The 67,172-nt window shown below is 43.1% G+C and overlaps 3 protein-coding genes across 8 annotated transcripts; 1 reads left to right on the top strand and 2 right to left on the bottom strand.

Moving 5' to 3' along the window:
* Positions 1-22,499: 22,499 nt before the first annotated feature.
* Positions 22,500-29,151, bottom strand: LOC120064467 (formimidoyltransferase-cyclodeaminase-like). 4 transcript variants are annotated; one of them, XM_039015061.1, is made up of 6 exons: positions 29,072-29,151; positions 27,765-27,883; positions 27,524-27,619; positions 27,067-27,222; positions 24,552-24,740; positions 23,826-24,265 (listed from the first exon to the last, which is right to left on the bottom strand). In XM_039015061.1, the coding sequence occupies exons 2-6, from the start codon at positions 27,877-27,879 to the stop codon at positions 23,826-23,828; spliced, it is 996 nt and encodes a 331-aa protein (XP_038870989.1). In that variant the 5' UTR covers positions 27,880-27,883; positions 29,072-29,151. The 4 variants fall into 4 exon arrangements, with proteins under 4 accessions (XP_038870986.1, XP_038870989.1, XP_038870990.1 ...); XM_039015062.1 differs by lacking the exon at positions 29,072-29,151 and adding an exon at positions 28,719-29,036; XM_039015060.1 differs by lacking the exon at positions 29,072-29,151 and adding an exon at positions 28,447-28,672.
* A 233-nt stretch (positions 29,152-29,384) lies between these two features.
* Positions 29,385-34,815, top strand: c19h2orf69 (chromosome 19 C2orf69 homolog). Its single transcript, XM_039015063.1, has 5 exons — positions 29,385-29,795; positions 29,914-30,206; positions 31,110-31,339; positions 32,983-33,461; positions 34,124-34,815. The coding sequence occupies exons 2-4, from the start codon at positions 29,919-29,921 to the stop codon at positions 33,458-33,460; spliced, it is 996 nt and encodes a 331-aa protein (XP_038870991.1). The 5' UTR covers positions 29,385-29,795; positions 29,914-29,918; the 3' UTR covers position 33,461; positions 34,124-34,815.
* Positions 34,816-36,509: 1,694 nt separating this feature from the next.
* On the bottom strand, positions 36,510-58,792 carry LOC120064469 (serine/threonine-protein kinase 17B-like). 3 transcript variants are annotated; one of them, XM_039015066.1, is made up of 8 exons: positions 58,528-58,792; positions 58,132-58,239; positions 43,422-43,634; positions 42,335-42,473; positions 40,115-40,241; positions 39,939-39,987; positions 39,576-39,755; positions 36,510-39,423 (listed from the first exon to the last, which is right to left on the bottom strand). In XM_039015066.1, exons 2-8 carry the CDS (start codon positions 58,167-58,169, stop codon positions 39,174-39,176), a joined length of 996 nt encoding a protein of 331 aa, XP_038870994.1. In that variant the 5' UTR covers positions 58,170-58,239; positions 58,528-58,792; the 3' UTR covers positions 36,510-39,173. The 3 variants fall into 3 exon arrangements, with proteins under 3 accessions (XP_038870994.1, XP_038870993.1, XP_038870992.1); XM_039015065.1 differs by having other exon boundaries at positions 58,132-58,272; XM_039015064.1 differs by having other exon boundaries at positions 58,132-58,792.
* Positions 58,793-67,172: the final 8,380 nt, after the last annotated feature.

Here is a 67,172-nt window from a genome sequence, read left to right on the forward strand (position 1 = left end):
GGAAAGTCTATGGTTGCCTGAATTGGGTCTCAATTAGAGACAGCTGGTTATTGTTGTCTCTGATTGGGAGCCATATTTAAGGCAGCCATAGGCTTTAGCTGTTTGTGGGTCATTGTATATGTCTAGTCTATGTCGAACGTAAGTAGTTTGTGTGTGCACTTGCGTTTGTAGTTTTGTTAGTTTGAATAAGTGTTTCGTGTTCCGTCTTCGTATAAATAAAAAGAAGATGTATTCATATCATGCTGCGCCTTGGTCCAATCGCTCATATCAAGACGATCGTGACACATAACAATGACTCCAAATTAAATCATTTAAAAAGGAGCATAAAAAATCTCTCTCACACACATCATATGATGTTCATGTTCAGAGGAGCAAGTGCCATGAAGATAGTGAACGTGAATGTAAAATAGTGAATGTGTTGGTTGGATGTGCTTTTTAAAATATGAAATTTTCCATGCTTTGAAATCACCAACATTGCACAAACCGACAAGCTCTACTGTGGAGTATCATACACCATCTGAGAAATGTTATGCAATTTGGGAAGAATTACTCAATAAACACTATTGTGTGAAGAAATACAATTTACAATATAATTATGTTACCCCCTTATGTTGAAGTTGTCCATTCAAAGCCATTTAAAATCATGTGTCACTTAGCCCTATAGGCTAAATGGGTATTATACGCTCTACCTAAATTACTAAGGCTACTATTTAATTCTCCACATCCACCTGATGATATGCTTGTCACTGATAGGTCAGTTTACATTGTAGGCCCACTTTCCTCTACTACTTACAATGACAGAATAATATGTGATGATACTAATATTTTTTCCAATTAGCTTGGTTTTACTCAGTGGCAAGCTTCTGAGTGATGTGTGTAATATCTTGAGCTCAACAGGAGTGAGTTAACTTACAGACATAAATCATTTGAGCCTAATCTCACACCTCACACGTGTAGATGGGATCGGACCCTTGGAGCATGCATGCTTGTCACTGGTCTAATAGTGGGTAGGACAGAATGCAGCAACAGCAGACTTTTTTTCCTTTCTAACGCGCTGCGAAGTCGAACGATATAAAATAAATGCAGTGCCGGCTTTTTGCAGATGGTTAACACTTCATATTACGTTTTGGAGAAAAGTGTTCACACCTGGCTTTGTTGTTCATTGAAAAATGTCTAGTCCACGTTGATTCAACATAATTTCATTGAAATGACTTGGAAACAACGTTGATTCAACCAGTGTGTGCCCAGCGGGTGGCTTCATATAACATAGATTTATTGTGGTGATAGACAGTTTGATATTGAGGTGGAATATCAGCATGATGGGGTGGCAGGTTGCCTAGTGGTTAGAGCGTTGGACTTGTGTAACGGATGTGAAATGGCTAGCTAGTTAGCGGGTACACGCTACTAGCGTTTCAATCAGTTACGTCACTTGCTCTGAAACCTAGAAGTAGTGTTGCCCCTTGCTCTGCAAGGGCCGCGGCCTTTGTGGAGCGATGGGTAACGATGCTTCGTGGGCGACCGTTGTTGATGTGTGCAGAAGGTCCCTGGTTCGCGCCCGTGTCGGGGCGAGGGGATGGTTTAAAGTTATACTGTTACACTTGTACCCGAAAGGTTGCAAGATCAAATCCCCAAGCTGACAAGGTAAAAATCTGTTGTTCTGCACCTGAACGAGGCAGTTAACCCACTGTTCCTAGGCTGTCATTGCAAATAAGAATTTGTTCTTAACTGACTTGTCTAGTTAAATAAAGGTTTTTAAAAAATGATATGTTGGTCATGGTTGAATAGGTTATGACAGTGTTTGGGTTGGGTTACCTTGTCTGAAGTCTGTATAGGTTGCCATGGGATTGTTCCATTTGATTTCAATAAGTTATTGACCGCACCCCTTTTTAATTTGAATTAAACTACGTATTTGCTCAGTGGTCATAAAGTTACCTTTTGGACCTGAATGTCAAAACATTTATAAGATAGAGGTGTTCAAAGTTGATCCATTCTACATACCACACCCTGCTGTGAGACATCCATGTCTTCGTCACTGGAAAATATAAACGGTTGAGTTTGATATAATTTATAAACTTACAAACAGGGTTGTCAAACTACTGAACTATTTCTTGAGTATTAGTATTAGGATGGCAAGTAGCCTAGAGGTTTAAGAGCTGTAACGCTCCTCCTCTTCGTCTGATGATGAGGAATAGGAATCATCGGACCAACACGCAGCGTGCTAAGTGTTCATTGTAAATTTAATTAAATAAACGGAACACTGAATGACAAAAAACAACAAAGAGAGTGAACGACACGAAACAGTCCTGTAAGGTGAAAAAACACAAAACAGGAAACAACTACCCACAAACACAGGTGGGAACAGGCTACCTAAGTATGGTTCTCAATCAGAGACAACGATTGACAGCTGCCTCTGATTGGGAACCATACCAGGCCAAACACATAGAAAAGGACAACATAGAACAAAACATAGAATGCCCACCCCAACTCACGCCCTGACCAAACCAAAATAGAGACATAAAAAGGATCTCTAAGGTCAGGGCGTGACAAGAGCATTGCGCCGGTAACCAATATGTTGCTGGTTAGATTCCCTGAGCTAACTAGTTAACAATCTGCCAATATGCCATTGAGCAAGATACTTAACCCTAATTGCGCCTCTGGATAAGATCGTCTGCTAAAATGTAAATGTGAAGAAAAAAAAAAATCATACATTTGGTTATTTTTTACCTTTATTATCAAAAAACTTGCAAACTCTGATTTTTTTCTTCTCATTTTCGCATATGTTGTAGCTTAGGAACTGTACGTTATTTATAATGACTGATACCAGGAGAAAATCGGACCTCTGAAATCAAAATGGATGGCCCTCTCTTCAATAAAATATCATTTTACCCGACCCTCCCTGAAGCCTTGAAAAAAAACAAGCGACTGTTCTCTAGACCCAAAATAATAATTACAACATAAAGTCGATAGCAGAGAACATGCCTACCATTTACCCTCACTCCTAGGACAGACCAGAGCCTTAGATAGGCCTATGCAGTTTTAGAAACTGTTCATTGTTTTGTAAGCATTACATGGCAAAGTAGTCAGAAGTTTGTGGATTCGCAGACCACCCCGGACAAGAGTAGACGTGAAAAGATCTCCATTATAATAATAGCACTTCATGAATCTATCATCTTATTTGCGGTCTGAGAAACTACATTTTTTTATAAACGCATTTTATGCATTTTACATGACTGGAGACAAGCAGAATATATATCTTTTCATACCACAACAGAGCATGACAACGAATGGGTGCATGCTGCAGCACCGTATATATATATACACTGCTCAAAAAAATAAAGGGAACACTTAAACAACACAATGTAACTCCAAGTCAATCACACTTCTGTGAAATCAAACTGGCCACTTAGGAAGCAACACTGATTGACAATAAATTTCACATGCTGTTGTGCAAATGGAATAGACAAAAGGTGGAAATTATAGGCAATTAGCAAGACACCCCCCAATAAAGGAGTGGTTCTGCAGGTGGTGACCACAGACCACTTCTCAGTTCCTATGCTTCCTGGCTGATGTTTTGGTCACTTTTGAATGCTGGCGGTGCTTTCACTCTAGTGGTAGCATGAGACGGAGTCTACAACCCACACAAGTGGCTCAGGTAGTGCAGCTCATCCTGGATGGCACATCAATGCGAGCTGTGGCAAGAAGGTTTGCTGTGACTGTCAGCGTAGTGTCCAGAGCATGGAGGCGCTACCAGGAGACAGGCCAGTACATCAGGAGACGTGGAGGAGGCCGTAGGAGGGCAACAACCCAGCAGCAGGACCGCTACCTCCGCCTTTGTGCAAGGAGGGGCACTGCCAGAGCCCTGCAAAATGACCTCCAGCAGGCCACAAATGTGCATGTGTCAGCATATGGTCTCACAAGGGGTCTGAGGATCTCATCTCGGTACCTAATGGCAGTCAGGCTACCTCTGGCAAGCACATGGAGGGCTGTGCGGCCCCACAAAGAAATGCCACCCCACACCATGACTGACCCACCGCCAAACCGGTCATGCTGGAGGATGTTGCAGGCAGCAGAACGTTCTCCACGGCGTCTCCAGACTCTGTCACGTCTGTCACGTGCTCATGTGCTCAGTGTGAACCTGCTTTCATCTGTGAAGAGCACAGGGCGCCAGTGGCGAATTTGCCAATCTTGGTGTTCTCTGGCAAATGCCAAACGTCCTGCACGGTGTTGGGCTGTAAGCACAACCCCCACCTGTGGACGTCGGGCCCTCATACCACCCTCATGGAGTCTGTTTCTGACCATTTGAGCAGACACATGCACATTTGTGGCCTGCTGGAGGTCATTTTGCAGGGCTCTGGCAGTGCCCCTCCTTGCACAAAGGCGGAGGTAGCGGTCCTGCTGCTGGGTTGTTGCCCTCCTACGGCCTCCTCCACGTCTCCTGATGTACTGGCCTGTCTCCTGGTAGCGCCTCCATGCTCTGGACACTACGCTGACAGTCACAGCAAACCTTCTTGCCACAGCTCGCATTGATGTGCCATCCAGGATGAGCTGCACTACCTGAGCCACTTGTGTGGGTTGTAGACTCCGTCTCATGCTACCACTAGAGTGAAAGCACCGCCAGCATTCAAAAGTGACCAAAACATCAGCCAGGAAGCATAGGAACTGAGAAGTGGTCTGTGGTCACCACCTGCAGAACCACTCCTTTATTGGGGGGTGTCTTGCTAATTGCCTATAATTTCCACCTTTTGTCTATTCCATTTGCACAACAGCATGTGAAATTTATTGTCAATCAGTGTTGCTTCCTAAGTGGACAGTTTGATTTCACAGAAGTGTGATTGACTTGGAGTTACATTGTGTTGTTTAAGTGTTCCCTTTATTTTTTTGAGCAGTGTATATAAGTTTGAAACAGTGCTAAAGAGTGCTAAAGTGATTCAATATTAGTCCTGTATTGACACTTTGCCTGTTTGATGGTTAGTCTGAGGGAAAAGTGGGATTTCTTATAAGTGTCCGGATTAGTGTCCAGACGCTTATAAGAAAGCAGCAGCTCTACCCTTTAGCTCGGTGCGGATGTTGCCTGTAATCCATGGCTTCTGGTTGTACGTATGGCCACTGTAGGGAAGACGTCATCGATGCACTTATTGATGAAGCTGGTGACTGAGGTGGTATACTCCTCAATGCCATTGGATGAATCCCGGAACATATTCCAGTCTGTGCTAGCAAAACAGTCCTGTAGCATAGCATCCACGTCATCTGACCCCTTTCATATTGAGCGAGTCACTGGTACTTCCTGCTTTAGTTTTTGCTTGTAAGCAGGAATCAGGGGGATAGCATTATGGTCAGATTTGCCAAATGGAGGGCGAGGGAGAGTTTTGTACATGTCTCTGTATGTGGAGTAAAGATGTTCTAGAGTTTTTTTTACCTCTGGTTGCACATGTGACATGCAGGTAGAAATGAGATAAAACAGACTTAAATTTGTCTGAATTAAAGTCCCCGGCCACTAGTATATAGGTCCAGTTTATTCTCCAGTGAATGCATGTTGGCCAATAGAACAGATGGTAGAGGCGGGTTACCCACTTGCCGACAAATTCTCACAAGGCACCCTGATCTGCGTCCTTCTTTTCTTCATGCGAATTACGGGGATTTGAGCCTTGTCTGGGAGCAACATTATATCCTTTGCGTCAGACTCATTAAAGAAAACAATTTGGCCAGTTAGGTGAGTAATCGCTGTTCTGATATCCAGAAGCTCTTTACATTCATAAGAGACAGTAGCATCAACATTATGTTCAAAATAAGTTACAAACAATGCGAAAAAAACACACAAAATAACACAGTTGGTTAGGAGCCCGTAAAATGGCAGCCATCCCCTCCGGTACCATTCTTCCAATCTTTTCCACCTGAAATTCCTCAAGCATACCAGTAAATGTCATGGATGTAAGCTTGTTGTGGGTTGTTATGGTGTTTTGGGGGTTGGTGAGGTGTGGTTTGAGTTGCCATATTGCCATCTATAGGCGTAATTCCCTCACACATAAGGGAAGGGAAATCATTTAACTGCTATGTATAGGGGAGACATTTCCCCCCTAGCGTTGGTTTACATATATGCTGCATGGCTCCCTAAGGTGGAGTGGGTGGATATGAAGTTGCGTTACAGTACCTGACGAAGTGTTGTTGCAGTGACACCATCTGCTAATATCCTTGCTGAGCCTCGTCCCTCTCCTCTCCCCACGCCCAGATGTTGTTTGTTCTCCGGCTAGACTTTCGGATCGCTCAGGCTGTAAGAGGAATGAAGAGCATAATAATTTAATACAATTAAAAAATACAGTAGGCTACATATGTTCACATATTTCACCAACATAAGAAAAAAACGACTGTTGATACTGTAGATGAACTCCACAAATATGTGTAAAAGCCCCATAGTTTACAGGTTGAAGGTATGACAAGTAAAACTAAATGCATGCTCTTCAACCGATCGCTGCTCACTGGTCACCCCCAAAGCCAATTCCTCCTTTGGTCGTCTTTCCTTTCAGTTCTCTGCTGCCAATGACTGGAACGAACTGCGAAAATCTCTGAAGCTGGAGACTCATATCTCCCTCACTAGCTTTAAGCACCAGCTGTCAGAGCAGCTCACAGATCACTGCACCTGTACATAGCCCATCTGTAAACAGCCCATCTATCTACCTACCTCCTCCCCATACTGTATTTATTTATTTATCTTGCTCCTTTGCACCCCAGTATCTCTACTTGCACATTCATCTTCTGCACATCTACCATTCCAGTGTTTTAATTGCTATATTGTAATTACTTCGCCACCATGGCCTATTTATTGCCTTAACTCCCTTATCTTACCTCATTTGCAGTCACTGTATATAGACTTTTTGTTTTCTTTTATTCTACTGTATTATTGACTGTATGTTTTGTTTATTCCATGTGTAACTCTGTGTTGTTGTTTGTGTCACACTGCTTTGCTTTATCTTGGCCAGGTCGCAGTTGCAAATGAGAACTTGTTCTCAACTAGCCTACCGGGTTAAATAAAGGTGAAATAAATAAAAAATAAATACTAGTGCTGGCTGCCTGGCCAAACTGATCAAGTCGTGGAGAAGGGCTTTGGTCAGGGCGGTGACCAAGAAGCGGAAGGTCACTCTGACAGAGCTCTGGAGTTACTCTGTGGAGATGGTTGTCCTTCTGGAAGGTTTTCCCATCTCTGCAGCACTCCACCAATCAGGCCTTTATGGTAGAGTGGCCAGACGGAAGCCACTCCTCAGCCCGCTAGGAGTTTGCCAAAAGGCACCTAAAAACTCTCAGACCATGAGAAACAAGATTCTCTGGTCTAATGAAACCAAGATGGAACTCTTTGGTCTGAATGCCAAGCGTCACGTCTGGAGGAAACCTGGCACCATCCCTATGGTGAAGCATGGTGGTGGCATCATCATGCTGTGGGGATGTTTTTCAGCTGCAGGGACTTGGAGACTATTCAGGATCGAGGGAAAGATGAACGGAGCAAAGTACAGAGAGATCCTTGATGAAAGCCTGCTTCAGAGCGCTCAGAACCTCAGACTGGGGTGAAGATTCACTTGGCTCTGGTGAGGTATGACAGTTGAACTAAGCTCATGGAGGCATTTCTAAAAGTTATATTCTTCAAGAATAAATGGCTATATATCATTAACTGAAAAGTCCAAAAATGAATGTAACAATCACAGAATTGTAATTGTAAAGATCCAAAACCAATGTGCCTCCAAAACCAATGAGTCACGTGTAACACAACCTTTAGTGTGTTCCAGACTATGTCAGCTCTGTGATAGTATGTATGAGCTAACTGCAGTAAAATGTTGGTTCATTGACTCACTCAACAATCTTTCCCAAAGTCAAAGATATTTTCCTTATACCTGTATGCAACTTAAAATTATGCAATGATTTAATTTTGTTTGATAGGAACCAAATGAATCTCTGGAGGTATCTACCAAAACATTTACAGTCTAACTACAAATGTGCGAGACATACATTTTTCTGTCAATTTTGTATAATTTTTCTGTCTGTGTTGCCAAGATCAGGTGCCTGGCAATATTGACTATAACCTGGGTCACCACTCCCATCTAGTGGTGAACACCATCCGTTACTAGACCATCAGGGCTCCATGTCATGTGACACGTTTGATTTTATCCCAGCATGTTTCTTCTTGTATTAGAATTATGTCTGTGTGTTGGTCACTGTTATGGATATTCTGTGTATTGGCAATATACATAAAAAAGGAGAGGACAAATATTTGTCTATTCTTAAAAATGCGCTGTGAAAACGCACCATACTACTGGTTATTAAACGCTGTCTTATGTAGGGGCATTATATAACAGGTTGCCTCGTATAGCATTATCAATTATCTTTTTGCTCTATTGTCCCCTGCAGAGGGAGCGCTCAGTCCACGAGCATGAACCTTTGACATGCAATTATGAATGACCTGGAATTTACCTTTTTATGTCCCATGTCCACAACAAATTCAAGGAAACGTACAGTATTATACTGAGCCATGAGTGCATTGAACTAACTCCGTTCCATCTTATATAGCGCAAGTGAATATCAAAACTGGTTTCAAAAAACAAATAAAGCAACACCTCACAGTACAAAGCCTCTCCCCTTGTGACCTACTTGTTGTGTGTATGTACTGACATGTACGAGTAACTAATAGATGCACACACACTAGATGTTAATGTTTTTAAATGCATGTAAATTGTAAAGTCTTTTGTCTGTAATGTCTTTTTCGTTATCTGTCGGATCCGAGTAAGATTAGCTGTCGCCATTGACGTCGACTAATGGGGATCCATTTTTTTTTTTAATGCCTTAGTTGATAACTGCCATGTGTATCTGCACACGGTTACAATGCCATCATTTTAAAGCTTGTGGATTATGGATCCATGGAGATGGTTCATAATCATAACACCAAGACCTATCTTTTTTTTTAAATGCACGGACTCTGCATTTAAAATACAATACGCGATATCGATCAAAGAGATTGTGAAAGCTCAGAGGCTACAATAAGATACTAATCTTATTTCACAAAATATAGGAAGATCCTTGATTTGCGAGAGTTTACTGAATTAGTAGGATCTGCTGGAATTCAGGACAAGTGACCTAGATCAGGAGTGTCACGCTAGGATGTTAAAGGGCTGTACGAGTGCTGCTGTACTGTGGTTTGTTTGTTGCTTAATTACATTACCAAGTCAAATGATTCACCCACTGTTGGGATTTACTGTGAGGACAACCATGATAGGCCCTCATATGCTCAGATAAATAAAACATCGACTGTATGGTGACCAGGGTTGAACATAACATTGTAGGCAATGGTCATAGTGGATTAATACACACCAAATGATCCAATATAAATAATAAGAATGAACACTGCGTGTTAAATCAACACTGAACGTGTGGAGTCTGTGGACCCATATACACACCGGAACAGTGTTAAATTAACACACTGCTTAGTGTAAAGCCTTATTCAAATATTTCCCAGAGTGCCTCTCGAGTAAATTGTAGAGTTTACCACCCATGACTGTATTTGTTAGTAACAGAGACATCATTGTTGTATTCATCCATTTTTGGGTCCTATGGACTTCACCAAGTGAGATGCTAACTGAATATGTAATCATTAAAAAAAACAGTTTTAACAAAGTACTGCAATGTTGAGACAGGCAGCCCAAATCTGATCTTTTTTTCAGTAATTGCTATTTTGACCAATCACATCAGATCTTTTCAAATCAGATCTTTTTCAGCGCTGATCAGATTGGTCAAAAGACAAATTAGTGAAAAAATATCAGAATTTGGCTGCCTGTGTAAACACAGCCTATCATACGTAATTCATAATTTGAGGGCCTAGTTTTACCCTAATAAAGGGGCCTGAATCTCATACACATCACTTTGAACCAAAACCACACCCATTATTATCATATTTCCCTGCATGCTCTATTGCAGGTTGATTTTTTAATTATTTGTTTCAATATCTATGTTTGTGCATGTACATTGATTGATTTATTGAGTAATTCATTATTCTTATACTACTCAAATATAAATTACAAAAAAATTCTAAACTAATCCAATATGTTACTTGGACTTATTGCACCCATTACTGAAATACTTGTTCCAGTTTAGATGGTTTAGATAGTCTCATGGCATAGTCTTCCTAACCCTGGCAGTCATTCTAAATAAAGGTTGTGGGTGAAATGTATTTTGGAAATACCCACACTGGCTGGATTCCAATAGGAATTACACATCACCTTTCAAACCTGCATAAAGTGACTTGCAGGCCTGATGTGGTCTGTAAACCATGAGTTTCAGTCCATTGTATTACACTCAGAATAAAAGGTTTAGATAAAAGGGGTACAAACACATTTCACTTTAGTGGTGCCCTGTAACTTCTTAAAGAATTGTTGGTTAAGGGCTTGTAAAGTAAGCATTTCACTGTAAGGTCTACACCTGTTGTATTTGGCGCATGTGACAAATAAAAGTTGGTTTGATTTCCCAAAATTCCCAGGTTTTCCACAAATCCTGCTTGGAATTTTCCTGGAAACTGAAGCAGGAAATCTGAAATCCTTCAACTAGCATTTTTTGAAAATCTGGGCATTTTGCTATTTGCTACCTTTAGCTATTAGTGCATAATTGTACCCCAGTTCATATCTCAACCACATCAGGCCTGCAAGTAGGGTTGCAAAATCCAGTGACTTTCCCAAAATGCCCAGATTTTCAAAAAATGCTGGTTGAAGGATTTCAGATTTCCTGGGAAATGCTTACTTTACAAGCCCTTAACCAACAATGCTTTAAGAAGTTAAGAAAAAAAAGTGTTAAGTTCAAAATTGAAAATAAAAGTAACAAATAATTAAACAGCAACAGTAAAATAACAATAGTGAGGCTATATACAGGGGCTACCGGTACAGAGTCAATGTGCGGGGGCACCGGTTAGTCGAGGTTATTGAGGTAATATGTACATGTAGGTAGAGTTAAAGTGACTATGCATAGATAATAAACACAGCTTAGCAGCAGCGTAAAAGAGGGGTCTGGGTAGCCCTTTGATTAACTGTTCCGGAGTCTTATGGCTTGGGGGTAGAAGCTGTTATTAAGAAGCCTTTTGGACCTAGACTTGGCGCTCCAGTACCGCTTGCCGTGCGGTAGCAGATAAAACAGTCCATGACTAGTGTGGCCTCTAATGTACCCTGCACACACAACCCATGTAGAATTCCGGGTCCCTGGCAGCAGTTGGAACCGTCAATCTGCGATCAAGAACACAAAGTTCATCTCAGCCTATGCTGCCCTTCAGTCCCTATACCTGTTGTCCCTGATGGAGACATGGATCACCCCAGAGAACCCTGCTACTCCAGCTGCTCTGTCTTCATCTGACTATGTTTTCTCTCATAGTCCGAAAGCATCTGGTTGTCGTGCTGGTGGCATGGGTCTACTCATTTGTCATTAGTGGAGATTTTCTCTATCTCTCACCTGTCCATCTCCTCATTTGAATTCCATGCTGTCACTGTCACTTGTCCACTCAAGCTTAACATTATTGTCATCTATCATCCACCAGGTGCCGTTGGAGAGTTCGTCAATGAGCTTGACACCTTGATAAGCGCATTTCCTGACGATGGCTCACCGCTCTTCATACTTGACGACTTCAAGGTCCCGACGTCTGCTTTCGATTAATTTTTTTCCAACTCTCTCTTCCCCTCCTTGCCTCTTTTGACCTTACCCTTTCCCAATCCCCTCCAACTCACAAAGCAGGCCATATGCTTGACCTAAACTCACTGTAACCCCCCTCTAGGTCTCTGATCACTACTTTGTTTCCTTTTCGGTCTCCCTTTCCTCCAACCCTAACCACTCAGCCCCTACCCAGATGGTCATGCACTGTCACAATCTTCGCTCTCTCTCTCCCACTACTCTCTCCTCTTCTATCCTATCATCTCTCCCTTCTGTTAAATCCTTCTCCCTCCGGTCTCCTGATTCTGCCTCTTCGACCCTACACTCCTCCCTTTCCACATCCTATGACTCGCACTGTCCCCTTTCCTGCCGGCCGGCTCGGCCCTCCCCTCCTGCTCCGTGGCTAGTTGACTCATTGCGAGCATACAGAACAGGACTGCGGGCAGCTGAGCGAAACCAAACTTCCGGAAGACCTATCAACCTTTCACTCCCTCCTCTCTATTTTCTCTTCCTCTGTATCTGATGGTAAAGCCACTTTCTACCTCTCTATATTTCAAGCTTCTACCGCTAACCCTAGGAAACTCTGTGCCACTTAAAACTTCTTAGGGATAGCCCCCTTTTTTTAAATTTTCACCTAAATGACATACCCAAATCTAACTGCCTGTAGCTCAGACCCTGAAGCAAGGATATGCATATTCTTGGTACCATTTGAAAGGAAACACTTTGAAGTTTGTGGAAATGTGAAGTGAATGTAGGAGAATATAACACAATAGATCTGATAGCATAAAATACAAAGAAAAAAACAACCAGTGTTTTTTTACTACCATCTTGAAATGGAAGAGAAAGGTCTCTGTTATTGCCATCACTCCGTTTGTAATGCCGATAGTGTCCACAAGATAGAAGCAGTGTATGTAAAAAGTTTCAGATGGATTACTTGGAGTATGACAGACATTTAGTGTGAAGTCCCCATGTACATTTGGGCAAATTGTGAAGGAGACATTTGCATTCATATTCCATTTTTCTGCAAGAATATCATCAAATCTGTATACTTGGACATTGATGTAGCTTTCCAAGTATTAGTAGCCATATCATAAGTTCAACATTTGCAAAACAACCAGTTTTCATAACTTCATAAGTCTGAATATCCTTATAATTTTTGTCCAAAATGAAAATGCATGCTGTCGTTCAAGGTTAGAAGCTACATTTTACAACATATACATGGTTTCCGGGTACTCCCGTAAAGCCCGGCTCATTGGCTATCTAGCTAGCTTTGTTTGACCCCGATTGGTGCTTATTTGACAAAGATACAGTTGTTCAAGAGATGGTCACCCGCGTCATCGGCGTGCCATGAAGGTGTCGCTCTCTGACCAAATATGGTGCACTATAGGATATACTACACCCCTAATGAAATAGTGAAGTCTTGTTACCTTCTAGGATCTCTGAGGAATAGATATGAACGTGATTTTACTTGTTGAAACAACATTTAGGGTGAGATTTCTTTCTTTGAAAATTGAACAAGTGGAAATACAAAATCAATCGTGCATGCTATATGGACCTTTCAGAATATGAAAAATGATTTTATCTAACAAAATGAGACTTCATGTTATCTCTGGGACCCTTTGGATGATAAATCAGAGCAAGATTTCAGAATGTAAGGACACATTTCACTTTCGGAGGTGAATTTATCAAACCTATAGCATTGAAAAAAGTGTTTTGTTGTTAGAAGCTCTCCTCAAACAATAGCATGGCATTTTTTCGAAGTAATAGCTACCGTAAATTGGACAGTGTAGTTATATTAACAAGAATTTAAGCTTTCAGCCGATATAAGACACTTCTATGTACCGACATTTGTTGTTACTCTAAAATCTGCGATCTTGATTTAACGCGCTGCATGACTTACAACTGTCCCGTTGACGGAACACCGATCCTTAAGATGTTTTTTTAATCCTTCTCCCTCTCACGGACGACTTTGTCAACCACTTTGAAAAAAAAGGTTGGCTACATCCTCTACTCATTAACTCAGCCTATTGAGTCCACTGGTCTCACTCACAAAGAACTACCCTATGCCTTGACCTCTTTCTCTCCTCTTTCTCTAGATGACATCCTGCGACTAGTGAGGTCTGGCCGCCCGACAACCTGCCAGCTCAACTTTATCCCCTCCTCCCTTCTCCAGATCATCTCTGGAGACCTTCTCTCTTTCCTCACTTCACTCAACAACTCATCCCTGACCACTGGTTGCATCCCCTCTGACTTCAAAATGCCCCGAGTTGCTCCCCACCTCAAGAAATAAACACTCGACTCATGTGACATCAAAAAATATAGACCTATATCCCTTCTTTCCAAAACACTTGAGCGTGCTGTCTCTGATCAACTTTCTCGTCATCTCTCTCAGAACGATCTTCTTGACCCTAACCACTCAGGCTTCAAGACAGTTCACTCAACCGAGACTGCTCTTCTGTGTCACGGAGGCTTTCTGCACTGCCAAAGCTCTCTCCTCTGTTCTCATCCTCCTAGATCAATCTGCTGCCTTTGACACCGTGAACCATCAGATCATCCTTGCCACCCTCTCAGGGCTGGGCGTCTCAGGCTATGCACACTCTTGGATTGCATCCTAACTGGCAGGACGATCCTACCAGGTGTCGTGGAGAGGATCTGTGTCAGCACCACGTACTTTCACTACTGGTGTCCCCCCGTGCTCAGTTCTAGGCCCTCTCCTCTTCTCTCTATACACCAAGTCACTCAGCCCCGTCATATCCTCACATGGTCTCTCCTATCATTGCTATACGGATGACACTCAACTACTTTTCTCCTTCCCCCCTTCTGACACCCAGGTGGCAACACGCATCTCTGCATGCCTGGTAGATATCTCAACTTGGATATCGGCCCACCACCTCACGCTCGACAAAACTGAACAGCTTTCTCCCGGGGAAGGTCTGCCCGCTTAAAGACTTCTCCATCATGGTTGACAACTCCACAGTGTCACCTTCCCAAAGTACAAAGAACCTTGGCGTGACCCTGGAAAACACCCTGTTGTTCTCTGCAAACATCAAAGCTGTGACTCACTCCTGCAGGTTCATGCTCTTCAGGCAGTTGTCCTCTCCCGTCTGGACTACCGCAACTCGCTGTTGGCTGGGCTCCTCGCTTTGCCATCAAACCCCTGCAACTTATCCAGAACGCTGCAGGCTGCCTGGTTTTCAACCTTCCAAAGTTCTCCTGTCACCCAGCTCCTCCACACACTCCACTGGCTACAAGACCATGGTGCTTACCTACGGAACAGAAAGCGGAACTGCCCCTACCTACCTTCAGGCTATGCTAGAAAACCTACACCCCAACCCGAGCACTCCGTTCTGAATGAATCTGTTATACAATGCGTTTCTTTGGGAAAATAAAACGATGGCCAAATTCAATGTTTCATCAAATTATATATATATTTTTATAAATATATGATATAAAATTGATACCTAAAGAGGTCCTACATTTCAGAAATCAAGTGGCCCTGAGGTTTTAAATTAAGCAATGTACATGCACAAACATAGATATTGAAATACATATGGTATTGTGTTAACATTTTTACTTATGTCAATAAGGTATCTTTTTTTTTTTTTAAATATAAATTTGCTACAATTTCTAAAAACCTGTTTTCGCTTTGTCATTGTGGTGTATTGTGTGTAGATTGCCGAGGAAATTGTTTTATTTAATACATTTTACAATTGGCTGTAATGTAACAAAATGTGGAAAAAGTCAAGGGGTCTGAATACTTTCCGAAGGCACTGTATTTATTATAACATATTCCCATAGGATCTCAATCGGTGAAGTCCATAGGGCTGAAAATGGATGAATGCAACAACCATGTCTGTCAATAAAAAATACAGTCATGGGTGGTAACTCTGGGCAAGGCAAGACACTGGGAAATATTTGAATAAGGCTTTAGCAGCATGCTAATTTAACACTGTTGCCATTTGTACAGTCGTGGCCATGCTGTCAATTAACTTCTGGGCCACATCCTGACTGATGGCAGCCCATTCTTGCATAATCAATGCTTGGAGTTTGTCAGAATTTGTGGGTTTTTGTTTGTCCACCCGCCTCTTGAGGAATGACTACAAGTTCTCAATGGGATTAAGGTCTGGAGAGTTTCCTGGCCATGGACCCAAAATATTGATGTTTTGTTCCCCGAGCCACTTAGTTATCACTTTTGCCTTATGGCAAGGTGTCCATCATGCTGGAAAAGGCATTGTTCATCACCAAACTGTTCCTGGATGGTTGGGAGAAGTTGCTCTCGGAGGATGTGTTGGTACCATTCTTTATTCATGGCTGTGTTCTTAGGCAAAATTGTGAGTGAGCTCACTCCCTTGGCTGAGAAGAAACCCGACACATGAATGGTCTCAGGATGCTTTACTGTTGGCATGACACAGGACTGATGATAGCGCTCACCTTGTCTTCTCCGGACAAGCTTTTTTCCGGATGCCCCAAACAATCGGAAAGGGGGTTCATCAGAGAAAATTACTTTACCCCAGTCCTCAGCAGTTCAATCCCTGTACCTTTTGCAGAATATCAGTCTGTCCCTGATGTTTTTCCTGGAGAGAAGTGGCTTCTTTGCTGCCCTTGACACCAGGCCATCCTCAAAGTCTTCGCCTCACTGTGCGTGCAGATGAACTCACACCTGCCTGCTGCCATTCCTGAGCAAGTTCTGTTCTGATGGTTCCCCGATCTCACAGCTGAATCAACTTTAGGAGACGGTCCTGGCGCTTGCTGGACTTTCTTGGGCGCCCTGAAGCCTTCTTCACAACAATTGAACCGCTCTCCTTGAAGTTCTTGATGATCCGATAAATGGTTGATTTAGGTGCAATCTTACTGGCAGCAATATCCTTGCCTGTGAAGCCCTTTTTGTGCAAAGCAATGATGACGGCACGTGTTTCCTTGCAGGTAACCATAGTTGACAGAGGAAGAACAATGATTCCAAGCACCACCCTCCTTTTGAAGCTTCCAGTCTGTTTTTCGAACTCAATCAGCATGACAGAGTGATCTCCAGCCTTGTCCTCGTCAACACTCACATCTGTGTTAACAAGAGAATCACTGACAGCTTGTCCTTTTGTGGCAGGGCTGAAATGCAGTGGAAATGTTTTGGGGGGATTCAGTTAATTTGCATAGCAAAGAGGGACTTTGCAATTAATTGCAATTCATCTGATCACTCTTCATAACATTCTGGAGTATATGCAAATTGTCATCATACAAACTGAGGCAGCAGACTTTGTGAAAATTAATATTTGTGTCATTCTCAAAACTTTTGGCCACGACTGTATATAGGTCCACAGACTTTCAGTGTTGATTTACCAGTGTTCTTTTTTCATAGATTTTTTACTAGATAATTTGCTGTGTAGTTCCACATTATCCTCACAAATTGTTCCCATGACAAGTGAAAATATAAGAGTAAGATTATGTTGAACCTTTTGTGTGCAATACTTAAATGTGTGCAAACATGTAAGCCACGGTCCTAAATTGAGCCCATGGTGTGGGAACAACTGAGGATGGGCCTACAGTCATTCCATTACTGGCTTGTCAGCAGCAGCAGTTTTCTGTATGTGTGCTTATATGGAAAGACTTGGGCCAGAAAAGTGTCATTAAATGTCTTCCTCTGGGTAGGGGGTAAATTGGTATAATTGAGGAAGCTTTCCTCTTCCTCTCACATTGGCCGTGGGACCTTCCCCCTGAGCATTTAAATACATACATCTTCAGTAAGTCACATCCTGCTGCAACCCAGACATCTTAATCATTTGACTTAATTTGTCTTATTGCAGTGTACTGTGTTGTTTTATTCCAGAACCCAGAACCAACTATGTCTCCCCCACTTCTCAGATTCAGCAGTAGTGCTAACAGACATTACATTTATGTTAACAGTCTCTCACAAGAGACTACGTGCTGTTTGACCCAAAAAAAGGGATTATTTAGTAGAAACAATTCCCTACTCAAAGGGGTGAAGCAAGGACGTGCAGTCTGGGCCTGCAGTGTCCTCTGCTGGACCAACTGTTCTGAAAACAACTCCAGTAATGTTCTAAAATAAAATAAAGTATAAAAAAAACTGTTGTTTAAACCTCTGAAGTCAGCTGAAAATGAATGTGGGTGTGTAGACAGCATTACATTTATCTTGGTTACAACACCGCTACGACTGTACAAGCGGGCCTAGCCATCATAGTTCCCAAGCGATTGCTTGCTGCAGCACGCACATATGTCTTGATTACGTAAACAACACCTTGATTACATAAACTATTTGATTTAATTAAATAAAAATGTATGCACACTACCATATGCATACATATCTATGTTTCACTGTCTATCATCTTCTTGTTGTACTGTATGCTTATCCAAAACATGTAGACTAATTACCTCTTCCTAAATGCATGTCTCAGTCTCCCTTGCCCACACAGTCGATTGCGTGCCTTGACGGGCCAAGCATGAAAATCTAGCTGTGGACATTGACCATCCCCTTGCCCTGAGCCACATCACATCCACTGTTGAGTAAGTGCTCTGTCCTATTCAGGGCTGCTGCGGTGTTGTTGTCATAGTCTTCCATTTCATTTTGTATGAGACTGCCTATTCATCAGGAAGCAATATATCACATATCGGCTGCTACGCACTTTCAACACGACTACGTGCTTCTCAAAATTCTGTAATCTTGTTTAGATAGGTGCTACCAGAGCAATATTATGTATGTACACAAATCTGCTCCACCCAAAGTGCACAGCTGGCGCAGAAGCACATTTAATTCCACATTGGAGTTCCACACTCAATTTTCAAGCATAATTCAGAATTACCTGGCACATTGAAATGTGTATATACTCCTTGGTATGAATATATCCCTTGGGGAGGGGGATAAAGAACGGATAAAGTGTGAGACTATAGTGGGGGAGTAGATCTGAGGGGAGAAGGGCCATAGGTATGAGGGGGCATGGAGAGGAGTGCAGTGTATGAGGGTCTTAGGCACGAGAGTAATAGAGAAATACCATACCATACCATCCAGTTTATACTCCTTTTTATATGAAGTCCTTTAACACGCCATGAACCTTGCCACTGCTACACAAACCATACTTTTCAAATCCCATCTGTCTGTCTCCATGCCAATTCTCAGGCCATGTATAACACACCTACGATGTGGTAATTCAGTGCCACACTGAACAGTCTTACATTTCTACATGACAGTCATTCATTCAAAGCAGCCATCATGGCAGCATCTTACCCTGTCCGTGGCTATCCACGATTAGGGACGTCAGTATAGATAGCACATGGAGGAATCTTCACTGCAGAGCATGCACTGAGTGGTGGTGCTGAGTGGAGGTGCAACATAGCGCCATCCTTCTTCGCCAGGTCTCCCTTGAAAAATAGGTATTTTGATCTCATTGGGACTAAGATAGAGTTAAATAAAAACCGTGAAGGGTATCCGTGGTAGTAAGAATCCAGCCAGGGAACCCAGTCAAGGGCCCATGTTGAAGCTACAATGAAGAGAAGGCATGGTTTGGTCTTCAAGTCTTCAACAGCTGTTTAGATCCAGGGAGGAATTGCAGGGAAATCCACAGGGAGTCTGAGAAAACAAAATCCACGTGAGGTTCATGTCCACAGAAAATGACAGAAAAGGCTCTTGCAACAATACCATAAACCCATGTGCGCCACCATTGCTCTCTCTCTCTGAGCCTCCCTCTGCAATTCATTCCTTTATCGCTCTATTTCTGTCCTTCTCTCTGATGCTCACTCATACTTCCACTTCAGTGCCCCCTCTCTTTCTCTCCCTATTCTCAGCTGTGTCTCAGCGTTATGCTCTGCCTGTGCCCAGCGGATGTATAACATGTGTTCAGGGTGGGGGTTGGGGACTGCTGACTTCATAGGTGGCACATTCTGCTTCTGCAAGGCGGGTGAGGATAGCCGTTGCATTTTGGACTATTTTAATGAGAGTGACCATGATAGACTTAAGTTTCCTCCAAAGCTACTTCAAAATCATAATACTTTACATGAGAAGGGCAATTATTCTAACACTGCGTCAAAAGGTAGTTCCAAGATATTTGACCAACGGTATACATTACTTTCTTTGAATTGACAGAATCAACTAAGTTTAAAAGGTATGTGTTTGACTTTTGGGTACTGCCGAGGAAGATAATGTTATGCTGTCACGACTGACTTGACCTCAGGTCTCAAATTATCCGAAATAAAATGATAAAATCACAGCGAAAACACATTACTGAAGAAACAAATGTTATGTTCCACATATCGGCTTAATAACTTGCTTATGAATGGTTGCCCATTTGCGCACATCAGATCCTTTATGTCTGTATCATGTCACATGACCCTCAGTTGATACACTGCCAGGCTTTCAACTCATGTCGAAAGAATCCTATGTCGCATCTATCGAAGAACTAAAAAGGCACACAACTCTAAAAACATTGGATTATTACAATGAAATGTTTACAGTGAACATTTGATTAGAGATGAATATTTATAGTGAAAATTAGGGCTGTAACATTAACCCCTGATTTGATATAACATCTACAGTATATTATTGCTATGAAATATACAGTAACAGACAACCAATGCCACTCTATCATAATGTCTGTTTGCCTAGTGACTACCTAATCCACACTTTCTAGTGAGTATCTAAAAGGGCCCTCCTTGAAAGTAAGTGTCAACCTACAATCTAGCATGGTTGCATTTACAGTCGTTAGGGCTATCAGAAGTGACTCACTAAGGACTAATGAGGTTAATAGGGAGGGAGGGAGGGGTGTAGATTGATAGAGAGGGAGGAAAAGAGAGTGAGGAAAAAAGCAAAAAAAAAGACAGTGAGAGAGGGAAAGCAGAGAGAGCCCGAGTGAGCTCGAGACCGAGAGAAACTTAAATTACATTTCCCTGGAAATAAATAAAGTACCTATCTATCTAATGCTCAATCAGTTGTTTTTTCTTTACATGAGGGAAATACATGAGACTTCAGACTTGTGGCAGACAAACATGTTCTAAGCCACCAGATGCCACGCATTACCTGGACCATTGTCATCCCATAAAAGTAAGCTAATGCATGGTGACATGAGTGACAGCTGCTTAGATTAAATTAGGTAGCTTTTCAAAACAAAGTGCAGAGTGAGTGCTAATATATGAGTTTGAGGTAGATACTGTTTGGAAGTTAAATGAGCAAAAATGTGAATAGGGTTCCATGTACATGTCCATACGTGTGTGTGAGAGTGTTGGGAGGACCAGGACACCCCTGGGCTTATGCTGTGACCTACATTGGGGCCTGATGCTCCCAAGGCCGGCAGGGAGTGTGTGTTTGTGTGTGTTGTGCAGTATGTACTGTACTGATGAGATGAAGCTGCATGGCTGCATTAACTGTATGACTAAGAGCCTCAGCTGGACAAGATACAAAGAGATTAATGTGCACACATTAAGAGGGAACGTACAAATGCATATAAACGCCTAATGCAAACAAATATAGCCTACTGTAGGAAAATTCATACCTAAAGTACACAAACCATACAAGTACATACATTCATAACGATGGTACATGCATACATTAAGGGTGCAACACCAAATTCTATTTCTGGAATGCCTTGATAGCTCGCACCATCAGATCGCTTGTGGGCTTTTAAATGTATGTGAAACACAGACCTGGGTCAAAATAATATTATGTTTCCTTTCGATTATTTAGGTGCACTTGATTTAGCTGTGCAGGGTTTTCAGGGGGTGTGTGGGGGGGTTTGATGGCAGGTAGCCCTATGTGGGGCTGCTGGCTTCACATCATCTAGCTTTGAGGATCTTCCCTCAGAGACGTAGCCAATCCAGAAACGATTTAATAAAATTCCACCTTTGTTGTTCATTCAGTTAAGCCTGTACTCGGTTGAACTGCCCTCATGTAACCAATGAGTGAAATCATCTCGTCCCAGCACTATCTGCTTGTCATCTAGCCAAATTCCCCTGCATGTCATCAAATGGTTAATACTGTGAGTCAGAATGGAGGCAAATAGCCTCGCAATACACACTACAGTACTCTCTAATGTAACACTCAAATTTCACAGTGCACAGATACACAAAGACAATTAAAAACATGAATATGTGAAGATGAAATTATAAATGAGTAATATCGTGAATTAAATTAGTAGAATTATCACAATGCATAGTGGACATGCATACAGTACATATCCCTCTTGTAGCCAAGCTATACTGAACAAAAATATAAACAAAACATGCAACAATTTCATAGATTTTAAATACATTTATTAGGCCCTAATCTATGGATTTTACATGACTGGGAATACAGATATGCATCTGTTGGTCACAGATTCCTTTAAAGATTGGTCCTCACAATGGACCTCAGGATCTCACAGTATTTTTGTGCATTTAAATTGCTATTGATAAAATGCAACTGTGTTCGTTGTCCGTAGCTTTATGCCTGCCCATACCATAACCCCACCACCACCATGGGGCACTCTGTTCACAACATTGACATCTGCAAACCACTTGCCCACACTCTCTCTAAAACAACGTATGAGGCGGCTTATGGTAGAGAAATGAACTGGCAACAGCTCGTGTGGACATTCCTGCAGTCAGGATGCCAATTGCATGCTCCCTCAAAACTTGAGACATCTGTGTTCATTGTGTTGTGTGACAAAACTGCACATTTTTAATGGCCTTTTATTGACCCCCAGCACAAGGTGCAACTGTGTAATTATCATGCTGTTTAATCAGCTTCTTTATATGCCACACTTGTCAGGTGGATGGATTATTTTGGCAAAGGAGAAATGCTCACTAACAGAGATTAAAAACAAATTTGTGCCCAAAATTTGAGAGAAATAAGCTTTGTGCGTATGGAACATTTCTGGGATATTTTATTTCAGCTCATGAAACATGGGACCAACACTTTACATGTTGTGTTTATATTTGTGTTCAGTATAGATTCATTTAATTGGCATACATATTGCAATTAGTTGAACGTATAGTGAAAGCGCATGCAAAAACTATTCCCTATATGAATACATAACATCAATTCTCTAGGATATTATGCATCTGTATCTTGGATGGCAAAAATTGCCTTCAGCAGACTGACTGACTAAAAGCGATGTATGCTAAATTACAGGAAATTACCAAGGACCCATCTGTAAACACAGTTCCATATTTATACCAAACAGGAAGTGACCTGACCATCGCCCAAATTCCAAAGTGGTGGACATGAGAAAATATTATCTTGAATAGCTTAAGTACCAGCCCTAAACTTAACCCTGTCCTTGACCACTTTTGGAGTGAGCCATTTCTATCAACATGGTAATTTTAAATCCAATCACAAAAGGCAATAAAAACGTAAATAGACAGAGCAAACAAATGTCTATGCGTTTTGACACGTCTCGGCGAAGACCTCTACCATGCCAAACAGTGTGCACATTTGTTTGTCTGAAGGTGGCCAGAACTTTCCTGGCTTACGCTAGACCACGTCTTACAACACAAGGTGTGTACACACTTTGGTCTGGATACACAGTTGCTTTTTTTACTCTCATTGAGTCCAATATTAATGGTAGTTTTAGATTTTTGAACATGAGAATGTTACAGAACGCACCTTCAATAGATTTCATGATTATATATATTTTTTGGTAGAATTATAAACAATAATATGAAAATAGTAAAGTTATAGTAAAGTCATGTTTATTCTTTATAGATTAGTAGAAGTCAAATAAAGAAGGATTAACCTGTTAAATAGAACAATAAATTGCAACATTTTGCAGCACTTTCAGTGTTATTCTGACTTGAGATATGCACGCTTAACAAAATAAATTGTGTAAGTATCCCACTGACATCGTTAAATGATTTACAAAAAAGTATTACCTCAACTCTAAATTGGTAATTTGTCCCTTTGTGTCTTGATGAGTACTTATATTAAGATGATCACAGTTAAGGACTATGGCATGGATGTTTTCAACCATGATCACCACACTAAATAAGATTCTCTGTACAATATCCTTGTTCAGATGTGCTACATCAAATCCAGAGCCCACAGATTCAAAACTGTTGTGTAATAGTTGTGCATTTGTGCAATTCATATGCTTTAAACCTTGCCGATAACAGCTTGCATGTCCTTTTACATTCTTCGTTCAATCAACCTGAATAATACAAAACGTTGAGGTTTTGTAGTAAAGTTTGGAAGGTTACATGTGTAACCTGCGCAGTTCTTTCCAGAACTCAGCGATGCCCAGTGACAAAGCTCTCTCTGCCAGGCCTCTGCACTCATGGGGCGTGAACCCCACCAGCGCCGTGCCCTTAGTGGCCACCCCCTGCCGTCCTGCCAGCTCTGCCACCCTGGCTGTGATAAGAGATGCTGGGGCGTGGCAGTATAGCTGCCCACCAATACTGAAGGTGGGCCACGGCTCGCCCCTCTCCCCAACCTGGCTAGGAGGGTTCCCCTTCATGCTCTCCACATTGCAGGCTATCTCCACGGCACCCTCGTGTGGCAGGGCCAGCACTTGCACCCCCGGTATCCCCCCAGGAGTAGACTCCCTAATCGACATGGCGATGCTGCGCCCCAGAGCCAGGTCCTGGGTGTCGATGGTGACGTTGCAGTTCATGACGTAGGGACTAGCTCCGATGCCTGCATGGCAAAGGTGGGGTCAAAGGTCAGAAGATCAAACAAAAAGTCACAAGATAGTGCGAACAAAGAGGTACAGAGATGCGGTTATTTTCAAATGTGCCCAATTAGTGGTTACTGGGTTCACTCTCTCTGTGCTATACTTCATGAGTGTAATGTGGGGGCACTGAGGGCCTGTCCTCAGAATGAAACATGCAAATCTAGCCTAACCCTATGTTTTAAAAATCACCTCTCAGTATTTGCGTGCACAGGACATCCACCAACCGCCAAGCCCTAAGCGAGTGCTAACCTGTGAGGCCATATCGTTTCTGTGGCAGGGGCCCCACGTCTGGTCGGATGGCTCCTGTGTCTGGATTCTTCCTGAACCAGCCCATCTCCTTGCGTCTCTGCGCCAGGCCTCGGTGCTGGGGTGAGTCTGCCCAACCAAAGAAGAAAGCACTGGTGCCACTGACCCGTTCAGTCAGCCCAGCAGCCACCGCTGGACAGGGTGAGAGGATGGGTTAACACATACAGTTGAAGTAGGAAGGTTACATACACTTAGGTTGGAGTCATTACAACTCGTTTTTCAACCACTCTACAAATTCGTGTTAACAAACTATAGTTTTGGCAAGTCGGCTAGGACATCTACTTTGTGCATGACACAAGTCATTTTTCCAAAAATTGTTTACAAACAGATTATTTCACTTATAATTCACTATATCACAATTTCAGTGGGTCAGAAGTTTACATACACTAAGTTGACTGTGCCTTTACACAACTTGGGAAATTCCAGAAAATGGTGTCATGGCTTTAGAAGCTTCTGATAGGCTAATTGACATAATTTGACTCAAATGTGAGGTGTACCTGTGGATGTATTTCAAGGCCTACCTACAAACTCAGAGCCTCTTTGCTTGACATCATGGCAAAATCAAAAGAAATCAGCCAAAACCTCAGAAAAAAAAATTGTAGACCTCCACAAGTCTGGTTCATCCTTGGGAGCAATTTCCAAACGCCTAAAGGTACCACGTTCATCTGTACAAACAAGAGTACACAAGTATAAACACCACGGGACCACGTAGCCGTAATACCGCTCAGGAAGGAGTCACATTCAGTCTCCTAGAGATGAATGTACTTTGGTGCGAAAAGTGCAAATCAATCCCACAACAACAGCAAAGGACCTTGTGAAGATTCTGGAGGAAACGGGTACAAAAGTATCTATATTCACAGTGAAACGAGTACTATATCGGTTTGCAACTGCACATGGGGACAAATATCGTACTTTTTGGAGAAATGTCCTCTGGTCTGATGAAACAAAAATAGTTTGGCCATAATGACCATCGTTATGTTTGGAGGAAAAATGGGGACGCTTAAGCTGAAGAACACCATCTCAACCTTGAAGCACGGGGGTGGCGGCATCATGTTGTGGGGGTGCTTTGCTGCAGGAGGGACTGGTGCATTTCACAAAATAGATGGCATCATGAGGAGGTAAAATGATGTGGTTACATTGAAGCAACATCTCAAGACATCAGTCAGGAAGTTAAAGCTTGGTCGCAAATGGGTCTTCCAAATGGACAATGACCCCAAGCATATTTCCAAAGTTGTGGCAAAATGGCTTAAGGACAACAAAGTCAAGGTATTGGAGTGGCCATCACAAAGCCCTGACCTCAATCCCATAGAAAATTTGTGGGCAGAACTGAAAAAGCGTGTGCGAGCAAGGAGGCCTACAAACCTGACTCAGTTACCCCAGCTCTGTGACGAGGAATGGAACAAAATTCACCCAACTTATTGTGGGAAGCTTGTGGAAGGCTAGCCGAAACGTTTGACCCAAGTTAAAGAATTGAAAGGCAATGCTACCAAATACTAATTGAGTTTACGTAAACTTCTGACCCACTGAGAATGTGATGAAAGAAATAAAAGCTGAAATAAATAATTCTCTCTAATATTATTCTGACATTTCACATTCTTAAAATAAAGTGGTGATCCTAACTTAACTAAGACAGGGAATGTTTACTAGGATTAAATGTCAGGAATTGTGAAAAACTGAGTTTAAATGTAGTTGGCTAAGGTATGTGTAAACTTCTGACTTACACTGTACCAATTGGATACCACGAAAATGGGAGAAAAAAAGGGTTAAAAAACAAACAATAAAAAACTTATTTCACTTAAATCTATGGCAAGACCTAAAAATGGTAGCAAGAATTTTGAAAAGAATAATGGGCAAATATTGCACAATCCAGATGTGGAAAACTCATAAGCCTTGTTCACATTGGCAGTTTGAAGTGACTCAACTCCAAAATGCGTGCATATCCGATTCGAATCGGTTCCATTTCCTGCAAGCTGAACAGCCAAAAATGCACATGAATCAGATATTTCGAGCCACATTTCAAACCACTGTCGCAAGTGGTTTGACGTCAGATACAAATCTGATTCCTGGCAATGCGATTTGTGTTTGAATGGTCAAATCTGAGTTATTTGGCATATCTTGTTGCTTGCTAGCTACTCTGTTGAAAGTTTGACAAGAACATGTGGTAGCCAATTAGATTGTTAACTGTTTACAAACAAATTAGTGAATCGGGTATTGTGTGTAAATGGGTGGGGGGGAAAAGTAATCAATTTTTAATTCAGGCTGTAACAACAAAATGTGGAATAAGTCAAGGGGTATGAATACTTTCTGAAGACACTGTACATACACCACTGCATGAGGCGCCGCACAATTCACACGTATACAGCATACAACATGATGTACTGAGAAGAGAGAAAGAGGGGGCCAAAGCTTTAAAGTGTAGACACATAAATGCAGGCACACGCACACCACACACACACACCTCTAGCTTCTTTGGCACAGTCCCCCAGTCCCACCTCCTCTCCCAGAGGGTAGAGGGGCACCAGGTCCACAGCGCCCATCGTTGGGTGGCCGCCTGCATAGGCACTCATGTCAATCAGTCGACAGGCCTGCTCACACGCAGACAGCACTGCCTCCTCTGCAACAGAAACACATTGACAACGCCTTCTATTATTGGAATGACAAGTGAAATCAGGGTTCAGTTATTGGTTAAATTAGGATGCTTAATTCCTGGTCTGCTTGAAAAATGTTTAGGCAGCCATGTTCAGGGGTTACTATACCACTGCCCCTCATAAGACTAAAAGATTGTCGGAGGATAATGAAGACCTTTGCAAAGTACTTGTCATATTTATTGTAACATTGTGATCCCGAACAAAGCCTGTAGGAAATGTCCCTTAGTGTAGTTGTTGTTTTTCCCCAATAAAAGGACAGAGACTCACTGATGCAGTCAATACTGGCCACGATGGTGATGACAGACCGGTTGTAGTCTTGGTCATTAAAGATGTTGAGCACTGTTGTCCCTTCTCGCCGTCCGCCTGACAAGATGCATACAATCGGAAAGATGCATAAATCCATGAAGAAACCATCATATTTTGTTAAATCATAACTATTTTTCACTCCTATCACTGTTACTACTGTATATGCAGTGAACAATGAAACATTTTTACAGGGGTAACTCACCATTACTGTCAAATACAGCTGCCCTGGCCACTGTTTCCACCAATTCCTTCCTGCGGGCTTCTGAGACATTGAGGAGGCAGGCGACCAGACGCTGGCTTATGGCACTATGAGCCATCCCCCTGAAGGAACCCATGTCACTGAACTTTAGGTAGGCTGATTTTGCAGTGGTCTATTTCACCAGATACAAATTGTAGCTAAACACCAGTTATTTGACAACTGTACTGTATTTCCTTGGGTCTCTCTATCATATTCTGATGGTTGAAAAGTTCTAAATTTTGGGATTATCTGTTTTACTCCATTTAGATACAACTTCATGGAGAAATGTAACATTTTCATCACAAAAATGTCAATATGTCTATAACATTATGTGGCAAACTGCAGCTTGGTTGATCGAAAAGTATGTGATATCTCGCCATCATAACATAAACAATATATCAAACATAAACATGGAGTACATTTTTTTATAGAAACATTACAAACGCATCTGTGTCAAATGAATATCCCACTTGTAACTTTGAATGTTGTCATCAACCAAAATGATACAAATCCAAAACATGGCCAATACAGTTGTTACACAAGAGTAAGCAAGCGCAGTTCATAAATGCATTCATTAACATATAAAACATGACATGCTAAACATCTCTCGTGCTGGCCTGATATGTAGCCATAATGTAATACTTGCGTTCTAATAACCACGAAAAACGCCAACACACAGTCAATCAAGTGTCTACTGTAAAGCGAAAAACGTATACAGGTTGCAAAATCTGTGATTCAGAAGCTGCCTCTCCAATAGAAATCGGTCGTCACTAGTTACCACAGCCACAAAGTTATAAACCCCGCCCATTTCTACAATTTTCTGGTTAAAATCTGATTTTAAACCTAATCCTAACCACACTGCTAACCTTATGACTAACCTTCAATTAATACCAAAAAGCAAATTTTTGTTTACATTACTTTTTACGATAGCCAAATTTGACATGGTGACTGTGGTAACTAGTGGAAACCAGAGAAATCCCCGATCACACTTGTAAACCATGTAATGGCGACGTCGGCTAAACTAAACTCATGCGCAGAAGCACACCATCTGGGCTAACTGTCGTTTCGCGCCAAATTGCGTTGGTGCAGGCTGTCAAATCAAAGGCACATCTTCGATACAAAAGTTATTTTTTATGTAAATGAAAACGTGGCAGTTTGTCACTTTCACGAGGTTAGCGTAATAAGATGTTCAAGTACTTAAAACATTGGCTCGAATCTAGGTTGTGCCTTTAGATTTTGTGAAAATTAACAACTAAGGAATAATTAGTCACTTCTCTAATTGACTTCTCAAACCCCGGCCTGGTCTGCTTCGTAAGCGTTCCCGTAAGTCTCTCACGATACTGCACCTCTGGGTTTAGTAACTCAGTGGTAAATTCAAACTTCAACCATTGAGTTTATAAACCGAGAGGCAACATCGCGAGACTTCCGGGAAGGCATGCAAAGCAGACCAGGCCAGGGATTGGGGTTTCAGAAGTCATTTAGAGAGGTGACAAATTCTTTCTTAGTTGTCAATTTTCTCAAATCTAAAAGCACAACCTAGAGCCGGGCCGCCAACCTCATGAAAGTGACAAACTGACACGTTTTCATCCAAAACAATTTATTGAAGGTCTGCCTTTGATTTCACGGTCTGCACATGCGCAGTTTGGCGCGAGACGACCGTTAGAACCGATTACGTGTTTCAGCGCATGAGTTTAGAAAGCAAAAGACACCATGACTTCGCCTACTACAAGCGTGATCGGGGTTTTCTATTGGAGAAGCAGTTTCTGCCCATCTTTATATTGTACGGTCTTTGCTGTGATCATGCGCAATTCGTATTTTGCTTACAGGAACCGGATGAGGGCTGGTTCCCGTGCTGACGTCCTTGGCAAACAGCGACACGTGGAGGACCAAAATGCAAAGACAACAACAGTACTCGCTTTAGCGTCACCCAGGTTGACAAGATTATCAACGTCCAGGAAAAACAACGATGTTGAGGAGGAACTACAACGACATAAGGTAGAAAGTTGTTTATGACTATTTTGTCGATATTGCACGTTCATTGTCGTATGTCTGTCTAGGATGCTGTACATTAACTGACTGCATTTGCGTCTAAACTACACTAATCCGGTTTTAGCCCCCATGATAACCACTCGTGGAGTTGCAACGGGCTTTCATTGTGCAGCAAAAGCAATGAGCGCTGCAGCAGGTTCATCGTCATTCGAGCCTCCAGAGCATTCTCTGCCTGGAGTCCAGGAAACACGCCCTGGGAGCCCGTCGCGACTGCGGAGACTGGTCGACATTCCGGGATGCCAACCGGACCGAGTCAACGACTTGCTTCTACTCAGTACTTTGGATTCACAGGGACGGTGCGGTTCAGACGCCGAATATCGCAGTGCACATGTTGTGTTTTTCCCTGGAGACATACAGGTGAGAGGTGTGGGTTTTGTCAGGCAGGTACATATGAATATCACTTATTTCGCCATCAAATGAACATTTCAGCTATTTGTCATGGCATTATGCAGGTTGGTAACATTATACACGTATGCCAATTGATGCCAAGCATACGGGTGAAAGGCCGTTGCGTAGCCAGCCTATAATCCTGTTAGCTAAATTGGTTACAGCTATGGTTGTTTACATTTCAAGTGGAGTGTCGAATTCACATACTCCTGCCCACAAATAATAACATCTATTCCAAGAGTTCCAACAGACTAGCCTACTAAAATGTTATGATTCCAAGGGTGTCTTAGTATTTCCGAGGGAATGTTAGTATTCTGAAGATGTTGCGAGTGTGATGCTCAGCAATTGTTAATGAATGTGTTCATTGTATGCGACCCCTTTAATGTCTATGTATGCAACCCCAGACCATGATCACATAGGGACCACTCTTTCACCTGATGTGTTAAACTCCATTGGGAGGAGGATAGTTTAAAAACTAGTTTAGTTAGTTTTGTTTTCCACCCAAGGACCAAATACATGAGGGTAGCCTTTTTTCCCCTCAGAATTAGTTCATGGTCATTGTTAGGCGAACTGCATGACACTGCAGAACAGGTCTTGTCTCCCAATTGATGCGGTTGTTATTTAGTTGCCATGATGCACAAAAACATGAACCCTTCTTAAGCTGCTTTAAGCCAGGTGACTCACCCCATCTTTCTCTCTCTCCATCCTCGGCCCTTTCCCTTCTGTCCATCTCCCCCACTCGCACCCCCATCTGTCTATTTCCCTTTTCACTGACCCCCTCTCCTTTTCCCCACTTCCCTCCGCCTCCACCCAACCCACTCCTCCCCGTCTATCTCGTACACCACTGTTCCTCTGTCCATCTCTCATCCCTAGAACTTCCAGCAGGAGATGTCGCTCCAGCCAGAGGAGGCGCAGTGGCTGTCCTGGAGCCTGGAGAACGTCGCCCTCACCCTGGGTCACCGCTTCCCTGACCGCCACGTGTGGGTGATCCGAGCCTCCCGCATGTACCTGCACAAGTTCAGCTGCTATCACAACTTTGTGGAGAGCAACCTGTTTGGAGCGCCCGAGCACTCACCTGACTATGGAGCATTTCGCCACCTGAGGTATCCCATCTCGTAATGTTTTATTCTAGCACTGTGATTGTCACTAACACTCACTACCTCAGACCCCTTGACTTTTTCCACATTTTGTTACATTACAGCCTTATTCTAAAATTGATTTGATTTCTTTTTCCTCAATCTACACACTACCCCATAATGACAAAGCGGAAACAGGTTTAGACATTTTTGCGAACTTATATGATTTTTTAAATACCTTATTTACCTAAGTATTCACACCCTTTACTATGAGACTCAAAATTGGCCTCAGGTGCATCCTGTTTATTGATCATCCTTGAGATGTTTCTTCAACTTGATTGGAGTCCACCTGTGGTAAATTCAATTGATTGGACATGATTTAGATGGGGACCTTATAGACAGGTGTGTGCCTAAGTTGACATCAAAGCAAAAACCAAGCCATGAGGTCAAAAGGAATTGTCCGTAGAGCTCCGAGACTGGATTGTGTTGAGGCACAGGTCTGGGGAAAGATAGCAAAAAATTGCTGCAGCATTGAAGGTTCCCAAGAACACAGTGGCTTCCATTCTTAAATGGAAGAAATGTTGAACCACCAAGACTCTTCCTAGAGCTGGACACCCTGCCAAACTGAGCAATCTGGGGAGAAGGGCCTTGGTCAGGAAGGTGACCAAGAACCCGACGGTCACTCTGACAGAGTTCCACTGTGGAGATGGGAGAACCTTCCAGAAGGACAACCATCTCTGCAGCACTCTACCAATCAGGCCTTTATGGTAGAGTGGCCAGACTGAAGCCACACCTCAGTAAAAAGGCACATGACAGCCCACTTGGAGTTTGCCAAAAGGCACATAAAGACTCTCAGACCATGAGAAACAAGATTCTCTGGTCTGATGAAACCTAGATTCAACTCTTTGGCCTGAATGCCAAGCGTCACATCTGGAAGAAACCTGGCACCATCCCTACAGTGAAGCATGGTGGCAGCAGCAGCATACTGTGGGGATGTTTTTCAGCAGCAGGGACTGGGAGACTAGTCAGGATCGAGGGAAAGAAGAATGGAATAAAGTACAGAGATTCTTGATGAAAACCTGCTCCAGAGCACTCAGGATCTCAGACTGGAGCGAAGGTTCACCTTCTAACAGGACAACGACCCTAAGCACACAGCCAAGACAACGCAGGAGTGGCTTCGGCACAAGTCGATGAATGTCCTTGAGTGGCTCAGCTAGAACCTGATCGAACATCTCTGGAGACACCTGAAAATAGGTGTGCAGCGACGCTCCCCAACCAACCTGACAGTGCTTGAGGATCTACAGAGAAGAATGGGATAAACTCCCCAAATACAGGTGTGCCATGCTTCTAGTATAATACCCAAGAAGAATTGAGGCTGTAATTGCTGCCAAAGGTGCTTCAACAAAGTCCTGAGTCTGAATACTTATGTAAATGTGATATTTTTTTAAATAAATTAACAAAACATTTCTAAACCTGTTTTTACTTTGTCATTATGCGGTATTGTGTGTAGATTGAGGATTGTTTAAAAAAGGCTAACTTAACAAAATGTGGGGAAAAGTCAAGGGGACTCAATACTTTCCGAATGCCCTTATTTTTTATGCAGTTGTCTCAATTTACTGTAAATTGCTTTAGATAATCTGCCAAATGACTCAATTATAACTGATTTGTAGGGCACTGCTGAGCAACGGCATGGAGCGAGCTGGCTTGCCTAACCCCCTCCCGCTTCAAAGGGGTGGCGACACAGTCTCCCCGGGTTTCTCCTTGGCCGTGGTTGGCTTCAGCAAAGGCTGCGTGGTGCTCAACCAGATGGTGTACGAGCTGGCGAGGGCGCGGGCTGACCCGGAGCTGGGGCCATTTGTGGAGCGCCTTTCAGACATGTACTGGCTGGACGGTGGCCACCCGGGAGGCAGCGAGACCTGGGTGACTGACAAGCGGGCGCTGGGGGAACTGGCGGCCAGCGGGGTTGCGGTCCACGCCCACGTGACACCGTACGAGGTGCGTGACCCCATGCGAGCCTGGGTGGGCCGAGAGCATGGTCGCTTTGTCAAGAAACTTGAGGATCTAGGGGCCCGACTCAGCCAGAAGCTGCACTTTGAGGATGAGCCCGCATCCATCGAGAACCACTTCCGGATCATCCAGGATTTCTGAGGTGTTTGTTCATTCCTGATTGTCTATTGGCATGCAAAGTTAAAAAAATACTGGTAAAGCTTGATTCGATCTGCAAATTTCTGGTTTAATGCAAGGGGCTAAAGCTAGTTGAGTCTCATTCATCCCTCTTGGTTCTTCCTTTCGTGCAGAAGTCAATCTATCACTGTCTCTATCTTCCTAGACCTCATATTTCATGATCTAAGGGCTCAAATATATTTTTCTTTCAAATCCAAGCATGCAGATTCCAATTGGAATGCATTGCCCTTATCTTGACACCCCTCAGTCGTTTCTCCTAGGAATGCATTTCCTTACTTCCACTAGATTGGCCTTTATCATAGACAAAGTTTGCATATTGTACCGAATAAGGGCTATTTGCATGTGAACATTTGACAGAATGCACCTTTTAAAGAGTATGTATGAACTACACTTAAACATTCAGCCCATAGCGGGAGGTTTAAAAAAATGCTGTACTTACTAGTCGCCAAAGTTCCAGAGCATGTCTTTAAGATCAAGGGCCAGACCTGTCAATTGTCAGATTATCTAACCTTGATTGTAACCTTTGCCTTTTTTGTGAAATACAACACATTGATTGTAATCTAAAAAGTAGCTTTGATCCAATGTCCAGTGTGGTTGAGTAAAGTTTATTTTCTTGCAATATTTCAGGGGCAACAGTTGACAATTCCTCAAGTGCAGCAGCTCCTTCCATTGAACATTGTCTTGATGTCAAGTGACATACTGTGGTGACTTGGAGTGGGCCTCTCTTTCACCAAGGAACACTTGGTGGTGTTTGTGTGGAACAACTACATTTCCTGCTGTTGCTTGGGTCAGAATGTCCCGTAACTTCTTGTAAATTGATTTATGTTCAGTGATGGACTTTGAGTTGGAGGTTAGCTTAAATGAATCTTGCAGGCTGTTCAGCATTCATACTGTATTCTAATAGACTAGAGTGATATCTCTTGTTAAGCTTATAGAGCTGCTTTTGCACTACCATGCTGGATTTCTGGTGATTATTGTTTCAATGGCTACTGAAATGCAATGAATGTACTTTTCTACTTCATAGCCATTCCATTTTTTTGAAATGCTGTTTTTGTTTAAGACATGCTATTCCATAGCTGCTGTTGTATGATTCACTCATTTAGAAAAAAATGACCAACTCTTAAAATATACAATACTGTTGAAATGTGTGTGTGTGTGTGTGTGTGTATAGTGGTTATTTCAGTCAAACACATTTTATATTTGTAAATGGTTGATTATACCTAGCTGCATGCATGTCTGGCACACAGCAATCATGATACAAAATGCATTTTAAGGTACACTACATGACCAAAAGTATGTGGACGCCTGCTAGTCGAACATCTCATTCCAAAATCATTGGCATTAATATGGAGTTGGTCCCCCTTTGCTGCTATAACAGCCTCCACTCCTCTGGGAAGGCTTTCCATTAGATGTTGGAACAGTGCTGCCGGGACTTGCTTCCATTCAGCCACAAGAGCATTAGTGAGGTCGGGCACTGATGTTGGGCGATTAGGCCTGGCTCGCAGTCGGCGTTCCAATTCAGGTCAGTCACGTTCTTCCACACCGATCTCGACAAACCAATTCTGCATGGACATCTTTGTGCATGGGGGGGGGGGCATTGTCATGCTGAAACAGTTAAGGGCCTTCCCCAAACTGTTGCCACAAAATTGTCTAGAATGTCATTGTATGTAGCATTAAGATTTCCATTCACTGGAACTAAGGGGCCTAGCCTGAACCATGAAAAACAGCCCCAGACCATTATTCCTCCTCCACCAAACATTACAGTTGGCTCTATGCATTGCGGCAGATAGCGTTCTCCTGGCATCTGCGAAACCCAGATTCGTCCGTTGTACTGCCAGATGGTTAAGCGTGATTCATCCCACCAGAGAACGCGTTTCCACTGCTCCAGAGTCCAATCAAGCGCATTGAGCTTTACACCACTCCAGCCAAAGCTTGGCATTGCACATGGTGATCTTAGGCTTGTGTTCGGCTGCTCGGCCATGGAAACACATTTCAGGAAGCTCCCGACAAACAGTTATTGTGCTGACGTTGCTTCTAGAGGCAGTTGGAGCTCGATAGTGAGTGTTGCAACATACTTTTTTTTACGCCCTTCAGCACTCGGCGGTCCCGTTCTGTGCGCATGTGTGACCTACCACTTCGCGGCTGTTGCTTCTAGACGTTTCCACTTCACAATAACAGCACTTACAGTTGACCGGGGCAGCTCTAGCAGGGCAGAAATTTGACAAACTGACTTGTTGAAAAGGTGGCATCCTATGTCACGTTGAACGTCACTGAGCTCTTCAGTAAGGTCATTATACTGCCAATGTTTGTCTATGGAGATAGCATGGTTGTGTGCTCAATTTTACACACTTGTCAGCAACATGTCGCTGAAATAGCCAAATCCACTAATTTGAAGGTGTCCACATACTTTATAATCGATGTAGTAAATGATAAGTTAACATACGGTCATTAAACACCTGTAGCTAGCCAAGTCCTTACACCTTGTGCATCCACAATGGATAAGTGAAAATGGATACGTTTTAAGTGGAGCTTAGAGGGGAAGTTCAGGATTTTACAACTTGATGTTAGATGGTTCCTCATCCTGAAAGTCAATGGGAGTGATAGGGGCATGTGTGTCAATGTCATTGCCAAATCAACTCCTTATTTGTTTTGATATTACTTTAAGATGATTTTGCTTTTTTTCTATATCTATCAAAAAAAGAATGGGACACATGGCCATCAGCACTAGGAGGCAATGTTTCCTCATCAGTAGATGGCAGAACAATGGAGATAATTGCTTACTTGCTTTTGGCAGAACAATGCCCCGGATGATGGCATGCCTTAGTTCTGTTGTTCATGGCCGCCGGTAGTTCCTCTGTTTAAAGACCAGTCTCTGCAGATGTTGTCCACAAATGTTTCTTGTGGTCTTTGCACCTGAGGGAACCCACTGAGATAAGACAAAATGTAGAAAAAAAACAGTAGACAGACTCAGGACTTTGTGCAGCAGTGTAAAAAGACCAGACTCCATCCACCATGAAGGTTTTCTATCATCTTTAATGAGCATTCTTGTTTGCTGATGACACCTAAATATTAGATTGATGTTGATCAGAAGATACAAATGGGGATTTGAAATTATCCATTCTAAAAACAAATGGAATATACCTACAAATCTATCAAATGTGAAATAAACATCTGTCTGAAGGTTATTGCTTGTGCTTCTAACTGGTATGAGTTTGACTCAGATGTTTCCTTCAGTTTTACCCTGGTAAAGTGGGAGAAGATCTCACCACAGGAATGTGAAGAGTGCAAACTGGTCACCTTTGTCCCCAGAGAACACACAGGTCACTTGACTAGTATCTGTATGTAAAAGTAAATTCAGACAGCCATACAAAATGAAATCAGCAGTGGAGCTCTTACAAATATAATCAAGTTGTACAAGTCCACTTAGTTGGTGTCAGCAGTACCTCGAACGTCTGGTTTTCATTTAAGTGTCTGTCTTTGAACGGAGGACGGTACTGACTACTGAACCACTCACTAATGACGTGTTCCAGTTCTCCTTTAGGATGACAGCATACAGTGAGAGCATGGCCGTGACTGGAGACAGCCCTCTCGAAGACAAAGGCTATTGTGTGTGCCAGGCCGGTGACATCTCTGGGAAACCTTGAGGACCACAACAAACAAGGATATGTAGTCTTTGCACCTCCTTGAACAAAGTGACATGTTCAGCTAAGGTCTGCTGGCAGTTAGGGTTCACATAAATTCTTCAGGGTGGGTTATTCTTTCATAAGTTCACAAATGGATGGGGAACGTGCTCAACAGATCACTTCAATTTTCTACATGGAAGTGCTCTGCTGGTAAAACTGTACAAATATCTCAGTCGAAACCTTTCTCCTGTCTATCGACTGCATTACCAAAAAGTTTGTCCACATTTTCTACCGTCAACTCCGTAACCTTTACCGACATCACTTCCGTAACCAATGTTTTCTCGTCCTCTGTAACCATCTCAATGCCATACCCTTTCCTCATAACCATCTTTTCTCTTTTAAATCCAAAATCCATCTCTAATCACTTTTCCAAACCTTTCATGCTAATCCCACATTCACCACTTCACAACCAAAGTATATTTCAATTTCATGTCACCTCCGTTACCAAAACAGCTTTTTGTTGAGAGGTGCCATCAATACTATATCCCATACAACCCGTATCTTCTTAATAAACCCATCTGAATCCAGTTAAATAAAGCACACACATATATACATCTAAATATAAACAAAACACCATCCCATTATATAAATATATTGAGAATCAGATTAGAATATAAAACGTATATAAAGAGCAAATACAAAGAGGCACACGGTAGTTACGACCAAAGTGAAAGGTAATTTGCCCTGAGATGAGGAAATGGAATGAACAGAGGAATAAGACTGAATAAACTCGCCTGCATACACATACAATCTGTTATGATTCCCAAATCTACCCGACTCCCATTAAACTTTAGGCTTCCTAGCCATAAAAAAAAAAAAAGTAGCTTTTTAATACCAATTAAAGGAATGCAGATTAAATTACTTCAGGAAATACATTGTGTTCAAGTTACACAAAAAAAAACATGTAATTCAAAACCACTTTTTCCAGTTAAGCAAATTAAATACCCAGATGACAAATAGTTAAATGCTTCAGTCACAGTTCCCCTAAGCAAATGACTCAAAAGGAACTGACAACATTTGAAGGACATTTGAGTAAGCATGGGTGTGGTGTCCACTGTCCATGAGTCACCTTTTTACAGAACCCTCTTAAATCTCTATTACTGTGGAATTGTAAATCAAGAGGAAGAGTTGGGGTTAACAGTAAACTGTAAATGTTATAGACAGACACCAGTGTGACTTGTTGGCTTACTAATTATGCAGGCCAGGGCTTGGTACTGTGCATAGACAACCTGTCTAAGATGACATCATACTGTGCTTTGAGATGTGGCGTGCTGGAGAGCAAGATAAGGGAATGTCACAGAATATAATGTGCGCAAGCCATGGCCTAAAGCTTGTTTGAGAGTAGGGAGGTAATGTACAGCTTGGGTCAGGCAAACAAGGACATGGTGTGATGATGTACTTTACTTTCACTTCCTCAAATAGTCTGATTTAGCCCATATCTGCACAGTTCAGTGTTCTGTCGAATGATTTTAGCACAAGATACTAAGAACACTTTGGGGCATCTAAGAACACTTTTACGACCACTTACTGGCCTGGCAAAAATGGTCAAGTAATAATTTGTTGACTATTTAAAAGTTACTTGTGGCAAAACAGTATTGCATAGATTTCCCTTGAGCTATATCTGGCCTCATATTCTTTAAATTCAGGGACAAAATATACCTGACAAATCAAAGACACACTAGAAAGGACAAAATCAGCTCACAATAAAATACTTCTCTTAAATCAATGCATTATTTAGAAATACAAACTACACAGAAACAGTGACGAATTGACGTTAGATCACAAAGGAAGCTGGCTATCTTTGGTTTGGCTGGGCGCTCTTGGATACTGGCGAGCAGTAGAACAGAACAGAAGCGCTCTTGGGTAGGCGACACTTGCCGGCAGGTTCCTTCCTGCATAAAACCAATAAAAGCAAAATAGGAGCTTGCGGGAGGGGTGAGCTTGCGGGAGGGGTGCGCTTGCGGGAGGGGTGCGCTTGCGTCGCTCTTTCCCCCTCAGAAGTCCCCGTCTCCACCGTTGGTGGCGGCAGGTGTCTCCTCCTCAAAGCGAAACCTCTTGGCCTGGGTGTGGGGTGAGTCCAAGGTGAAGTTCTCCTTGTCCTCTGGGTCCTCGGCTGGGGCAGCCCACTTGGTACCGCTGCTCCTCTCACGGGGGGTTCGTGGCAGGACAGGCTCGGTACTTGGGTATTGATGCTGCTGCCACAGCCAGGGGTGGGTCATGCAGTCGGCTGCACTGGGCCGGTCCCTGTGTGGAGAGGGTGAAGACAGACCAAGGTCAAAACCAATTATTAGAAATGAGAAGCACAAAAGCATTTGCTCCAATGCTTCCTGTCAGTAGCAGTAATTTAACCATTAGAATTCCCTGAACCTTTACTGGCTGGTGATAGTCCCACTTACTCTGGAGTTTTGACCAGCAGCTTGCGGATGAAGTCGACAGCGAGCTCCGACACCCTGGAGAAGGCGTCTTGGCTGTAGTCCACGTTGACCTGTGACACGTTCAGGTACGTCTCCTGCTTGTCATCCCCTGCAAATGGAGACTCGCCCGTCACCAGCATGTAGGCGATCACTCCCACACTCCTGAAGAATATATAACATACACACACACACACACACACACACCCAGAATACAGTTAGTACAAATGTGTCAGAGGGTGCACACATGTGTTGACCTGCAAACATACATACTTCACACAAGTGCCTTAGGCAGGCACGGACATAAATCCACAGTCATAAGAGTTTGTGTTAATATTGATGACTCACCACAAGTCAGTTGCCGTTGTGATAGGCTCATAGTTCAGGATCTCTGGAGCTAAGGTGAGAAAAGGGAGAAAGAGAGGCCATATGATTACATCACAACATTGTTATTGTAGAATGTCAGACTTAATTGCAGCTAGTTGAAGGAACGTTAGAGGCATGTTACATGGACGTTGCCTTACCCACGTACTCAGGCGTGCCCAAGATCTCTCGGAGCTCTCCGACCATGCCCAGTTTGCGTGCCAGGCCAAAGTCCACAATCTTTATGTCCCCCAGTGGAGCCAGGCTGGTTAGTAGGATGTTCTGGGGCTGAAAGGAAGAGGGAGGGATTGGGTGAGTAGTCCAAAAGGGTGACTTAAAGTTGTGCAGAGTCATAATACAGCTGTATACAGCAGGTCCAGTCATTCACAATCCTTCCTGCATGAGATTGTGTTTACAGCGAAGATATGCAAGTGGTGATGTAAAGATGAATAAGAGAGCAAATAGGGTTGAGGTATATTTTAGGTGTATGTACTAGAGGTCGACCAATTATGATTTTTCAACGCTGATACCGATTATTGGAGGACCAAAAAAAAGCCGATACCGATTAAATCGGCCGATCTTTATTTATTTGTAATAATGACAATTACAACAATACTGAATGAACACTTATTTTAACTTAATATAATACATCAATAAAAATCGATTTAGCCTCAAATAAATAATGAAACATGTTCAATTTGGTTTAAATAATGCAAAAACAAAGTGTTGGAGAAGTAAAAGTGCAATATGTGCCATGTAAAAAAGCTAACGTTTAAGTTCCTTGCTCAGAACATGAGAACATATGAAAGCTGGTGGTTCCTTTTAATATGAGACTTCAATATTCCAAGGTAAGAGGTTTTAGGTTGTAGTTAATATAGTATTTATAGGACTATTTCTCTCTATACCATTTGTATTTCATATAACTTTGACTATTGGATGTTCTTATAGGCACTTCAGTATTACCAGTGTAACAGTATAGCTTCCGTCCCTCTCCTCGCCCCTACCTGGGCTTGAACCAGGAACACGTCGACAACAGCCACCCTCGAAGCATCGTTACCCATCGCTCCACAAAATCCGTGGCCCTTGCAGAGCAAGGGGAACAACTACTCCAAGTCTCAGAGCGAGTGACGTTTGAAACGCTATTAGCGCGCACCCCGCTAACTAGCTAGCCATTTCACATCGGTTACACCAGCCTAATCTCGGGAGTTGATAGGCTTGAAGTCATAAACAGCTCAATGCTTGAAGCACAGCAAAGTGCTGTTTGAATGAATGCTTACGAGCCTGCGGCTGCCTACCACCGCTCAGTCAGACTGCTCTATCAAATATCAAATCATAGACTTAATTATAACATAATAACACACAGAAATACGAGCCTTTGGTCATTAATATGGTCGAATCCGGAAACTATCATTTCGAAAACAAAACGTTTATTATTTCAGTGAAATACGGAACCGTTCCGTATTTTATCTAACGGGTGGCATCCCTAAGTCTAAATATTGCTGTTACATTGTACAACCTTCAATGTTATGTCATAATTACGTAAAATTCTGGCAAATTAGTTCGCAATGAGCCAGGCAGTCCAAACTGTTGCATATACCCTGACTCTGCGTGCAATGAACGCAAAAGAAGTGACACAATTTCACCTGGTTAATATTGAATGCTAACCTGGATTTCTTTTAACTAAATATGCAGGTTTAAAAATATATACTTGTGTATTGATTTTAAGAAAGCATTGATGTTTATGGTTAGGTACACGTTGGAGCAACAACAGTCCTTTTTCGCAAATGCGCACTCCATCGATTATATGCAACGCAGGACACGCTAGATAAACTAGTAATATCATCAACCATGTGTAGTTAACTAGTGATTATGATTGATTGATTGTTTTTTATAAGATAAGTTTAATGCTAGCTAGCAACTTACCTTGGCCTCTTACTGCATTCGCGTAACAGGCAGGCTCCTCGTGGAGTGCAATGAGAGGCAGGTGGTTAGAGCGTTGGACTAGTTAACTGTAAGGTTGCAAGATTGAATCCCCGAGCTGACAAGGTAAAAATCTGTCGTTCTGCTCCTGAACAAGGCAGTTAACCCACCGTTCCTAGGCCGTCATTGAAAATAAGAATGTGTTCTTAACTGACTTGCCTAGTTAAATAAAGGTGAAAAAAAATAAAAATATATATATATATATTTTTTTTTAATCGGCCAAATCGGTGTCCAAAAATACAGATTTTCGATTGTTATGAAAACTTGATATCGGCCCTAATTAATCGGCCATTCCGATTAATCGGTCGACCTCTAGTATGTACATATGTTTGTATGTGCGCAGTGCACTTCTGCTTATATACTGTGTGTGTGTATATATTAAGCGGTGTGGAGGGATAGACCTTGAGGTCCAGGTGCACCACACTGGTCTGGTGGAGGAGGTGGACGCCCTCCAGCGTCTGTCTGATCAGCCGTGTGATCTGGCCCTCTGGGAGCAGCTCATCACAGTCACAGTGGTCAAAGATCTCACCCCCCGCCGCACTGTCACACACACAGAGAGAGAGAGGAGAGAGGAGAGAGAGAGTGTCACAGTGTCTAACACAAACTATCATAAAACTTTGTTGCATGATTGCATCCATAAAACCTAGGTGGTTTTGACTCAGCTGAGTGTATAAGCTTGTTTCATATAATTTCAGGTCAGGCAACAGATAATTGGGTATTTCCAATGGAATAGCCTTCCCCTTTCAGTTCTAAAAGGCACTTTGCTTTCAGGGCAGGATTAGAAAGGCTTTCCTCAAAACTCAATGAAACAAACAGGGAGGGTAGAAACATGTCTATTGACTCTCTGAATACACAAGAGTGCTAAGGGTGGGGTTTCCCTTTATCTACTTCCCCAGTGTCAGATGAACTTGTAGATATCATTTTTCTGTCCGTCTCCAGTATTAAGTAATTTAAAGGTAGTTTTGCGAGCCAATGCTAACTAACGTTAGCGCAATGACTGGAAGTCTATGGGTATCTGTTAGCAGATACCCAGACTTCCAATCCTTGCGCCAGCGCTAGTTAGCAACTTTCTTCAAACTGCACGCAGAGAAATAATAGTATCAACGAGTTCATCGGACTCTAGGGAAGTAGATAACGGGCCTCATTGGCAAAAGCCATAAGTATCCCTTTCAGCACAGAATGTGGATTGCAGCCTATCTGCATTCTTCATTCTAGTTTCTGTTTTGTTGGATTCAGTGTAAAGGAGTACTGATTCCAATGAAGTTCAAGGCATAAATCACACATACTGTTTCAGATATGAGAAATGTTCTTAAATATCCTCTGTACTGTTCAAAGATAGGTTTACATTTTTATTTATTTTTTAAAATATAGAAACATACATAAGTAGTCGATTTGAAAGATGGGTTAAGGACTTGACAGATGTAATGGAGGAAGCTGATGGCAGAACTGATAGCATTGAGTGCAATCTAAAAGTTGGCCATAACTCACTATTCCAGCAGCAGGATGATGTCGTGGTCTGTCTCATAGGCAGCGTGCAGGTTAACCACGCGAGGGTTGTTCCGGGCCGCCTCCAGCACACCCATCTCGTGCACCACCTCGGCCCGGCAGTCTCGGCCCCGACGCCGCTTCCGCAGGAACTTGGCGGCAAACACCTTCCCTGTGGACCTCTCCACGCACCGCTTCACCACCGCAAATTTCCCCCTGGCCCCGAGGACGAAGGGAGGGCTGAGTCATTCATCACACACTATCTGGGTCCTTTTAGTCTACGCTGAAGGAGACAACTTTGTTACACTATGACATCAGTTAATATATACATTTACATTACATTTCGCTTTGGATAAATGTGTCTGCATATATTATTTATCCAGTGACTTATAGGCAGTGTATTCAACTACAGTAGGACAACCACAGTGCACTGCCAACCAAACCGTACTGTGCCGGCTTTGATATTTTTTTCTCACATTGTCTTGTCAAGCACCGTTACAGCAACTAGGTGGATGCATAACCCGGCCAGCTCAGTAAGCCTATAGCTTGGTTTAGTAGTGTGAAAAGGGTTAAAATGAGGCCACTCCATACCCACACCCTACTAAAACACGTTGTGGTAATCAGGGTCTAAAATGAACACCTGCCACATGCAGATAGACATCTTACCCGCCAATGCCAAAATCAATTTCAGCTGCCACGTTAGCATTTACAGTGAAATAACTACTGTAGTAGCTGTTTTTCAAAGTATTTGTTTCATAGTTGTTAAATTAATTGCTCAAATAGTCGAATCCTATATAGACTATCGCACCTTGCGTTGCAACACTGCCTGGCTGGGGGATGTGCGCACATGAAGAGCTAAGTGAAAGATTCATTTTTAGAAGCGCTGCGCACGGGCATAAACGTTAGTCTAATTTACTTGAAACGAACGTCTACTGAAGTGAGACATTGCCCTTGTGGGTCTTGGCTCTTTACATTGCTTTGTTCACAAGTTAGGTTGTTTTTCAATGTTTGCGTTTCAACTGCTAGGGAAAAGACAATGCTACAGTACTAGCCAGACTCAATCTCACAGGCACAAACATGACTCGAGTTACATTACTACCTAATCTCCCGTGCTTAAAGGGGCAGGTGAAAATGGTCTCATCTGTGATAGTTTGGTTGAAATTAAACAGTATACCACTTATTACTAGTAATACATGTATTGTTTTAGAAACATTACAAAGCATGCTCATCTGCCTTTATGTGTTTTGCTGTAAAAAAATTTGAGCTGGTAAAAAAAATCTGAGTGGCTGGTAGATTTTTCTATCTACCTGCCACAGTGACTGGTGGACCAAAAAGTAAATTTTAGGCCCTGGTGGTAATGGTTAGCCTAGTAATCACCCTACGCTATGAGTTCTTTATTTCTTTACTTGATTGTAATGCAATAGGCTTCCAAAGTTGCAGAAATGAACTCTTTATGCAATCATTAGAATTTTACACAGCCTAAGCTTAAAAACTCTTGGGCTATGTAAAAAGGCAAATCAAAGTACCCCATGCTATGCATATCCCTAAATGTTAACACCAGAACTGCATTGATGTGTGAGAACTGAGAACTTAGTCCCAATCTGATTGGAAACTATGGCATAGGCCTACACAAATGCCGACAGTTCATGACTGGCAGGGAGCCTTATCAGCTGTAGCCTACCTTGTATGGTGGGCTGAAAAAAAGTGAACTGACAGTAGGTTTGCAAACAGACCTTCTATGCCTACACATCTGTGTGTGGACATACTGCAGTCAACATCTGTCCTTCAAACTCTGCCAATGAGTCTGCCATGGACATTCAATAGGCAGAATTGTTCACCACTCAGTTGCCACACTTGTATGCCACACAATGCACTCTGTGGTGTTTCATGCAGTTTGAGTGTTTGTACTAGACTTGGGCTGTAGACCGTATACCGGAATATTTTGACATTGCCACAGGATGTTTTTTCCAATACCGTTGAAACTATTTCTTAAGTTTAGCAATAAATGTTTATATTTGTAGCAACTTAAGTAAATACCTGCAGTCAACTTGTGCAATACATTAGGAGATAAAGCAGATTGCGTTCTTCATTTCACCTGTCACATTATGAAACGTGCTGTAGTTTCCCCAGAACAGTTGAACCAGTCACGCGTTTGTTTGTAAACTGCACAAGGCGAGAAAGTGGGAGCAGGTGTGTAAGGACAGAGGTGGCGTTTTATATTGAAAGTCAACTGTAGTTTTCCTTCAAAGAAAAGACATTTCGTAGAAAATAGCTTAATTTTCATCAGATGACAACAGAGGTGCAATGCAATTTGGCTGGCAGCCACACAAGTAAATGAACACTACAATGAAAAAGCAAGGTATTTTTTGCAAAAACGATGCATCAAATCAAATTTTATTTGTCACATGCGCCGAATACAAACAGGTGTAGACCTTACTGTGAAATGCTTACTTAAAAGCCCCTTAACCAGTTCAAGAAATAGTTAAGATATTTGCTAAATAAACTAAACTAGGGGGGGGTCAATTTAGATAGTTTGGGTGGCTATTAAGCTATTGAGGAGCCTTTTGGACCTAGACTTGGTGCTCTGGTACAGCTTGCCGTGCGGTAGCAGAGAGAACAGTCTATGACTGGAATCTGACAATTTGAGGCCTTCCTCTGACACCATCTAGTATATAGGTGGTGTCAGTGATGTACTGGGCTGTACGCACTACTCTCTGTAGCGCCTTAAGGTCGGGGGCAGAGCAGTTGCCATACCAGGCGGTGATGCAACCAGTCAGGATGCTTTTGATGGTGCAGCTGTAAAACCTTTTGAGGATCTGGGGACCCATGCCAAATCTTTTCAGTCTCCTGAGGGGGAAAAGGCATTGGCATGCCCTCTTCACAACTTTCTTGGTGTGGACACGAAGGAACTTGAAGCTCTCAACCTGCTCCACTATAGCACCGATAATGTGAATGGGGGGCATGTTCGGCCCTCCTCTTCCTGTAGTCCACGTTCAGCTACTTTGTCTTGCTCACATTGATGGAGAGGTTGTTGTCGTTGCTGCTGACCTCCCTATAGGCCAGGCCTGGGCAATTCCAGTCCTTGGGGCCTGATTGGTGTCACACTTTTCCCCCATCCCTAGCAAACACACCTGATTTAAATGAATTGCATTGTTAACTGAAGATCATGATTAGGTGATTATTGGAGTCAGGTGTGTTAGCTGGGCCAAAAGAGTGACACCAATCAGGCCCCCGAGGACTGGAGATGCCCAGGTCTGCTATAAGCTGTCTCATCGTTGTCGGTGATCAGGCCTACTACTGTTGTGTCATCAGCAAACGTCATGATGGTGTTGGAGTCGTGCCTGGCGATGCAGTCGTGGGTGAACAGGGAGTACAGGAGGGGACTAAGCACGCACCCGAGGGGCCCCCGTGTTGAGGATCAGCGCGGCAGATGTATTGTTGCTTACCCTTACCACCTGGGGGCGGCCCGTCACGAAGTCCAGGATCCAGTTGCGGAGGGAAGTGTTTAGTCCAAGGGTCCTTAGCTTAGTGATGAGCTTTGTGGGCACTATGGTATTGAACGCTGAGCTGTAGTCAATGAACAGCATTCTCACATAGGTGTTCCTTTTGTCCAGGTGGGAAAGGGCAGTGTGGAGTGCAATAGAGATTGCATCATCTGTGGATCTGTTGGGGCAGTACGTGAATTGGTGTGGGTCTAGGGTTTCCAGGATGATGGTCTTGGTGAGACATGACCGGCCTTTCAAAGCAAGTCATGGCTACCAACATGAGTGCTATGGGGCTGTAGTCATTTAGGCAGGTTAAGTTCGCTTTCTTGGGCACAGGGACTATGGTGGTCTCCTTGAAACATGTAAGTATTACAGGCTCGGTCAGGGAGAGATTGAAAATGTCAGTGAAGTCACTTGCCAGTTGGTCCGCGCATGCTTTAAGTACACATCCTGGTAATCGGTCTGGCCCCGCAGCCTAGTGAATGTTCACCTGTTTGAAGATCTTACTCACATTGGCTACGGCGAGCGTGATCACAGTCGTCTGGAACAACTGGTGCTCTCATGCATGCTTCAGTGTTGCTTGTCTCGAAACAAGCATAAAAAGCATTTAGCCCATCTGGAAGGCTCTCGTCACTATGAATTCCGTAATAGTTTTTAAGCCCTGCCACATCCGACGAGCGTCAGAGCAGTTCTAGTAGGATTCAATCTTAGTCCTGTATTGACGCTTTGCCTGTTTGATGGTTCGTCTGAGGGCATAGCTCTAGCCTGTAGCTCGGTGCGGATGTTGCCTATAAACCATGGCTTCTGGTTGGGATATGTACGTACGGTCACTGTGGGGACGATGTCATCAACGCACTTATTGATGTAGCCAGTGAATGATGTGGTATACTCCTCAATGCCATTGGATGAATTCCGGAACATATTCCAGTCTGTGCTAGCAAAACAGACCTGTAGCATAGCATCCGCATCTGACATCTTCTGTATTGAGCGAGTCACTGGTACTTCCTACTTTAGTTTTTGCTTGCAAGTAGGAATCAGGAGGATAGACTTAGTCAGATTTTCCAAATGGAGGGCGAGGGAGAGATCTGTATGCGTCTCTGTGTGTGGAGTAAAGGTGGTCTAGAGTTTATTTTCCTCTGGTTGCACATGTGACATTCTGGTCAAACAGATTTAAGTTTGACTGCATTAAAGTCTCCGACCACTAGGAGCACCGCTTATGGATGAGCATTTTCTTGTTTGCTTATGGCATTAAAAAGCTCATTGAGAGGTCTTAGTGCCCGCATCGGTATGTAGCGGTAAATAGACGGCTATGAAAAATATAGATAAACTATCCTGGTAGATAGGGTGGTCTACAGCTTATCATGAGGTACTCTACTTCAGGTGAGCAATACTTCGAGACTTCCTTAATATTAGATATCGCGCACCAGCTGTTATTGACAAATAGACACACACCCCACCACCAATCTTACCAGACGCAGAATTTCTGTCCCGCCGACTTATATTATCCATGTCGTCGTTCAGCCACGACTCGGTGAAACATAATATATTAGTTAATGTCCCGTTGGTAGGATAGTCTCGAACGGAGCTCATCTATCGGCACATTGGCCAATAGAACAAAATGGTTGAGGCGGGTTACCCACTTGCTGACAAATTCTCACAAGGCACTCCGGTCGCCGCCACGTGTACCTCTGTCTTTTCTTCATGCGAATGAGAGGGATTTTGGCTTGGTCTTGGAGAAAGAGTATATCCTTCACATCGGACTCATTTTAGAAAAAAAAATCTTCGTCCAGTTCGAGGTGAGTAACAGCTGTTCTGATACCCAGCAGCTCTTTTTGGTCATTAGAGACTGTAGCAGCAACATTATGTACAGTACCCGTCCAAAGTTTGGACACACCTACTTATTCAAAGGTTTCTTTAAGTTAATCGTTCATTTAATGGAGAAAAGCACTGTCTACTGATAAATTCAGTAGAAAGCACAAAATTAAGGTTGATACCGAGCAGAAATTACAAGAGGCATTTTAGATCTGTTTTCTCCTGCATCAAACACAGAATTCTGCATTAACTAGCAAGTAAAAATTACTGGTTGCGTTATCTAAGCAAGTGGCTGAATTAATAAGGTGACAGGGATTCATATAGTGTTCGCTTTCTGCCGTGTTTGAAAATGAGTTCTGTACAGCTGCCACTGCCCTGTCTTTCTAAGGTCTTTGAAAGCCAAGTTAACAGATTTCCGACCATTTCGAATCCCACCGTACCTTCTCTGCTATGCAATCTGATTTCAGAGCTGGTCATGGGTGCACCTCAGCCACGCTCCAGGTCCTAAACGACATCATAACCGCCATCGATAAGAGACATTACTGTGCAGCCGTATTCATCGACCTGGCCAAGGCTTTCGACTCTGTCAATCACCACATTCTTATTGGTAGACCCGACAGCCTTGGTTTCTCAAATGATTGCCTCGCCTGGTTTACCAACTACTTCTCTGGTAGAGTTCAGTGTGTCAAATCGGAGGGCCTGTTGTCCGGACCTCTGGCAGTCTCTATGGGGGTGCCACAGGTTTCAATCCTCGGGCCGACTCTCTTCTCTGTATACATCAATGATGTTGCTCTTACTGCTGGTGATTCTCTGATCCACCTCTACGCAGACGACACCATTCTGTATACTTCTGGCCCTTCTTTGGACACTGTGTTAACTACCCTCCAGACGAGCTTCAATGCCATACAACTCTCCTCCCGTGGCCTCCAACTGCTCTTAAACGCAAGTAAAACTAAATGCATGCTATTCAACCGATCACTGCCCGCACCTGCTCGCCCGTCCAGCATCACAACTCTGGACGGCTCTGACTTACAATACGTGGACAACTACAAATACCTAGGTGTCTGGTTAGACTGTAAACTCTCCTTCCAGACTCACACTAAGCATCTCCAATCCAAAATTAAATCTAGAATCGGCATCCTATATCGCAACAAAGCATCCTTCACTCATGCCGCCAAACATACCCTCGTAAAACTGACCATCCTACCGATCCTCGACTTCGGTGATGTCATCTATAAAATAGCCTCCAACACTCTACTCAACAAACTGGATGCAGTCTATCACAGTGCCATCCGTTTTGTCACCTAAGCCCCAAACACTACCCACCATTGCGACCTGTACGCTCTCATTGGTTGGCCCTCGCTTCATACTCGTCGCCAAACTCACTGGCTACAGGTTATCTACAAGTCTCTGCTAGGTAAAGCCCCGCCTTATCTCAGCTCGCTGGTCACCATAGCAGCACCCACTCGTAGCACGCGCTCCAGCAGGTATATCTCACTGGTCACCCCCAAAGCCAATTCCTCCTTTGGTCGTCTTTCCTTCCAGTTCTCTGCTGCCAATGACTGGAACTAATTGCAAAAATCTCTGAAGCTGGAGACTCATATCTCCCTCACTAGCTTTAAGCACCAGCTGTCAGAGCAGCTCACAGATCACTGCACATAGCCCATCTGTAAACAGCCCATCTATCTACCTACCTCATCCCCATACTGTATTTATGTATTTATCTTGCTCCTTTGCACCCCAGTATCTCTACTTGCACATTCATCTTCTGCACATCTACCATTCCAGTGTTTAATTGCTATATTGTAATTACTTCGCCACCATGGCCTATTTATTGCCTTAACTCCCTTATCTTACCTCATTTGCACTCACTGTATATAGACTTTTCTTTATTTTGTTCTACTGTATTATTGACTGTGTTTTGTTTATTCCATGTGTAACTCTGTGTGGTTGTATGTGTTGAATTGCTATGCTTCATCTTGGCCAGGTCGCAGTTGCAAATGAGAACTTGTTCAACTAGCCTACCTGGTTAAATAAAGGTGAAAAAAATATATAAAAAATTAAACTGCTTCATTTCCTTGCGTTTTTATCCTCTCGGCCTGTCTGCTCATCTCCACACTTCTCTGAGCAGAGCAGGTACACATGCTGCTCCAAAGCCAGTACTATTCTTCCTTCACACAAGCATGTGTCAATTTTGTTCATTCGCACAAGGTCTCTCGTTCACATTTGCTTGTATATGTCCAAACTCACCAAAAATGACATCTGGTAGCTAATACCGATATACTGTATGTATAATTGCCTGTCATTGCAATTAGTTTATTTTCGTTTGTGCTCACTAGCATATTTAGCTAGCAGCCTTTATGGAAATTCTCTATTCATTTTGTTAGCATTCTGGTAATAGATGCCCAATGGGCTCTGTGTTTTTTGGCCACCCCCTTGTGTACTAAAATGGTAATACCGTAAATCCCGGGATGAGAGAAGGACGGTATAATGATATGAAAATCTGGATACTGCCCAAACCTAGTTTGTACTGTAAATTAACATTGAATTGGCAATTTCACAATCTAGGGAAAACTCAAATTGCCACCCTGTACACACACAAACAGGAAGTAGACAGTTTTAGTCAATTTCCTCTTTCTCTGTGGCTGAGCTAAAGTCTAGTTTCCACACGTCCTTCCTTCCTTCGTCCTGCATTGCACTAGCAAGATGAGACACCAGGGATGGGATGTACCCTAGGCCATTCATAGACGCTCACTTCGGACTACAATACTTCTACTTACAGCTATTATGTCACTCACATCTACGTTACCTGTAATTAAATAATGATACATATATTCCTCTTTCTCCAAATGCTGGATTTTAACCCACAGCAGCCAATCCACCAGTCATTCTGATCTTAACTCCAACCCACCAATGTCCACAGATTAACCCATCTTTCCCAGTATAATAAAATTTTGCAATTTTCTTTTGCAATATATCCCTACATTTTACTATGTCATAGAAGAGTCCTGAACCTACCTATTTGTACTATTTCTGCAAATATATCCTAAAAATAAATACTTTACCCAAGAGTATAATGATATTTCCCATTGACCCATTGTGGTTTTTCAGAACCCCTAACAATACAGTTTGCAGGTCCATCTGAATCCTGATATAACAACCATTCCTAGACTTGACTTCAAAAGCGAGCCACCGATGGACAGTACCATAAAATATGTTCTATTGATTTTGTTTCCTCGTGGCAGTCTGCACAAGGCTGACTGTTCAGCGTCCCATATATTGAGCACTCTTTTTGTATTAAGTATTTTATATAATAACTTAAATGGAAAAGAACAGATTGATGTGTGAATTGTTTCATATGTCAGTTCAGACCCAATGCCAAGGTATTGGGACATCAAAAACCTTATACGGTATTGCTGTCATATTTTTACTGTAAGACATGGATACATTTTTTGATTTATACTAATCATTAAGCCATTTATGAATTTTCAATGGGTGGCAGATTAAATGTCTATTCCGATTTTCTTAGACTAATTATTTTATTTATTTTGTGGCAGAGCCGTGATGAGTTAACATAGGTGTGCAGTTTTGTCACACAACGCCACCAATGTCTCAAGTTGAGGGATCGTGCAATTGGCATGCTGACTGCAGGAATGTCCACCAGAGCAGTTCCCAGAGAATTGAATGTTAATTTCTCTACCATAAGGCGCCTCCAATGTCGATTCAGAGAATTTGGCAGTACGTCCAACCGGCCTCACAACCGCAGACCACATGTAACCACACCAGCCCAGGACCTCCACATCCAGCTTCTTCACCTGCGGGATCATCCGAGACAAGCCACCCAGACAGCTGATGAAACTGAGGAGTACTTGTCTCTGTAATAAAACCCTTTTGTGAGAAAAAACGTATTCTAATTGGCTAGGCCTGGCTGCGCCCCTGCCCAGTCATGTGAAATCCATAAATTAGGTCCTAATATATTTAATTTAATTGACCGCTTTTCTTATAACCTCAGTAAAATTGTTGAAATTGTTGCATGTTGCGTTTATATTTTTGTTCAGTATATTCGATCAAAGTTGCAAGATCGCTGAACTTTTCTGGGATATGTACACCAAGCATATCGACTTCACCATCCGCCCATTTAAAATCGGGAGACCACATGACAATTTAAAGTTGATCTTTTAGAGGCCAATCTGTAATATACACTTATCATAGTCAGGTTTTAGTCCAGAGAAACTCGAGAAATTATCCAAGTCCTCAATGAGGCCCTTCAAGTTTAAACTCAAGAGAAAACTTTAAGCATCGGCGTACATTGATACTTGTCTCTAAACCCTTAATTTTTTTACACTGGTATCAGTGTGTGTATGTTTGTGGGAGAGAGAGTGGTGTGTATGTCTTAACTGAAGAGTAGAATGTATCATGAAGTGTTTTCTCCTTACAGACACAATGACATGTAGATCATTATGCATGTACAATGTATTCGGAAAGTATTCAGACCCCTTGACTTTCTCCACATTGTTACGTTCGCCTTATTGATTAATTGACAACACCCCATAATGACAAAGCATAAACAGTTAACATTTTAGCAAATGTATTAAAAATCAAAACTGAAATATCACATTTACATAAGCATTCAGACCCTTTACTCAATATCTTGTTGAAGCAGCGATTACAGCCAAGAGTCTTCTTGAGTATGACACTACAAGCTTGGCACACCTGTATTTGGGGAGTATCTCCCATTCTTCTCTGCAGATGCTCTCAAGCTCTGTCAGGTTGGATGGGGAGTGTCACAGCACAGCTATTTTCAGAGATGTTTGATCAGGATCAAGTCCGGGCTCTGGCTGGGCCACTCAAGGACATTCAGAGACTTGTCCCGAAGTCACTCCTGCGTTGTCTTGGCTGTATGCTTAGGGTCCTGTTGGAAGGTGAACCTTCACCCCAGTCTGAGGTCCTGAGCGCTCTGGAGCAGATTTTCATCAAGGACCGCTCTGTACTTTGCCCCGTTCATCTTTCCTCTCGATCCTGACTTGTCTCCCAGTCCCTGCCACTGAAAAATGGATGGTGCCTGGATGGTGCCAGGTTTCTTCCAGACGTGAAGCTTGGCATTCAGGCCAAAGAGTTCAATCTTGGTTTCATCAGACCAGAGAATATTGTTTCTCATGGTCAGAGAGTCCTTTAGGTGCCTTTTGGCAAACTCCAAGCGGGCTGTCATGTGCCTTTTACTGAGGAGTGGCTTCAGTCTGGCCACTCTACCATAAAGGCCCGATTGGTGGAGTGCTGGTTGTCCTACTGGAAGGTTCTCCCATCTCCACATAGGAACTCTGGAGCTCTGTCAGAGTGACCATCGGGTTCTTGGTCACCTCCCTGACCAAGGCCCTTCTCCCCCGATTGCTCAGTTTGGCCAGGCGGCCAAGCCCTAGGAAGTCTTAGTGGTTCCAAAAATGTCTTCCATTTAAGAATGATGGAGGCCATTCTGTTCTTGGGGAACTTCAATGCTGCAGACATTTTTTGGTAACCTTCCCCACATCTGTGCCGACACAATCCTGTCTTGGAGCTCTATGGTGAATTTCTTCGACCTCAAGGCTTGGTTTTCGCTCTGACATGCACGGTCAACTGTGGGACCTTATATGTGAACGACCGGCATAATTGTATTTTTTTATTTTTTATTTTTTTAAATCGGTCTTATTTAGCAAAATTTGATATTGCGTTTTTTACATTGGATAAAAGTAGACTCAGAGCTACAAAATTGTATATCATACACTACAGTTGAGGAACAAAGTGGAAAGTAATTCTGCGTTGATAGTGATACATTTGTAAACTCACTTTTGAGAAAATAGTCTTTGAATGTTTTGAAACTACTATTGGAGAGCCCTTCTTTGTCTACACCATTGTTCACATCGTTCACACCTTAAGCTTTAGCCCCACCCATCTCGTTAAGGGTTCATCCGAATGTACTAACAGCAGCAGTCAAGCACCCAAGCTAACTTGCTAGCTACTTCCAGATATCTAAGTGAGAGACAACAGCTCACTGAACATTACTCGCCCTAGCAGAGCTGGTTAGGCTGTTATGTTATTCAGAGCGTTGGTGACTGCAACTGTGCTGTCAGATTGTCCGCTCAAAATTCAGAACGTTTCGCGTTCAGAGAGCACACCGGACGCTCCGATGAGTCGGGTTGATCCGAATGTTCGGACCTCACAACTGCAGTCAAGCACCCAAGCTAACTGGCCAACATTGGCTAGCTACTTCGACACATAATGAGAGAACACCCCACTCGGACCATTTTACTCACCCTATAGCAGAGCTGGTTAGGCTGTGTTCATGTTATCCAGGGGGTTGGTGACTAACTCTGCTGCTGGCAACAATTTAATTCTGCTATTTTTCCTATACAGTATTCTATTATACAGTGAACAGAGTGAGGTTCAATTAAATATTTGTTTTATTGAATAGAAGCGTTAATATCCGTTTTTTGTGTAGCACATACGTTTAGAAAATGGGAACAAGCGGGTGGGCGAACAGGGCGCTAGGCTACTCAGTAAAGTGATACTTCGCCTGGTATCATATCATTATTAAAATGTTGGTATCGTGACAACACTAATTTAGATAGAATAGTAAAAACAAATAAACAGTTCTACAACTGTTCAACAAAGTGCCTGCCCTGCCACAATTTTATTTATTTATTATAATACATTGAGTATACCAAACATTAGGAACACCTTACTAATATAAAGTTGCAGCCCCTCCCTCCTTTTCCCTAAGAACAGCCTCAATTGGTTGGGCATGGACTCTGCAAGTTGCCGTAAGCGTTCGACAAGGATGCTGGCCCATGTTGACTCCAACGCAGCACACAGTTGTCATTTGGGTGGTGGACCATTCTTGTTACACACAGGAAACTGTTGAGCATGAAAAACCCAGCAGCATTGCAGTTCTTGACACAGACCGGTGTGTCTGGCACCTATTACCATACCCCGTTTAAAGGCACTGAAATAGTTTGTCTTGCCCATTCACCCATTGAATGGCACACATCCACAATCCATGTTTTAATTGTCTCAAGGGTTGAAAATCCTTATTTTAACATGTCTCCTCCCCTTCATCTCTACACTGATTGAAGTGGATTTAACAAGTGACATCAATAAGGGATCATAGCTTTTAACTGAATTCACCTGGTCAATCTGTCATGGAAGGAGTAGAGAAGTTCAGATCTCTATGCTGATATTTGTTTACAAGGAGTACATGATGTATTCCTAAATAGAAATGTAGAAGCATACAAATAAATCAAAGAGAACAATTAAAGTATTTCAGTGTTACTGATAAGGAACGGCTCAAAGTTCATGAATAAAAAGGTTTTTGGAGTGATCCATGGTCAATCAAGCACAATGTACCCTTAAAAATGTCAGCTGCCCATTTAAGGGAAGGTCGTTACCACGGTAACTGGGCACTGTCTTGTCTGTGAAGAAAAAAAATCTTTGATAGCATCGTAGCAGCAGACAGTTGCAGCAAACTCAAACTACCTAGCTTGTGAACAAAACGATATAACTGGCCAAGAAACACGACAGGAGTCATACTTTAGTAGCCTTTCTTGTCAATTCGACCATCTACATGTGGGCTTTGGATAGAATTTTTGCATATCCAAATGCTCGGTGTGACAACCCGCCAACGTGGCTGGGTGAAATAGGCCTTCTTACCCACCAATGACAAAATCTACCTGCATTTAGTGGGTGTTCACTGGAAGACAAAGGAGGCCACCTGTACTAATTACCTATCTAGCATGCTTCGAACACCCGTGCGTAACAGAAGAAAGCCGCCAGAAATGTGTTGTAACTGAAAAATACTGTTGGCTGCAACTGTGATGAAGCCGGCTAAAACAGTGTACAGTAAGTGTATATTTTGCATTTGTGAAATATTTTGACGTGATATGAAAGTAAAGGGCTTTATGTTTCTAGAACTGCATCGCAACTAATAATCAATTCATGTTTTGATGGAGTATTTGGCTGTTTTGTCTTCCAGAGCCAGTCTACCTCTGAAAATAACATAAGGTCTTTGGAACATAAGGAGTAACGGTCGGACCGCTTTCACCCCTTAAGAGTATATTCTTGGGCTAGGGTGTACCTAGTAATGGGTCCTTTATGGTAGGCAACACATGTTAGGTTTGGGACAGGCACACATACAGCGCTTATAGTCACATCTCTTTGTGAGGATAGCCTAACCTTTGTGACCTATCTACTTACAAAAGGACTGAGGTCATCCTGTTTGAATATGGACCAAAAATGTAAAGTTTCGATTTTCCTGAAATTTGATAAAATAAATTATATTGGGAGAAAATCCTTAACCCACAAATCTGTTTGTAGATAGGCCTACCACAATTGCATTTACAGTGTGATAAGCATCAAGGTTCCACATGAAATAAGTACACAGCTGCACCATTGAGAGCATATTGACTGGCTGCATCACATCACCTCTATACCAGGCGGTGTCAGAGGAAGGCCCTATAAATTGTCAAAAGACTCCGGCCACCCAAGTCATAGACTGTTCTATCTGCTACCACACGGCAAGCAGTAGCGATGCACCAAGTCTGGAACCAACCGGACTGAACAGCTTCTACCCTCAAGCCATAAGACTGCTAAACCAATAGTTACCTATTGGTTTAGCAGTTAGTCTGGGCAACTATTGGTTAGCTATCTGCATTGCCCCTTTTTGCACTAACTCTTTTGACTCATCACATATGCTGCTGTTACTGTTCATTATCTATCCTGTTGCCTAGTCACTTTATACCTACTTACAGTATATTTTTATATTTATCCTTTATTTAACTAGGCAAGTCAGTTAAGAACAAATTCTTATTTACAATGACGACCTACACCAGCCAAACCCGGACGACGCTGGGCCACTTTTGTGCCGCCCTATGGGACTCCCGGTTGTGATACAGCCTGGATACGAACCAGGGTGTCTGTAGAGACGCCTCAAGCCCTGAGATGCAGCGCCACTCTGGAGCAAAATATACACATATACACACACACCTCAATTACCTCGTACCCCTGCACATGGACTTGGTACTGCTACCCCTTGTATACTCATTGTGTATTTATTCCTTGTTTTATTATTATTTCTCTCCCCCCCTCCCTTCCCTCCCCTCTATGCATTGTTGGGAAGGGCCCGGAAGTAAGCATTTCACTGTTACTATACTACACCTGTTGTTTACGAAGCATGTAACAAATACAGTTAGATTTGATATAGAGGGATACATTTGTTATAACTAAATATGTTATCCAGCCTTGATAGGATGCGAGTACGTATTAGCTCACTAACGTTAACTCTATGATGCAAAAGGCCAATGGAATGCATTGGAGTCATAACAAGACCTGAGAGAAGAGGTTGATGGAATGAGAAAGTTTGAAAAGGGGACATTGTAACATTGGCTCACCTGCCCAACTCGCCAGTGATGTCATAAACACTGTCCATCGGTTCCGTATTGATATGGGTTTGAATTTCTCCAAACAGCCCAGTCGGTCCATTGCGGCTGTCAATCCGCCTGCGTGACATCGTTGTAGTTAGCCGGACTTCACTGTGGCAATAAATTAGCACCTGTCAAGCCGAATCAAGGCCGTAGACTATCTAGCCAGCTAGTAGCTAATGTGTTTAGCCAGTGCTAAACCAGGTATAGTAGTTAGCTGAAAGTTATTTAGTTAGCTAACGTTATAACTATTAGCTGGACAGCTACATAGTAACGTTAACTAAGTTACTAGCTAATAGCTAGCTAGTTTGAGATGCTTTAGCTGTAGATAATAACTAGTTAGTAGTAGAACAGCTGGTTAGTTACTTGAAAGACAGGTCACGAAGAACAACGGCTACCGTTCGCTAGCTATCCATCTAAACAACCGTACTAGCTCCCTTTTACTTTTCTTTAATAGACAGCTAACTATACATCACGAATTGTCACTTATCGGGTTGATTGACAAACTTGTTTAAACTTTCCCTATTGACTGTGTTCATTAATAAGCGAGTTTAGTGCCTAACTAGCATCTGGCTAAAATCCTTCTTCCCGTTGATGTGAGCAACACGTCTTCAAACTTAGATTGCGACCAATCTCGTTCGGACGGTTTTGACATTCTGTCGCCTCGTTCTGCGCAAGCGCTACGTGTCTTTTCAACTACATCTCAATTTTCATAATAAAATAAATATTTTAACGCATGCATCAGTAGTAACTTAATTTATACTTCTAACTTGACTGGGTGTTCATTTAAATTATTTGTTAAGTATTAACAATTTTTTTGGAAAGGTTGTCAAAGAGACGGCATCATCGACGTGAACCTGTGACCGCTGATGCCCTCTGGTGGTTATATTCAAAGGAAAAAACTTTAGGTTACGACCGTAACCCCGGTTCTCTATAGTATGAGTGAGCTATTTTACTTGTGGGCTATGCCCCCAGCTTATTTGTCAGAAGCCTTTATTACACTACACCAGCCATGATTGGCTGGACGTCGGGATGTGTGTATCGGGGAAGGGTGTCCTTCCTACCCTATAAAAAGGTCCCACACCGTGTCTGAGTCATTCAAAATTAGCAACAGCTCTTCCTCATTCATGCAAGGAGGATGGTCTGGTGAAATACCTCACTCATACTATCAGAGAACCGGGGTTACGGTTGTAACCTAAAGTTAACTTTTGAATATTTGTTTCGGTATTTAACTTATGGGATATACTAACTCCTGTATTTCCAGACAAGCTTATCCTGACGACAACTGCCATGTGCGATATAACACACAAATGGGCCTTGCCCCTCAGAAGATTCTACACATAAAACAGTATGTGCCAGGGTCGTTGTGGTGACACCGAAAAAAGTTAAACTTTGAAAATGTATGAGGCAAAGCCCAGCAAAACCTAGAGACTTCCTTAGATTTCGTGCACCAGCTGTTGTTTACAAATACACATAGACCGCCACCCCTCGTCTTACCAGAGGCGGCTGTTCTATCCTGCCGCAAACGCGTAAAACCCGCCTGCTGTTTGTTATTCATGTCGTCGTTCAGCCACGACTCGGTGAAACATAAAATATTACAGTTTTTAGTGTCCCAACTCACTGGAATACTTAATGGCGCCAGAAGAGATGGCTGCCCGTTTTACGGTCCCCTAACAAATTGTGCTATTGTGTGTGTTTTTTTGTGTTATTTGTAACTTATTTTGTACATGTTTCTGCCACCATCTCTTATGACCACAAGGTAAGCATTACCGGAGCGCCAAGTCTAGTTCCAAAAGACTTCTTAACAGCTTCTACCCCCAAGCCAAAAGACTCCTGAACATCTAATCAAATAGCTACCCAGACTATTTGCATTGCCCCCTCACCCCATCTTTTATGCTGCTGCTACTCTCTGTTTATTATCTATGCATAGTCACTTTAACTTTACCTACATGTACATATTACCTCCTCTAGCACCAGGGTCAGCACACTCTCAAATGTTGTTTTTTGCCATCATTGTAAGCCTGCCACACACACACACTATACAATACATTTATTAAACATAAGAATGAGTGTGAGTTTGTCACTTCCCACGAGCCAGGTTGTTACAAAGAGCTTTTATAGGACCATGGCACAAATAATATTCTAATACTCAATTTCTCTTTATTTACCCATCTTACAAATAAAACCTTATTTGTTCATCGAAAATTGTGAATAACTCAAAGGTTAATGAAAAGGGTGTGCTTGAAAGGATGCACATAACTCTGGAATGTTGGGTTGTATTGGAGAGTCTCAGTCTTAAATCATTTCCACACAGTCTGTGCCTGTATTTACTTTTCATGCTAGTGATGGCCGAGAATCCACTCTTACATAGGTACGTGGCTGCAAAGGGCATCAGTGTCTTAACAGCGCGATTTGCCAAGGCAGAATACTCTGAGCGCAGCCCAATGCAGAAATCTGTAAGTGGCTTCTGATTAAATTCGACAAAACTGCTTGTTGCAATTTCGATGAGGCTCTCGTGTTCAGATATCAGTAAGTGGACTGGAGGCAGGGCATGACAGGGATAACTGAATCCAGTTGTTTGGGTCATCCGTTTCGGGGAAAGTAGCTGCGTAATTGCGCACCCAACTCACTCAGGTGCTTCACTATATCACATTTGGCATTGTCCGCAAGCTTGAGTTCATTTGCACACAAAAAAATCAAATAATGATGGAAAGACCTGTGTGTTGTCCTTGTTAATGCAGACAGAGAAGAGCTCCAACTTCTTAATCATAGCCTCAATTTTGTCCCGCACATTGAATATAGTTGCGGAGAGTCCCTGTAATCCTACATTCAGATCATTCAGGCGAGAAAAAACATCACCCAGATAGGCCAGTTGTGTGAGAAACTCGTCATCATGCAAGCGGTCAGACAAGTGAAAATTATGGTCAGTAAAGAAAACTTTAAGCACGTCTCTCAATAAAAAAAAGTGTCAATACTTTGCCCCTTGATAACCAGTGCACTTCTGTATGTTGTAAAAGCGTTACATGGTTGCTGCCCATATCATTGCATAGTGCCGAAAATACACAAGAGTTCAGGGGCTTTGCTTTAACAAAGTTACCCATTTTCACTGTTGTGTCCAAAACGTATTTCAAGCTGTCAGGCATTCCCTTGGCAGCAAGAGCCTCTCGGTTGATGCTGCAGTGTACCCAAGTGGCGTTGGGAGCAACTGCTTGCACGCGCGTTACCACTCCTCTATGTCTCCCTGTCATGGCTTTTGCGCCATCAGTACAGATACCAACATGAGCAGCAACTACGTTTGGCTACATATGGACCGTTAGTGGAATTCCCGCGAGAGAGTAGCGGTTAATGTGATTGAATGTTAATTATTTGACTAGGTTACCTGTATTTGACATTGTGTTATTTCGCTGAACACTAGATTGGTTTAATTTTATTTTTGGCAGTGAAACGAGGCTACTCAGGCGAGTAGATCACACACCAACCCAAGAGAGATTAGTCAATCTTGACTACTTTTCTGGATAAACAGTGCCCATCTGGACACCCTGTTACAGAAATGTCAGGTGTCTCCAGGAGTGCAGTGCAACCGATGGAGATTTGTACACTGATGTTTGACGTGTTGGGCTCAGACCCAGCGTTGAAACCCTCTCATATTCAAGCATCCTAATGGGATGACTACTAAAGCTGATGCCATCAAACCTAGCAGCCTCAGGCATGTCTTGAAAGAGACCAGGTACCCTGTGCGAAACAGTGCTAGGCAATTCTGGAATATTCTTATACGTTCCACTGAAAGGTGAGCTTTGAATGATACCGAATCTAGGGTTAAACCTAGAAACAGTCTGTGTGGGAATCAGAACGCTCTTCACTGTGTTTATTCTGAAACCTAGAAATGTCAGGTGTTCCAAGAGCAGCTGACTGTTCTGTAGCGTTGCGATTTCCTCCCGGAAGACACACGCTGATTCCCCCTGAGCCTGAGTGTATATAAATCCCTCTAATCGAGGTGGGGTGACTGCGAATTGCAGCAGCACCCTCTGTCGGGGGAAGGGTATTTGACAGTCTGCAACGCACTGCGCATGCTCGGCTGGCCTGCACCGGGAAAGCGCTTATGTGGCCTATCACTACAGAAAAAGCAGTAGTGCCCTCTGGTGGTGTTATAGGCAGGCACGATGTTTGTTTTGATTTAGTCAGAAACATGTCTGACTGCGCGCTTGGCCCGTAGCTTGGTTGCGCTAGTGGTAACATCTTTTAAATGTGAACTGACATTGGGGACTGACATCCCTCACCACTGTGGCGACTGACTTGTAGATCTTCTCTGTCGCGGAGGACTGGAAGCGCTCGTACTTGGTTGGTAAGGTGGGGCCAGTTGAGGTCATGGAGGACTTCTGGCTAGGGTGTTGATAGGAAGCCACCAGTTGTTCGATGGGGGGCATGTGGGCAAGCCCAATCCCTTCCATGTCAACACAGTCTAACACCGACCCGCCTTGGATAGGGTTCTTGGAGGAGAAAGGTGTACTCCAGGTACAGGTAACCTCCTCCAGGCCTTCTGAAAGACTGGTAGTAATTGCCTGTCCGCCCGTTTGGCTTTGGGTACCCTCGTAGTGGGACATCAAATCAAATTTATTTGTCACATGCGCCAAATACAGGTTAAGTGGGCATTGTGTCCAGAAGCAGTGTGGCTTGGTTAGGTTGTGTTTCAGAGGACGCACAGCTCTCGACCTTCGCCTCTCCCGAGTCCGTACGGGAGTTGCAGCGATGAGACAAGACTGTTACTACCAATTGGATAGGGGAGAAACAGGGTAAATTTTTTTTTTACAATTTTAACAAAAAATAAAATTTTGGGTGGGGAAAAACAAACAATGCAGTTAAGAAAAATAAGTGTAAAGTAAAAAATAAAAGTAACAAATAATTAAAGAGCAGCAGTAAAATAACAGGAGCGAGGCTATATACAGGGGGTACCAGGACATAGTCAATGTGCGGGGGCACTGGTTAGTCAAGGCAATTGAGGTAAGATGTAACGTCCTCTCACTGTCCTCAACTTAACATGTGTAAATATTTGTATGAACATAACAAGATTCAACAACAGACATGAACTGAACAATTTCCACAGCCGTGTGACTAACAGAAATGGAATAATGTGTCCCTGAACAAAGGGGGGGTCAAAATCAAAAGTAACAGTCAGTATCTGGTGTGGCCACCAGCTGCATTAAGTACTGCAGTATATTTCCTCCTCATTGACTTCACCAGATTTGCCAGTTCTTGCTGTGAGTTGTTACCCCACTCTTCCACCAAGGCACCTGCACGTTCCCGGACATTTCTGGGGGGAATGGACCTAGCCCTCACCCTCCGATCCAACAGGTCCCAGACGTGCCCAATGGGATTGAGATCCGGGCTCTTCGCTGGCCATGGGAGAACACTGACATTCCTGTCCTGTAGGAAATCACGCACAGAACGAGCAGTATGGCTGGTGGCATTGTCATGCTGGAGGGTCATGTCAGGATGGGCCTGCACGAAGGGTACTACATGAGGGAGGAGGATGTCTTCCCTGTAACGCACAGTGTTGAGATTGCCTGCAATGACAGCAAGCTCAGTACAATGATGCTGTGTCACACTGCTCCAGACCATGATGGACCCTCCACCTCCAAATTGATCCCGCTCCAGATTACAAGCCTCGGTGTAACGCTCATTCCTTCGACGACAAACTCGAATCCTACTATCACCCCTGGTGAGACAAAACCGCGATTCGTCAGTGAAGAGCACTTATTGCCAGTCCTGTCTGGTCCAGCGACGATGGCGACGTTGTTGCCTTGTGAGGTCTGGTGAGGACCTGCCTTACAACAGGCCTACAAGCCCTCAGTCCAGCCTCTCTCAGCCTATTGTGGACAGTCTGAGCACTGATGGAGGGATTGTGCGTTCCTGGTGTAACTCGGGCAGTTGTTGTTGCCATCCTGTACCTGTCTCGCAGGCGTGATGTTCGGATGTACCGATCCTGTGCAGGTGTTGTTACACGTGGTCTGCCACTGCGAGGACGATCAGCTGTCCGTCCTGTCTCCCTGTAGCGCTGGCTTAGGAGTCTCACAGTACGGACATTGCAATGCCTCCTTGCAGCATGCCTAAGGCACGTTCACGCAGATGAGCAGGGACCCTGGGCATCTTTCTTTTGGTGTTTTTCAGAGTCAGTAGAAAGGCCTCTTTAGTGTCCTATGTTTTCATAACTGTGACCTTAATTGCCTACCGTCTGTAAGCTGTTAGTGTCTTAACAACCGTTCCACAGGTGCATGTTCATTAATTGTTTATGGTTCATTGAACAAGCATGGGAAACAGTGTTTAAACCCATTACAATGAAGATCTGTGAAGTTATTTATTTAGTTATGTAGGTAGAGTTAAAGTGACTATGAATAGATAATAAACAGAGTAGCAGCAGCGTAAAGGGGGGGGGGGGGGGAATGCAAATAGTCTGGGTAGCCATTTGATTAGTTGTTCAGGAGTCTTATGGCTTGGTGATAGAAGCTGTTAAGAAGTCTTTATACCTAGACTTGGCGCTCCGCTTCACGTGCGGTAGCAGAGAGAACATCCTATGACTAGGGTGGCTGGAATCTTTGACAATTTTTAGGGCCTTCCTCTGACACCGCCTGGTAGAGGTCCTGGATGGCAGGAAGCTTGGCCCCAGTGATGTACTGGGCCGCACGCTCTACCCTCTGTAGTGCCTTGCGGTCGGAGGACTAGCAGTTGCCATACCAAGCAGTGATGCAACCAGTCAGGATGCTCTCGATTGTGCAGCTATAGAACCTTTTGAGGATCTGAGGTCCATTGCCAAATCTTTTCAGTCTCCTGAGGGGGAATAGGCTTTGTCGTGCCCTATTCACGGCGTTCTTGGTGTGTTTGGTCCATTTGTTGTTGATGTGGACGCCAAGGAACATGACGCTCTCAACCTGCTCCATTATAGCCCCGTTGAGGAGAATGGGGTCCTGCTCAGTCCTCCTTTTCCTGTAGTCCACAATCATGTCCTTTGTCTTGATCACATAGCGGGAGAGGTTGTTGTCCTGGCACCACACGGCTAGGTCTCTGACCTCCTCCCTATAGGCTGTCTCATCATTGTGGGTGATCAGGCCTACCACTGTTGTGTGGTAGACAAACTTGATGATGGTGTTGGAGTCGTGCCTGGCCACACAGTCATGAGTGAACAGGGAGTACAGGAGGGGCCCCGTGTTCAGGATCAGCGTGGCGGATGTGTTGTTACCTACCCTTACCACCTGGGGGTAGCCCATCAGGAAGTCCAGGATCCAGTTGCAGAGGGAGGTGTTTAGTCCCAGGGTCCTTAGCTTAGTGATGAGCTTTGAGGGCAATATGGTGTTGAACGCTGAGCTGTAGTCAATGAATAGCATTCTCACATAGATGTTCCTTTTGTCCAGGTGGGAAAGGGCCGTGTGGAGTGAGTGCAATAGAGATTACATCATCTGTGGATCTGTTGGGGTGGTATGCAAATTGGAGTGGGTCCAGGGTGTTGGTATTACAGACTCCGTCAGGGAGAGGTTGAAAATGTCAGTGACGACACTTGCCAGTTGGTCTGTGCATACTCAGAGGTACACGTCATGGTAATCCGTCTGGCCCTGTTGCCTTGTGAATGTTGACCTGTTTAAAAGGTCTTACATCGGCTACAGCGAGCGTGATCCCAGTCGTCCGGAACAGCTGATGCTCTCATGCATGTTTTAGTGTTACTTGCCTCAAAACGAGCACAGAGGTAATTTAGCTCATCTGGTAGGTTTGTGTCACTGGGCAGCTCGCAGCTGTGCTTCCCTTTGTAGTCTGTAATAGTTTGCAAGCCCTGCCACATCTGACAAGTGTCGAAGGCAGTATAGTACCATTCAATCTTAGTCCTGTATTGATGCTTTGGCTGTTTGATGGTTCGTCGGATTTCTTATAAGCTTACGGGTTAGAGTCCCGCTCCTTGAAAGCATCAGCTCTACTCTTTAGCTCAGTGCGGATGTTGCCTGTCATCCATGGCTTCTGGTTGGGGTATGTACTTACAGTCACTGTTGGGACGATGTCATCGATGCACTTATTGATGAAGCTAGTGACAGATATGGTGTACTCCTCAATGCCATCGGAAAAATCCCGGAACATATTCCAGTCTGTGCTAGCAAAACAGTCCTGTAGCATAGCATCCATGTCATCTGACCACTTCCGTATTGAGCGAGTCACTGGTACTTCCTGCTTTATTTTTTGCTTGTAAACAGGAAACAGGAGGATAGAATTATGGTCAGATTTGCCAAATGGAGGGCAGGGGAGAGCTTTGTACGCGTCTCTGTGTGTGGAGTAAAGGTCGTCTAGAGTTTTTTCCCATCTGGTCGCACAGTTAATATGCTGGTAGAATTATGGTAAAACGGATTAAAGTTTCCCTGCATTAAAGTCCCCGGCCACTAGAAGCACCGCCTCTGGATGAGCGTTGTCCTGTTAACTTATGACGGTATACAGCTCATTGAGTGTGGTCTTAGTGCCAGCATCGGTTTATGGTGGTAAATAGACAGTTACGAAGAATATAGATGAATACTGTCTTGGTAAATAGTGTGGTCTACAGCTTATCATGAGATTCTCAAGGTTTTGCTCGCCTGAGGTAGAGTCTTCCTTAGATTTCATGCACCAGCTGTTGTTTACAAATATACATACTACACTACCAAAAGTTTGGGGTAACTTATAAATGTCCTTGTTTTCAATGAAAACATACATGAAATGAGTTGCAAAAGGACTAAGAAATATAGTCAAGACGTTGACAAGGTTATAAATAATGATTTTTCATTGAAATAATTGTGTCCTTCAAACATGGCTTTCGTCAAAGAATCCTCCATATGTAGCAGTTACAGCCTTGCAGACCTTTGGCATTCTAGTTGTCAGTTTGTTGAGGTAATCTGAAGAGATGTCACCCCATGCTTCCTGAAGCACCTCCCACACGTTGGATTGGCTTGATGGGTACTTCTTACGTACCATACTGTCAAGCTGCTCCCACAACAGATCAATAGGGT

This window comes from Salvelinus namaycush, chromosome 19 (assembly GCF_016432855.1).
Source record: "Salvelinus namaycush isolate Seneca chromosome 19, SaNama_1.0, whole genome shotgun sequence".
Classification (NCBI taxonomy): domain Eukaryota; kingdom Metazoa; phylum Chordata; class Actinopteri; order Salmoniformes; family Salmonidae; genus Salvelinus; species Salvelinus namaycush.

Excerpts from the sequence above, each read along its gene's own strand:
- c19h2orf69 (XM_039015063.1), top strand. The coding sequence starts at position 29,919 with ATGATAACCACTCGTGGAGTTGCAACGGGCTTTCATTGTGCAGCAAAA. Across the intron at positions 30,207-31,109 it reads TTTTCCCTGGAGACATACAG|AACTTCCAGCAGGAGATGTC; the intron begins GTGAGAGGTGTG and ends TCTCATCCCTAG. Across the intron at positions 31,340-32,982 it reads GGAGCATTTCGCCACCTGAG|GGCACTGCTGAGCAACGGCA; the intron begins GTATCCCATCTC and ends ACTGATTTGTAG.
- LOC120064467 (XM_039015058.1), bottom strand. The coding sequence starts at position 27,897 with ATGGGTTCCTTCAGGGGGATGGCTCATAGTGCCATAAGCCAGCGTCTG. Across the intron at positions 27,620-27,764 it reads AGCTGTATTTGACAGTAATG|GCGGACGGCGAGAAGGGACA; the intron begins GTGAGTTACCCC and ends GCATCTTGTCAG. Across the intron at positions 24,266-24,551 it reads GAAACGATATGGCCTCACAG|GCATCGGAGCTAGTCCCTAC; the intron begins GTTAGCACTCGC and ends TTTGCCATGCAG.
- LOC120064469 (XM_039015065.1), bottom strand. The coding sequence starts at position 58,250 with ATGTCACGCAGGCGGATTGACAGCCGCAATGGACCGACTGGGCTGTTT. Across the intron at positions 39,988-40,114 it reads GGGCACGCCTGAGTACGTGG|CTCCAGAGATCCTGAACTAT; the intron begins GTAAGGCAACGT and ends TTCTCACCTTAG. Across the intron at positions 39,756-39,938 it reads ACAACGGCAACTGACTTGTG|GAGTGTGGGAGTGATCGCCT; the intron begins GTGAGTCATCAA and ends TATATTCTTCAG.